Raw genomic sequence first — 60,948 nt, 5'->3', positions numbered from 1 at the left:
AGGACCATGCTTTTTCTGCACGGGAGGGGGGTGGGGATGAAATACTCATGCCTGAGAACCGAGCCCGTTAGTTGATGTAATGAAGATGCTGCCTGTGTCACGGGGAGGGATTATGGGGATCAGGGGAAAGGGAACACGGAGTTGTTGGCTTTATCATCTATAAATAGTTCCCCTGTGCTCACTCCGAATGCTGCCCAAATTCGGCTTCTTAAACACTCTCGCCGCAGCAGAGCCAGGATCTGAGCAGCTGTTTGGACTAGGCTGTGACAGGAAAGCACATGAGCCCTCCAAGTGCCCAGCACCCACATGGCTGCCAGGTGAGGAAGAGGTCACCTAAATGGGGCTCGAGAGAAAGAAAGGCCCAGCTACTTGGCTGACAGTAGTCATGTGGGCTAGAAAAGGGGTGGCCAACCTGTGGCTCCGGAGCTGCATGTGGCTTTTCAAAAGTTACTATGTGGCTCCTTGTATAGGCACCGACTCTGGGGCTTGGCTATAGGCACCAACTTTCCAGTGTGCTGGGGGGTGCTCACTGCTCAACCCCTGGCTCTGCCACAGGCCCTGCCCCCCGCTCCGCCTCTGAGCCTGCTGTGCCCTCGCTCCCCCCCCAGTCTCCTGCACGCCACGAAACAGCTGATTGGGAGGTGTGGGGAGGCGCTGGTTAGTGGGGTTGCTGGTGGGTGGGAGACGCTGGGAGCAGGTGGTGGGAGCTGCTGGGGGGCTGCTGACGATTACTGTGGCTCTTTGGCAATGTCCATTGGTAAATTCTGGCTTCTTCTCAGGCTCAGGTTGGCCACCCCTGTCATAGAGGTTTCCTTAACTCTGCTCCTGGAGGAATTTTGTGTGTGTCTGTATTTACATAGTTGCTGATAGATATTTTGAACTGATACGAGCATGATTATATACTGTTCTTTTGACAAATAAAATATGCAGCATTTTGCAAACTATTAAAATATTGTACACAGAATTTTTAATTTTTTGGGTGCAGAATTCCCCCAGGATTAACCCTAAAAGAGAAACCAAACCTGCACCTCTCAAAGAGCAGCTGCATCAGACTGGCCAAAAGGGGCTTTGCTGCCTGGGGTTGGGACAGTTCCTAGTGACACCCCTGCTGGGAGTCAGCATGCCAAAGACCCGGACTCCCTCCCTTAGTCCTCATTCATGCTTGACACCAGGTTATGGAGACTGACTTCACGCCCGGGGAGGGCAGGCTGCCTAACACGAAGTCTGTGCGGCCTCCTGGGCACAGCACCGGGTTTAGTGCCATTTGTTTCAGCGGTTAAGGTGAGTTTTAAAAATCCTTCCAATTCCAAGACCCCACTATAAGCCCCAGGGCCCAGAAACAGCCCCTCCAACTGCATTCTGCTGCAAACATCACTGGCTGCAGTTCTATTTCTGTGACCCAGACGGCTTGCTGGGGCCAGGCTCACTGCAACCAAGTTGCCAAAATACAGTATAAATCCAGGGGACTGTGCGCTGGGCCCAAACAAAAATGAAGTTTCAGCACAGCTGTGATCACAGCCTCCCCTCAGCAAGTGCCTGAATCTGCTTTAGCTTTAAAAATGTTGTTCATAGACTTGAAGGCCAGACAGACCATCATGATTAGGACCTTACCAAATTCACTGTTCACTTTGGTCAATTTCACAGCCATAGGATTTTAAAAATCATAAATTTCATGATTTCAGCTATTTAAATCTGAAATTTCAGTGTTGTAATTGTAGGGGTCCTGACCCAAAAAGGAGTGGTGTGGGGGGGAGTCGCCAGGTTGCTGTATGGGTGGTGGCGGCGCTGACTTCAGAGCTGGGCAGCTGGAGAGTGGCGGCTCCTGGGTGGGAACCGAACTCTGAAGGCAGAGCTGCCGCCAGCAGCAGCGCAGAAGGAAGGATGGCCTGGTATGGCATTGCCACCCTTACTTCTTTTTTGCTGCCTGCAGAACTGGGCCCTCAGTCAGCAGCAGCCACTTGATGGGCGCCCAGCTTTGAAGGCAGCGCAGAAGTAAGGGTGGTGATACCGTGAGCCCCTTGCAATGCCTTGTTGGGTCAGGACCCCCAGTTTGAGAAATGCTGGTCTCCCCCCTAAAATCCATATAGGATAGGGTAAAAGCACACAAAAGACCAGATTTCACGGTCCATGATGCATTTTTCATAGCTGTGAATTTGGTAAGTAGGGCCCTAATCATGATCTAGTCTGACCTGCACATCGCAGGCCACAGACCCTCACCCACCCACTCCTGTAACAACCCCCTGGTTGAGTTACTGAAAGCCTCAAATCAGGATTTAAAGAGAGGCAATGCAGGAGACTGTTCTTGGAGACCTACCTCTGCTCCATACATCCTAAATGCCCATTTAGGCCCCAATCGTATTATCAGGCCCACATGGACCTAACTGCAGGCTTGAAACTGTAACCAAGTCTTTAATACAAAGACCCACCGCAAAAGCCATTTCCTGTGCCTCAGCAGTCGAAGGAAGCATCACTTTAAAAGCTTTTCATGTGTTAAATGTGGATGACGACAATATAAATGACTGCAACTTTGCACTTAAACCCTGAACTTATTAGTTCATTAAAAATTAAGACCACTGGAAATCTGTACTGGGAAATGTTTTGCTTTAATGGTAAACAGAATCAGGACAGCTTTTTAAACTGAGGAAGTGCATGCCTTTGAAACATTCTTTTGCTTTGCTTGGCACTGATCCAGGGCTTTGGCATGTTTGAGCTGATACAGTTTTTTGGAAAGAGGAGAATTTCACTTGGGTGCAGAACTGAAATTCCAAACACTAAAATCAGGCTTAGGCAATAAACCCTCCTGGGCTATTAATCCACAGCCTGGTTCTTTGCACCAGCCAAATGTCACCATGAGAGAAAATTTAAAAATCTTGGCTCCTGAACATTGTCTCAAGGTTTGTGATTAAGCTAGGATGCTAATTGGGGCCGAATCCAGCTGCCACAGGCTCTACACATCAAGAGTGTACATGATTTCATTGCTACTCACGCTAATGAAAATGATCCAGCACCCTGTGAAATATAATAGCAGTGAGTTTGGTTACCATATTCTGAGATTATCTTTAATTCCTGACATCAGCAAGTGATGGCGTCTTTAAACATTCATTGTGTGTATTGTGGTACCATCTAGGGGCCTAGTCATGAACTCAAACCCCATTGCACTAGGCCCTGAGCAAACATGGAATGAATGGTCTGTCTACACTGCACTACACCTGCGGGGCTCAAGCTTAGGGACTGTTTAATTGTGGTGTAGATGTTCAGGCAGCCTGAGCTCTGGGGCCCATCACCTCACAGGGTCCTGGAGCCTGGGCTCTAGCCTGAGTCTTAACATCTACACTGCAATTAAACAGGGCCAGCAGCAGGTTTTTAATTGCAGTGTAGACATACCCTAAGAGACAGTTCTTGTTGCAAGGAGTTGATATGGATAGATTGGCAAGAGGCAACCAGCAGGGAAGCTGTGCCCAAGGGGACTGAAGTGGGAAGATTCAAAATACAGATTTTTCTGCCCTCTGTAAGTCTTTGCCACTTTGGCCTCATCATCTAACAAGGGGGTTACCACACAATACTCTCAGGAATTTGACTCAGTTCTACTTACGAGGAGCAGAGGCTATTGGACAGCGAACCAGCTGTCCTAAAGAGGCTGCAGCATCTTTAGGTGGAGCTTTGTAGTGCTGCGGGATAATGCTCTCTGTGCTGGTAATTTAATATCTAGTGTCTCCCACACTGGAGAAATACAGCAGGAAATTTAACATTCTTTGAATGAATTTAGTGCTGGCCAAAATAAAGCTGGGCACGCCCCAGAGAACGTCACAGGCTAGTCCCATGGCGGATCTAGCACAAGCTCCCTTCATGCTTTCTGCTCACAAGCCTCACCCAGCCTCAGAGTGACACTAGGGAGGGTGTTCAGCTGTCTTCAGGGCCCATCCAGCCTTCAGCTGCTCTGCTGAGCCTACCAACAGGGGGGCTGAACCTGAGTCAATTGTGGGCGTGGCTGTTGTGATGTGGCACCTGAGGAGTGAGATGGCCTTTTTGCAGTAGGTTGGGATGGAGACAAATGTAAATGAAATATTTAAGTTGTCTTATTAAGCAACTTCCTGTCTAGAAACCACCTCAAAGCATCTCCCAGCTCCCTCCACAAGCTGCCCCTCCACCTTTGCTGGAAACAGTTGGCATGAGTCCTTTGAGTGGTCATTTAAAGACTGATTCTACTCTGCTGTTACTACTTACATAACAGCAATATTGTTGATGGAAAATGGGTGCTGGTGCCACAGTAATTGTCTCTTAGCTCATCAGACTCACATCCAGGATTTCTGTACTGCAGCAGGGGAGACAATTACCAGTTCCCGCAGCACAAGCTCCCGTGAGGCTCTTGGGGCCAGTTAAGCAGGGAGCTCCGTCACTGCCATGTTGTATTTTCAGAGTAGGTGCAATGTGTCCAGGGGAACAAAACTAAAGCAACATACCACATACCTGACACACAGCCAATCTGTATCTGACAAATTTATTGAAACAGAAGTGGGAACTAGCAAAGAAAAAATCAGTCATTGACTTTAATTATTGCATATTTCTCCATTTCCAAGAAAGGTAAATTTTAAAATGATAAACACACATCGCGTAATAATGAAGCCTGTGGCCAAAAAAACACCATTTAGTACATTCTTTAAAAATACAATAAAAATCTTAGACATACATTACAAAGGGATTTCCCTGCACTAAATTAAAGGAGTGCAAACACCGCCATGGTGCTAGAGCTACATCAGACATGGACTGTCGGCTGTGCAAAGCGGATCATTGATTACATGGATAGAAAGACGTCAGAACAAGAGAGATCACATTAGAATGCATAGCACTCTGAGTTAGAGGTATTGACAGTGGTGACTTCCTGTGGAACTCAAGTCAGCATGTCCCAAAGGCAGCAGCAGCACAGAGCAGTCCAACACGCTGTCAGGCAGGCACTCTCCCCTGTGTTGTCCCTTCTCTGCTCTTCCACAACGTACACTGTGGGGAAATGGGAGGAGAGTTCAGAAGGGTTGCAGTCAGGTCTGTGCAAATACTGTGCAGCATGAGAACGCATGGCCAATGGCGGAGGTCTCTGCCAGACTTGCCAGTTAGTTTTGGCCTCTGATTTGTGTCACACTGAATTGTGCATCAGGCACAGAAAGCAAATGCCAACACACGGTTCTGTGATAGCACCTTTCATGTGAGGATCTCACTTGTAGCACTCTACAAACCTGCCTCTCAGGTCTCCTCACTGCACAGGGGAAGATGCTGAGACAGAGGCCCACATCGGCAAATAAGGGTACTCATTACAGGAGCTTGACCTGACACACCTGAGGTACTCCACACCTTCAGCGAGGAAAGGTGGAGACTCAGCATCTTCAAAAAAAAAATTAAAAACATCCGGTGTCTCTATTAGGTCCCTAACCAGTGACCATGTTTGAAAACATGGGTTTAAGTGACTTGCCCTCATTCAGCCAGCAAGTGTACAGCAGCATCCAGACCAGAACCCAGAAGTCCAGCACTGCACCTTCACTCCGAGACCACCCTGCCTCTACACTTCTTACAAAGCCCCATCAAAATCCATTCCCACTAGTCCCAGTAGCATCACTCCACTCTGGGCCACACAGATTTACAACGCTTCCTAGACCCTGAATTAAACACTTAATTTTACAGACACCTGCCCCAGATCAATATCACTGCTGTGACGCTACCATACGGAATGGTGCAGCAGGAGCAGACCAGCCAGGACCAGTTTCTTGTTACAATAATTGAGCAAGAAAACTGGTTTAGCTGGAATCCATCTGGACTCTCCTTTGTCCAGCCAGTTTGAGAGAGTTTAGTAAATATCTCGGCTGTTTATCCAAACACAGGGAGGGTTACATCTGTTGTTCTATGGCAGCAGCTGGCAGTGCTGTAACCATCGCCTCAGGGACTGCCAGAAAAGCACTGAGATGAGGTAACTTGGCTCTCCCATGCTGCACCCAAGGCCAAGGCTCTGATAGGAGCAGCCATTTTCCATGGCACAAGAGAGCAGGGTGATGTACAGGGCACATCATTCACTAGGTTTCTGTGCTGTGGCATCTGATATCAGTATTGACTTATACTTAGGCCTGGTCTATACGTAGCTTGTGTCTTGGCTTAACTGTCAGCTGGAAAGGCGAGTTTTTAACTGATGTTTTTATACTGATACATCCCTAGTGCGGACGCAGTTACACAGGTGTAAAGGTCCCTTTCTGTACAGGAGTAGGCTATACTGGTACAAAGACCTGAATACCAGAGCAAGACGCCACAGTTCCAATGACTGTCACGGGCAGTAAGAAGGAACTGAGGGGGCACCGGGTCGGCAGGATCATATATTGAGAGCCATGCAGGCATGACTCCAGGGGCTCCACAGCTGACCCGATGGGTAGCTGCTAGGGGAAAAACTTTCCAACGGCCGTGCACGTGGCGCACGCACACATTATTGGAATGGAACTGAGCAAGCACTCGAAGAAGAAAACTAAGTTTCATGGTACGCATCTCTGCAATTGTCAGCCCATGGGGAAACAGGTTAAAAATAGCCATTGGTCTCCACATATGAACTCCAGCAGGCTCCAGAATCAGAAGCGGTTTGATTTGGAAATATAAATAAATGGAAAGGGAACATTCCCTGCCCAAACACTGTCAGTGGGTCACACCCATAATCAGAGCATTGTGAAGGGCTTTGCATATGGCATTTTCTAGCTGTGCTGAATGAGGGGCCCCAGCCTGACAAGCAAGACCAAGAAAAGTGCACATGGGTAAGTTCTCAGGAGACCTCTGCTCATGGCACTGGAGCATGTGTCTCTCTGCCAGTGGTACAAATGTGTTTTATTACAAAATGTAGCTGTTTCCTGGCATCACTTCAGCCGAACAGTTGAGCAACAGCTGCATCTGCAGAGAGCTTACTGAGCTCATGTCCTGCCCCTCAAGTTTAGTCACTGCTACACTTCTAGGGCAGCTGGTGTGGTGGAGCCACTGATGCTGCACCTCTCTGCACCACTTCACAGCATCATGCACCAAACATCTCAGCAGCTTGGGCAATCTTCCACCAGACACATCACTGTACACTCAGCACCCCAGCTGCAGCCCCCTCCTCTCACCCGCCCCACTGGTACTGAGCTGGCCCAGGACTGGAGGAAGAGTGACTCAGTGGCATCCTCAGAGTGATGGAGGAGATGAGGTCAGGAGTGGAGAAGGATGTTAGCACATAACCTGACTCAGCTGAGCAGGGCATTTTAACTCAACCTTGTTAAAATGCAGGTTCAGCCACCTACACACGAGGTAGACTAGAAAGACCTAGGCAGATGACCACATCAGACAGGGTGATTAACTCTGAAATGCTTTACTGGAGTGTCAAAAGCATGATGGTAAATTGGAACAAGTCAGAATGGCCTGTGCTGTGTGTTTCTACCAGTCCAGCTTCCCAATGATTTTGACCTAAGCCAACATATCCTGGCATTATCGGCATTATTCATTTGCCTGAGCGTCCAAAAGATGGGAGCGGACTAATAGCTCCAAGCAGCAAAGCACAGCACTCAGCAGCAGATGCAAGAGAAGTCTGATGGGATGAGCACCATGAACAGACTATGGAGATTTCAGCTTCTGTTGTGGGGACAGCTGCTTGCAACTTGGAACAATTGCACTGGACTGTCATCTTCCTCTGGGCTTATCCCCGCTGCATTGGGACAGCACACAGCTGGGAAGCACAACAGCTGCGGCACTGTTTGAAGACAGGTGAGGGGAGAACTGGGAGGATAGGAGAGGCTCCTGGAAGTGATTTGGCACATTCAGGGTGTTTGCTAAAAGGGGAAGTTTGCAGTGCCTAGGTGGTTGCTTAACCTTCTCTTGTATGAGAGCCTGAGCCACAAGCGTAGGCAGCACCAGTGCATGCTCTACAGGAAAGCAGCAGAATGGCTCAGTGGGCCAGGAACTCCCAGAGACCCACTGTGCTGGCCTGGACAAGTCACTTAACCTCTGTTTCAGTTTCCCCATCTGTAAAATACTCTCACTGCGCATGGTATTATGAGGATCTGTTCCTGTTTGTGAAGTGCTATAAGAATGAATTATGATTACCACAGGACTTTGCAGGAAGACACTGGAGTTGACTCAGTTAATATCTGTCCCCAGGAAAAGTCCCACTCTAATTAGCAGAGTCCAATTAACAGCCTCTCCTCCATTTGCTGGGAATGTAATCAAGACAAAAGCCTCTCATGTTCTGCAGGTAGAGTCCAGCTCCAGATGAGCCATCGGGGGCTCAGGCAGAGCACTGAAGTTCACACTGCATCCTCCTAGGAGCCCGCGCAGTTTCACTTGTGGGTGTAATTACAGCCTATTTCACCCTACAGCAGGGAGGACAGAGTTACCAGCAGATCTCCACAGAAGTCTCTCTAGCACAGAGGTGACAGACTGTCGCAAACCTCCCAGACAGCCTACAGTTACAGGAAGTGAACATGTCTATTTGCCTCCCACAGAGCTAGCTGTAGAAGGGAACAATTCTTCCAGCTTGTCTGTCTGCCCGGGCGCAGGCTGGGGAAAGCGAGGTTTTTCCCTCCCCTCAGCTTGTTCTAGCATCTGCTCCCATCTTTCCCTGGCAAGGCAGATGATGCCAGCCACACTATTACACTGCTGGGATTTCAAAGGCAGTTTGTAGAATCCATTTGCACAGACCCATTTCACGGAGGCCAGATAAGGACATACCACTATTGTATCTGAGCACCTCACAATCTAATGTATTTATCCTTGCAGGGCAGGGCGGTCATCCCTATTGCACAGATGGGGGAACTGAGGCCCAGAGAGACTAAGTGACTTGCCCCCTCCTGTCTCAGGCTAGTGCTCTAACCACCAGACCATCCTTCCTCAGTTCTAATTCAAGCACAAAGTTGTGGCAGCTGGTTGCCAGTGCACAAACACAACCACAGCTAGCACTACCTGACTCCCATGCAGGCAGTCTCAGCAGAGGCAAAAGCAGTGATTGGATCACTAGACTGAACTCCCCTCCCCTCTTTACTGCAGCAGGGGTGAGACAAACAGACAGAGCTTGTACTGCCAGGGACCACACTGCCTTGTCCTGCAGAAAAGGGGCTTCTATCCCAGGGCTGTCGGTCCAAGACTTCTCACCAGCACCAATTGACAATGGAAAGTCAGTATGTTGGAGCTGAGGTATTCTGTTTACCTAGGTTTCATGTCTGAAAGCTCCAAGCCAAGTGCCAGTAAGCCTCTCTGGAGAGAGCCTCTCCCTAAAGCCTCTTGTATGGAGCTGCTTGTGCACTGGTATCCTACCCAATTTCAGAGGTGGGGTAAGGCATTCCCCTAGAACCACTGCCAACCTCTCAAGGGTGAAAGCCTCAATCAAGGAGTGCAGACTGTTCTGAGGTCCCCAGGTGAAAGGTGCCAGAGCAGTGAAAAGGGTTACTACTGAGACCATCTGAGGGGGTGGGAATAGAGCTGTAGAGAGAAGTGGACATGTGTCTTGACCTTTCAGGAATGAAGAGGCCAGCTCAGTCCCACTGCCTCTCTGGTTTCTGCTGTTCTTTGCAGAGGAGTGCAGTTAGAGGAAGCCAGACATCTAGCAATTTATCCAGCTCAGATTCACTCCAATTAGCCTGCTAAACAGGCTAGATCAGCCCTCCCACAGCAGACAATGCTCAGATATTCTCTAGCTATCGCCTTTTTTCTTGGCATTACACACAGAGCTGCAACAAGAAAGGAACCCTGGTGCCACAGAGCACCGTTGTCCAGAGCCAGCCAGAGAACACTGAGTTATTCAGTAGGGAGGAGGGAGAGCAGTGGAGCCAAGTTTGAGAAGAACACAAGCTCAGCCTGTGAATACCAAAGAGGGAGGCAGTGTTCTCTAGCGGCTGGGAGTCAGAACTCCTGGGTTCTCTCCCTGGCTCTCTCACTAACTCAGAGTCACTACTCCTTTTGGTGCTTTAGTTTCCTCTGCATGATACTGTCCTCATAGGGGTGAGAGGAGCATTTGCAAAGTGCTTTGAGATCCTTGAATGGTGCCATATATCTCGCACCTAAGGCAGAGGCTGCCTACCACCTCAGAGGTCCAGCCTAAGTAGCAGAGATGCTTTCTGAATAAGGACGGGATGATGCCTATGGAGGGTGGAGGAGATGGACAGGGGAAATCTCTGCAGGAGATGGCAGAGGGGGTCCCTCTCCCTCAGCTGAGAGGAGATTCCCACCTTCCCTTCAGACTGTGGACCATGTTAAAGGGCTTCTCAGCTGCTCCTGGATTTCCCGGGAGCAATAATAGCCCAGTGTCATGAATAGTTAGTAAAGGGTTAAAGCATAGTACCTGGTGGGCACCTGACCTGAGGACCAATCAGGGAAGAGAATTTGAAACTCCTAGGAGGGAACTTTTTCCCTCTGTTTGGGGGGGGTGTTGTCTTTGGCCGTTTGGAATTACAAGAGTCCAGATGTTTTAATCAAGTCTACCAGCTTCTGAACTAATTTCTTCTAGTCAAGATAGTGAGTATTAGAAAGATACTTTGTGTCCTTATCTAATAATCCTATGTTTGCAATTCTGTGTGTTTGTTATTGATTATTCTTAATTCTGCTTGTACTGGTTGTACTGAGAAAGAGAGAGGATTCTCTCCAGAACTTAGCAAGGTTATACCCTATGAGTGTCCAGCTTGGACTCATAGAGATTCTGTATTTTCTTGTTTTTCTTTTAATAAATTCTTTCTATAAAGATTTGATTAAATCCCTTCTACTGTGGATCGGGGAAGGGACCAATCCACTCCCTCTTCAACCTACTGATCAACCTTCTCGGAGAAAATTTCCCGCCTACAGGGCAGGTGAAGATGTTGAGGCCTTCTTAGAAAACTTTGAAAGGACCTGTATTGGATACCATCTTCCTGTAACAGAATACATGCTAGAGCTGAGGCCACAGCTCTGCGGACAATTAGCCCTGGTGGCAGCTGAAATGCCTAGGGGCCAAATGAACGACTTTCAACTATTCCTAACCAAGGCCAGACTCAGAATGGGCATCACCCCTGATCACGCCCGTCAGCGTTTCAGAAACCAGAAATGGACACCAGAGGAGTCATTTCCAAAACACGCCTCCTACATTGAAAAGCATTTTTCTTCCTGGTTAGCAGGAGCCAATGTTCAAACCATGGACGAGCTAACCCTCCTGATGATGATGGAGCAGTTCTTGGATGGTGTTCCGGAGAACATTAGACGCTACATACAAGATGGTAAACCAAAATCTCTCACTGAGGCAGGGGAGATTGGAGCCAGATGGATGGCATCGGTAGACAACACGAAAGCTATTGCCAAGGGGAGCGAATCACACAAGGCACCCACCGAGACTAAACCTTACCATCGAGGGCCAATCAAGCCCACACCTACAACCCAAGCACAGTCACACAGTACCTCTTCTTCTACCTCACCAGTTTCCAGTAAACCAACACAACCCCGTGACCCATCAAGTGGACGATGTTTTGGATGCAATGAACTGGGGCATATCAAAGCCAAATGCCCAAGGAACCTGAACCGGGTCCAACTCCTTGCACCTGCACACCAAGGAAACCCGGAATTAGATATCTCTCAAATACCCATATGCTTTAGGGAAACTTTGAGAGTGGACGGAAAGGAAGTTATCGCATGGAGAGACACTGCAGCACATGTGTCAGCTATCCACCGAACCTTCGTGGACCCCAAATTCATCAACCCGAAAACCAAAGTGACAGTTTGCCCCTTCATGTCAAACCCTGTAACATTACCTACAGTGCGTTTACCTGTCCAGTACAAGGGCTGGTCAGGGACATGGACTTTTGCTGGCTATGACAATTATTCTGTCCCCATGATACTGGGCAACCACTTGGCCCATCACGTTGAGCTGCCAGAAACAGAGGGAGTGGTTACACGCAGCCAAGCCACACGAGCTGCTGCACCCATCCCTGTTCCTGAGCCATCCACCAAGACCCCGTCTGTGTTATCAGAGACCCAGACAGAGGTGGTGGAACTGGATCCCAGGCCAACATCTACAGCAGCCATAGTACATCCAGTCCCAGAACCGGAACTGGAAGAGCAACCAGCGCCAGCACCGGCGCCAGCTATTACAACTCCACCGCCAGAGGGCGACAACGGGCCTGAACTGGAAAAACCAGCAGACAACCCTACCCAAGAGGCTCAGCCGGAGCCTGAAATGACACTTTGTGCACCAGCGGAGAGCGGTTCAAGGTCAACAGAAACAACCGCATCACCTACATCGCTTCGAGAGGAACTGCTGTCTCCCGCCTCAAGAGAACAGTTCCAGACAGAGCAGGAAGCCGATGACAGCCTCAAGGAAGCATGGGCGGCGGCACGCAGCAACCCACCGCCTCTCAGCTCTACTAACCGATCCCGGTTCGTTGTGGACCAAGGACTGTTATACAAGGAATTTCTTTCTGGTGGACACCAGGAGGGCTGGCATCCTCGAAAACGGTTGCTAGTTCCGACCAAGTACCGGGAAAAGCTCTTAAGCTTAGCCCATGATCACCCTAGTGGCCATTCTGGGGTGAAGCGAAGCAAAGACAGGTTGGGAAGGTCCTTTGACTGGGAGGGGATGGGCAAGGCGGTAACCACTTACGTCCGGTCTTGCAAGGTATGCCAAACGGTAGGAAAACCCCAAGACCAAGTCAAGGCCCCTCTCCAACCACTTCCCATAACTGAGGTCCCATTTCAGCGAGTAGCTGTGGATATTATGGGTCCTTTCCCAAAAAAGACCCCCAGAGGAAAGCAGTACATACTGACTTTTGTGGACTTTGCTACCAGATGGCCGGAAGCAGTAGCTCTGGGCAACACCAGGGCTCAAACTGTGTGCCAGGCCTTAACTGACATTTTTACCAGGGTGGGTTGGCCCTTCGAGATTCTAACAGATTCGGGAACAAATTTCCTATCAGGGACCATGAAAGACCTGTGGGAAACTCATGGGGTGCATCACTTGGTTGCCACCCCGTACCATCACCAAACTAATGGCCTAGTGGAAAGGTTCAATGGAACTTTGGGGGCCATGATCCGTAAATTCGTACATGAACATTCCAATAATTGGGATCTAGTGTTACAGCAGTTGCTGTTTGCCTACAGGGCTGTTCCACATCCCAGTTTAGGTTTCTCACCATTCGAGCTGGTGTATGGCCATGAGGTTAAGGGGCCATTACAGCTGGTGAAACAGCAATGGGAGGGGTTTACGCCTCCTCCAGGAACTAACATTCTGGACTTTGTAAGCAACCTTCAAAACACCCTCCGAGACTCTTGGGCCCTTGCTCGAGAGAGCTTAAAGGATGCTCAAGCGGAGCAAAAGGTCTGGTATGATAGACACACCAGAGAGCGTTCCTTCAAGGTTGGAGACCAGGTCATGGTCTTGAAGGCGCAACAGGCCCATAAGATGGAAGCGTCCTGGGAAGGACCATACGTGGTCCAGGAGTGCCTGGGAGCTGTTAACTACCTCATAGCATTCCCTGATTCCTCTTTAAAGCCTAAAGTGTTTCATGTTAACTCTCTAAAGCCCTTTTATCCCAGAGAATTACAGGTCTGTCACTTTACAGTTCAGGAAGGAGATGACACCGAGTGGCCTGAAGGTGTCTACTACGAAGGTAAAAGAAATGGTGGTGTGGAAGAGGTGACCCTCTCCACAACCCTGCAACGTCTGCAGCGGCAACAGATCAAGGAGCTGTGCACTCACTTCGCGCCCTTGTTCTCAGCCAAACCAGGACGGACTGAGCAAACCTGCCACTCCATTGACACAGGTAATGCTCACCCGATTAGAACCCCACCCTACCGGGTGTCACCTCATGCCAAAGTTGCTATTAAACAGGAGATTGACAACATGTTGGAGATGGGTATCATCCGCCCTTCTACCAGTGCATGGGCATCTCCAGTGGTTCTGGTTCCCAAACCAGATGGGGAAATACGCTTTTGTGTGGACTACCGTAAGCTAAATGCTGTAACTCGTCCAGACAACTATCCAATGCCACGCACTGATGAGCTATTGGAAAAGTTGGGACGTGCCCAGTTCATATCTACCATTGACTTAACCACTGGATGAACCTGCCAAGGAAAAATCTGCCTTCATCACCCATGCAGGGGTGTATGAGTTTACGGTGCTTCCGTTCGGACTGCGGAATGCACCTGCCACCTTCCAAAGGCTGGTGGATGGTCTACTAGCGGGATTGGGAGACTGTGCAGTTGCATACCTCGATGATGTGGCCATTTTTTCTGATTCATGGCCCGAACACCTAGAACATTTGAAACTGGTTTTTGAGCGCATCAGGCAGGCAGGACTAACTGTCAAGGCCAAAAAGTGTCAAATAGGCCAAAGCAGAGTGACTTTCCTAGGACACCAGGTGGGTTAAGGAACTATAAACCCCCTACAGGCCAAGGTGGAGGCTATCCAACAGTGGCCTGTCCCAAGGTCAAAGAAGCAGGTCCAATCCTTCTTAGGTTTGGCCGGATATTACAGGCGATTTGTACCACACTACAGCCAAATCGCTGCCCCACTAACTGATCTGACCAGGAAAACCCAGCCAAATGCAGTTAAGTGGACTGATGAGTGTCAGAAAGCCTTTACCCAGCTTAAGGCGATGCTCATGTCTGACCCTGTATTAAGGGCTCCGGACTTTGACAAACCCTTCCTAGTTACCACCGATGCATCTGAACGTGGGGTAGGAGCGGTCCTAATGCAGGAAGGACCGGATCACAACTTCCATCCTGTCGTATTTCTCAGCAAGAAACTGTCTGAGAGGGAAAGCCACTGGTCCATCAGTGAAAAAGAATGTTACGCCATTGTATATGCCCTGGAAAAGCTACGCCCATACGTTTGGGGCCGGCAGTTCCAGCTACAAACTGACCATGCTGCGCTAAAGTGGCTTCACACCAACAAGGGAAACAACAAGAAACTTCTCCGCTGGAGCTTAGCTCTCCAAGACTTTGACTTTGACATTCAACACATTTCAGGAGCTTCCAACAAAGTTGCTGATGCACTCTCTCGTGAAAGTTTCCCAGAATCAAGTGGCTAAAAACTGTTCTTAATATGTTTTCATGCTTAGTAGTCGATGTAATAGTGCATGTGTTGTATTACTCTGGTTGTTTTACAGTTCTAGGAGGAAATCGCCGCCAGTGGATCCCACTGTGACGATTTGGGGTGCGTGTCATGAATAGTTAGTAAAGGGTTAAAGCATAGTACCTGGTGGGCACCTGACCTGAGGACCAATCAGGGAAGAGAATTTGAAACTCCTAGGAGGGAACTTTTTCCCTCTGTTTGGGGGGGGTGTTGTCTTTGGCTGTTTGGAATTACAAGAGTCCAGATGTTTTAATCAAGTCTACCAGCTTCCACCTTTCTGAACTAATTTCTTCTAGTCAAGATAGTGAGTATTAGAAAGATACTTTGTGTCCTTATCTAATAATCCTATGTTTGCAATTCTGTGTGTTTGTTATTGATTATTCTTAATTCTGCTTGTACTGGTTGTACTGAGAAAGAGAGAGGATTCTCTCCAGAACTTAGCAAGGTTATATCCTATGAGTGTCCAGCTTGGACTCAGAGATTCTGTATTTTCTTGTTTTTCTTTTAATAAATTCTTTCTATAAAGATTTGATTAAATCCCTTCTACTGTGGATCGGGGAAGGGGCCAAGACACTCTCTCTCAGTGATTCACAGAGTTGAATCGGTTTCTATCTCTCCAGAGTGGCTAGGAGGGGGGGGGGGAAGTGGGCTGCTTCCCTGGGTGTGTGAGATTCAAGGAGTTTGAATCAAGGTATCTCTCTCTCCGGAGCAGGCTGGAGAGAGGGAAGAGGGGGGAGGAATGCCTTTTCTATCCCTTCCTGGCAAGGAGTTTGCCACCTTACGGTGCAGGGCCTCTTGCTCAGAGCACATCACATCTGAGTTCCAGAGATTACACTGACTTTCCAGGTGCAATTCAAGCTGTTTGTGTCTCTGAAGCCTTAGAGAGCTGCATCCTGCCTGGCTGAGTCCACTTCTCCTTATGCCCCACCCCAGCTGCTGGAATCAGCTGGAATGTCCCGAGTGCTCAGATCTGAATGCCACAAAAGGTGCTGAGAGCACATTTTCAGTAGGAGGAAGGGGCTTCCTCCACTGGTCTGACAGAACTTGTTATGACCTTCAGGGCATATCATAAGGCTTCTCTAGTCATACTGGTGCTTGCCTGAGGGGACTGGAGCCCTTGGTGACTTCAGGGCTGTTACTCTAGGCAGACACATTGCAAGTTTAGCTAGGTGATATTCCTAAAGCTGCGATCAGTACATTTTATAAACAAAATTCTAAACAATTCAGCCGGAAGGGGTCCCATCAAACTCTACTGCATCCCCTCTAAACAGAAGTCAGTCAAAAACCCTACACCCTGCCCAGCCCCAGAAATAGATCTATCACATGTGTGCAACCCTTCAATTTGCTGGCAGGCATAACATTACCCTGTCTCTGGTAAACGTAACAGACCTGCCAGTCACATGCTCTTAGACCAACCCAGCCAGGGTACCCACGCTGAACCTTTACAAAGGAGTTGCTCCACCTCAGCTGCTCTCACACAGGATTGAAAGCTACTGGGCACCAACAAGAAGTGTTCAAATTTCCCTAAAATGCAACAGACTGGCATTTTCATTTGGGTTAACAGAGCAGGCAAGTTTCTCTCTGCACCAGAAAACACGCCAAACCACTTCACTGCTCCACTTCCCCCAGACACCCGGAGAAATCCAATGGAACACAAGAAGGCTCAATTATTAAATACGGATTTGTGTTGTTTCATGCAATTTAACTGGACTGTCCCTCTGTCTTGTGTTGCATATTTCCATGAATAACCCTCCTGCTGCTTTTCCCTTTTCCCCCCTCTATTGTAAGCCACTGGTGTGATACTCACTTGTGAAGAGCTTCACAAATAGGAGAAAGGATCAACTTGCAATGAAAGCACAGGACTGGGAATCAGAGGGCCTCTATTTGATTCCCAGTTCTGCCACAGGCTTCCCTACAAGCCCTTGCCAAATCACAACCATTGTGCCTCAGGTTCTCCATAGGGTAAAATGGAGCTAATAATACTGACCCCTCTCAGGAGGAGAGAGATTGTTCAAGAAGAAGCAGTTTCTCTTCTCACAGATAAAGACCTAGAACAATTATCTGTTACTGCAAGGGGAAAGTGGTCGATGAAGACTGAAGAATAAGTATTTTGTCTCTATTGCACTGGTACCAAGCACTCTGTATTGATCATCCCCTGCACTGGGGAGCATATAAAAAGGCATGTTGGAACATCTTTCCCAATAATCTACACACAGACACAAAAGCCGACACATGATGCAAACTAATGAGCAGAATTTTTGTTGACAGCTTGTAAAACAGTCACATTGAGTTTAATTGCAAATTTCACTGGAGAGCAATTTTGCTTTAAAAATAATAATAAAGTGAGGAGGATTATGTAAAGAGCAGAATTAAATGCAATCCAGAGAAATGTGCATCATTATTCTAGGACTAGAAGCACAAAATAAAGGATCTAACTGAAATATTTATTCATTTTACACTAGATATGAAACAGTTGCTGAAATATTAAACATTGAGGTTCTTCTCATGTGAGGGGAGCATATGAACTGTGTAACAGTACTTTAGTGTATGGTATAACTGGCTCCATGCTGCCTGTGTCACTTTTCAGTATGGCAGCTCAGAACTGTCAACATGAGATTTCATCTTCAAAAGGAACTTGGCTGTTGATACAGGGCAAGTCATACTTCCTCCATCAGAGGAGCTTTCACACTCCTAAACCACAGAAGTTACATCTATAATAGCTCATTATGGAACAGACAGCTTTCCATGGAAAGATGCATTAAGAAAGTCACCTGAAGTCTAAGAGCTCCCTCTGTTCAGCACTGGTGAGGCCTCATTTGGAGTACTGTGTCCAGTTTTGGGCCCCACACTACAAGAAAGATGTGGATAAATTGGAGAGAGTCCAGTGGAGGGCAACAAAAATGATTAGGGGGCTGGAGCACATGACTTATGAGGAGAGGCTGAGGGAACTGAGATTGTTTAGCCTGCAGAAGAGAAGAATGAGGGGGGATTTGATAGCTGCTTTCAACTACCTGAAAGGAGGTTCCAAAGAGGATGGATCTAGACTGTTCTCAGTGGTAGAAGATGACAGAACAAGGAGTAATGGTCTCAAGTTGCAGAGGGGGAGGTTTAGGTTGGACATTAGGAAAAACTTTTTCACTAGTAGGGTGGTGAAGAACTGGAATGGGTTACCTAGGGAGGTGGTGGAATCTCCTTCCTTAGAGGTTTTTAAGGTCAGGCTTGACAAAGCCCTGGCTGGGATGATTTAGTTGGGTTTGGTCCTGCTTTGAGTAGGGGGTTGGACTAGATGATCTCCTGAGGTCCCTTCCAATCCTGAGATTCTATGATTGTCCCCTCGGAGAAGGGCAGCTGTGCACTGGAGACCTGACCAAACCAAACAGGAAGTTCTTTTCAATGTTACATTATAGGGGACACTTCAGTTAACGGAAGCTGCAAATCCAAATTTACGGTATGTCTATACTGCAATCAGAGGTGTGACTGCAGCACATGTAGAGATACCTGAGCTAGCTTTGATTTAGCCTAGCTCCAATAACAATAGCTAAGAATCCATGGCAGCATGGGCTAGCCTTTCAAGAACATACCTAGGGTCCTGGGCTGGCTTGAAGCCTGTTCTGCCACGGCTTCAGATATTGTTGTTCAAGCTAGCTAGATCAAAGCTAGCGCATGTCTACACATGCTGCAGTCACACCTCTCATTACAGCATAGACATACCCTAAGGGCTGGTCTACACTGAAAAGTTACACTGGCAAAGCTATGTCTCAGGGGTGTGAAAAATCCACCCCACTGGATGGGGTGTGGAAAATCCATCCCACTGAGACACATAGTTAAGCTGACCCAACCCCTGGTGTAGACAGCACTAGGTGGATGGAAGAATTCTTCCGTTAACCTAGCTACCACCTCTCGGGGAGGTGGATTACCAATAGCAATGGGAAATCCTTCCCCATCCTTGCAGTAAGCATTTTAAGTGTAGCCTTAGTAGTTTTATACCACTGGCTGGGGAAGGCTGGTAACAAAATTAAGCCCTTTAAAGACTGACGTTTTTAAGCCTAACATTTTTGGCTTTAAAAAAGGGGATCTTGAAAACCTAACATGCATAGAAATACCTGAGATTTTTAAATGCCAGATATTCTTTTCCTTTGGACCTTCCTCTGCAGTGCTGGAGAACTATGAAATAAAACTGATTAAAAATAAAGCAGAACTGAACTCTGGTGATGGATTGTGATATAAAAAACAGAGCAAAAATATTGCCGAGTCATTTTTCAAGAGCACCTCACATTAGTAAAACTGGAAATATTAGTAAGACAGCTATGTTAAAGGATTAAATATAGTTCTTTAGAAAATGTACCTTTAAAAACCAATCTGCAATGCTATTAGACAGTACCAGTGTCTGTGATCAGTCACAGGGGATCTGTGCAGACTCAAGTACAAATACATTTAAAAATGCACTGTTTGAAAAAGTCAGCCCCTCCTTTGCTTATTCGCAGAGCCCTAGCTCAGATTCATGGATTTACTCAGCAACAGGAGACAATGCCCCTAACACAGTGCAGCAGAGATGGCTGCCCTAGGTGGATGCAATGTCAGCAGCTGTGGTGAGGCAAATGTGGAAGGGTTGAATTCAGGATGTAATCCAACTACCATTGACTTCAAGGGCAGCTGGACTGGTTCCATGGTAGATAAATGGTAAAAGGACTGATTTTCAAATATTGGGCTTTAAAGAGTCTCAATGTAAAGACAAACCAATTTTAAGAAGATAAATTTAGCTCTACAATTGGCACCTGACATGCTGCCAGTTTGAGCTTTTACAGTTGTGCTGTATTATTAATCTTATTAATCTAATAGAATGCCCCTCTTCCCCCTGTCAGCGGGGGAACAAGGGAACACATGCAACAAGGGAAACTGACTCTACAGTGGGGAAAGTGAGTGACTATTTAAACAGGGCTATTACAGCGCACAAAGTAAACAGATTCAGAAGGCAAAAAATATTTTTCTCTATTTTCTTCCTAGTGCTAGTAACTTACGTCTTACCTGTAAGAACAGTAGGTAAAGTATTACAGCAAAATGTGATCTTAAGTTGAAGGCATTCTTGAAAAAGTATCTATTCATGAAGTCTACACAGATCTTCTGCTACTGATTTGAGATCTTGGCCAACTTTACTAATTTAAAGTTTTGTAATTGATGGCCAACAAAGGAAAAATATAGGGAAACTAAATACTTAAATGTTATTAACAGCGATGACTGTCCATTCCTTTCCTAAAACAGGGCATCAGTATTTTTCCTAAACAAACAAACAAACCAATCCTCAAAAGAGCCCACTAAAATTTAGTGGGCAGGAATGCACATCCAATTCAATTTTTCTTGCAAATGACTGGTTGGGTGAAAACAGACTAGCTAAGTACAAGTAAAACCCAAGAATATGAAATTTTATAGTCATGAAGCGCCTTGGCTAGCAGTACGAAAATGTAACTACTGTAAATCTGCCAAATCATTCATTTTTTGGAATCTCACTAACCAAATGTGTTTTATCCCAAATCTGCACAATAGTGGAAGATCTGTCAATAGTTCCGGTAGGGCTGGTAAAAAAAAATCAGTTGAAACTTTTTTGGCAGTTTTTTTACTTATTTTTTTTGCAAAATATTTTGTTCTATTTTCTGCAGAAAATTTACTTTTTTTTGTCAAAAAATCTAAACAGCCTAAAAACCAAAATATTTTTATTTGGATATGCTCTCAGTGCCTCATGGGAGCTGTCGTTCGGTTGCTCCTTGTCCCCATTCTCCTCTTAGGGCCAGACTCTCTGGTCAGACTACATCTCCTATGATGTATCATAGCCAAGGAGAAAACAACTCCCATCACCATGAAGGGACACTATAATTAAGGCTGTGATTTAGTCACGGAATCTGTGACTTCCAAAGACCTCTGTGACTTCAGCCAGCGCTGGCTGGGAGCTGCAGGGTCCCCTGCCACCTGTGGAGGCAGGGAGCTGTGGGGTACCCCCGCTGCCCCAGGCTGGGGGAGTGCGCTCCTAGCTGCCGCTCCGGACATCACGGGGGACCCCTGCCGCTCCAAGCCAGCAGGGGGGAATCCCAGAGCTCCTGGTGGCTGCTGGTGCCAGGGGGAACCCCCGCAGATCCCAGACCCCACAGGTGGTGGGGGCTCCTGGAGCTCCCAGCCCCATGCAGCTGACCAGGCTCCTCATTTTGTCATAGATATTTTTAGTAAAAGTGAGGGACAGGTTGCTGGCTTCTGTAAATTTTTCATTATTGCCTGTGACCTGGTGACAAAATCTTAGCTATAATGTACCATGATAGATGCAGTCCAACTAGAGAGCCTGGCCCATGGAGGATAATGGGAGCATGAGCCACCTCAGCTACAAATCCCATAAAGCACATATTGAGTCGAAATATTTCAGTTTGTCACTGAACTTCAGTATGATAGCTTTTGCTAAGAAAAAAAAATTAAGTTTTCCACACAAAAGACCCCTCATTTTCTGATCAGCTCTAAGATCATGATTTTATATTATCGGGGTGTTCCTCTTAATCACATGGAGTACCAGTCAGTACAATCCAATGCAAATAATAGTCAATACTGTATTGTTCTAAAAGCAAATACTACATCACCTTTTCATTTAAAACAGTTTGCTTTATCTTAAGCACACACATTCAGTTTCTGGCTGTACCTGATTCATATGTTACTGATTAACTCCACGGAGAAATGGCTTTATGCAAAGTATTCAGAACCTTTCCCCTGCTTCATCACTAGAACTGGTGTTATGACGTTAATATTAAAAACTGGGATGGTCCTATCTTTGTACCCAAATCTACACAGATTACAGTCCAGTAACACACTCAAGCTTTTGACAAACTGCAGCACATAGCGTCAGGTCATAGGTACTTATCTGTCCTCTGAAGGTAACCTACAGAGACTGATCAAATCCCCATGGAGCTCCCATAGGTCAGTTCCAAGCCACTGAGGTCAGGCCCTTGCTCAGATACTTTGGCTGAGGCAGTTTAGGGTAAATGATAAAGAAAGATATAAAAATGCACCCCTAGCTTATTAAATCTATCATATTTTGATTAAGTCACAGAAGCCCCAATTCTTTGGGGAGGAGCATTGAACTCATTAGGGTGTACATCTGCAGAGAACAGTTACAGGTAAGCGCTTCTCTCTCTACAAATACGCAATCCCAATGGGATTCTCACCCGTGGGCACTAAATTGGTTCATGGATATCTGAAAAGAAAATATCTGAGACAACAGGCAGTGGAAGGATCTTGAGAAGGTTATAGACGAGTTGAGAGACCTCAAACTTCTGGAGGTGGATTCAGGTACTACAGTGACAGGCTCAGTGTAAAAACATTTTGAAAGATGGGCTTCATCAGGATGGGCACACAGAGGGAAAGTTACCAGAAAAATGGCCTTTGGGGGAAATTTAAGATCTGTGCATTTTACTTACTACTATGAAGTACTTGGAACTACAGTGAATCAGTAACAAGGGTTGGAAGTTCACTCACTCTAAACTGAAGTTGCTGCCATCAAGAAAGTGATTTTTCAGGGGAGTAATCTGAGGTCAGGGCTATCAACTGACTCAACGCCAGGAGTTCATCAGCTGTACTAGAAAACTATTATCCCACTATAAAAAAAAGGGCTCCAGAGAAACCAGATGATGAACATTTCTGACTGGAAAAACCTTCCAGATTTATTTTAGAGGAACCTGCCCTTCAACTCAGACCAATAGGTGAAAATGGCTGTCAAGCAGTGTTGTGGGGAACATGCCACTTGCACCTTATCAACCAGGGGCAGCTCCAGGCGCCAGCGCACCAAGCGTGTACCTGGGGCGGCAAGCCGGTCGCCGTGAGTGTGGCAGTCAGGCTGCCTTCGGCGGCATGCCTGCAGGAGGTCTGCCAGTCTAGTGGATTTGGCAGCATGCATGCATGCAGGAGGTCTGCCAATCCCGCTGTTTCGGTGGGAATTTGGCGGCGGGTACGCCGAAGGAGCGGGACTGGCGGACCTCTCGCAGGTATGCCGCCGAATCCGTGTTATCAGCGGATCTCCCACAGGCATGCCACTGAAAGCCGCCTGACTGCCGTGCTTGGGGCGGCAAAAATACATAGAGCCGCCCCTGTTATCAACAGACAGCAACCTTTACCATTTTCAGTGATTGAAAACCAGCATGCCTCTCCGTTTCCACTCTTGCAGGAGAAATGCTGACAGGGAGGGGAAGCCCAGACTAGGATGTAGGTGCCCTACTTCTGTGTGATCAGATGCAGCTAGACCTGAAGCCTGATGGGATCAGATACATTCACCTAAACATGGGCAACAGTCCTCTTCCATACTGCCAGCAGGGGGCTATTCAGGGCAAACATGGTCTCATCTGAGCTTGGCCAGGACCTTTGCTCTAAGACATTGGTGGAAGGCGTGCAAGCTTTGCAGAAGTTGTCTGTTGGCAGCAAGGTCTCTTCCTGGCTTGTGCAGCATACCAACAGCTTGTTTGTTCAGAGGTCTCTGAACAATTCTACCTTTAGTGGACTACCCCACCCAATCATGCCCCTGAAGCAACTACGCAAGACGGTCCACTACCAAGGGATTCAGACTAGCCCATCTGCGATCATGCTCCTGGTAGGCAGCTGGCCACTAGGAACATCTCATGGGACATACCCAATCCCACATCTGCAGGACTTTCTGACAGGAGGTATAATGTTGTCCCTCCCTGCTGGTTTATGGACTACCTGGTGACTCAAGTGTCCATTTGAATCACAGCCACCCGCTGGTAAACTCACTTTCTGGGGATTTAAGCTTTCACTTTATGGCCCTTACAGTCACAAGATATTGGATCTTTAAAAGGCCACTGTTCTTTCCCTCGAGCATTGCTTTCTGACATTGGGCAGGACTACACATCTATCAAAGATTCTAGACCAATCTGTCCAACATTACATGACCTAGATATATCCCTGCAGCAGATTCACATTTGACACCCATTTAAGGAAAAGCACAATTTAAATCTGAAAAACTAAACAATTCCTCCAGTTGTAAACATGCATCCATCAGCAAGCTTCTTCACTGGTTGGAATGCATAGGAGAAACTGGAGTTATAAGGCAGTTAGAGAGCTGCTCCTCCTGGAAAAATCAGGTTTTGGAGCAACCTGATACGGATTTTTTTTAAATTAACCAAAATTTATTTATTGCAATTTTTGGATTTGGTTTGACCCAAACAGATTTTTTTTTCTTATTTTTCAGAATGACCAGTGAATCAAAAAATTAGTTATTCACCCAGCTCTACTGAGGAGCTCTGTTTCAGCCATGCTGGGACTGTCGGAAGCATGCTGCAGAAGGCACGAGGTTCCAGGGAGAGGAGAGAGCAGGCACTCTCCCTTCCACATTCCGTCCTGGCAGGTCTCATTCTCACTTGGGTCACAATAGCAGAGGGGAGATTATTGTGATTTTACACCAGACTGGATTTCTGCTGGGATGCAGTAAAACAGCAGCTCTCACTCACTGAGAGACACTAGCTTCCTGCCCTGGCATGGAGACAGGAATAGCGACCGACATGAACACAGTTTTTAAAGTGACTCTTCCTTCCTATAGCTATCTAAGGCATAAAGCTAATCACTGCAATTCCTGTAATTTTATGTGGGGGGAGGAGGAATTACAAGCCCGTAGAAAAGGCAGATCAGGCCACTGAGTATTTTTTGTTTTGCTTCCAGACTGAGAAAGGCGGAGCAACACCACGTACGTAGTCTCTCCTGCTGAAGTTACAACCTGCTTGCATGATTCAAAGAGGTTCCCAAAAGGCGAGGGAGTTAGTGTCCAGCTAAGAGTAAAATTAGGAGGAATTGGGGTTGGCCCAGAAGATAGCTTAATGAGGATTGCCACTGGGATGAGTTCTTCTAAGGAAGGTGTTTTTTTAGAAGCAAAGCTAGACACGCATTGAATCTGACTCCTCAGTTCAAGTTAAAGTTTAACTTGAGGGTAAAGGTTCTCCCACCAGTGCTATCTTTCTATTCCCCAACACACCGGACATGACAACACAAAAATATAGAAAGGAAATAGAAACAAGAAAGATATAGTCCAATGTAATACGGTGCCTCACACATCTGCGAGACAATGGGTAGATAGATATTTGGTTTACATCTTGTGAGAGAGATACACTAAAAACTTGGCAATTTGATGAAAAGCTCAAATCTTCACATTTTGCAGGATTTTTGTTTTTTAAAAAGAATTAAATGGTGTTTGGGTAACCCTGAGCTACTTCTAGGGGAGTAGGAGAATGTGTACCCTGGCACTATGTTTGTATGTGTTCCAAGGTACACATCCAACTATGATAGAAACTGTAAAGTAGATCTAAAACCTTCCCTGAATTAGGTCTGAAGACACTGGGATGTCAGGTCAGATGCAAAGCTGGAAACAGATCCAGAACAGACCTAGATCTAGACTCCCTGGTAGCAGGTAAAAAGAACAAAGTATCGCTCTACATATCAGCCATTGCAGCTGCTGAGTCACAGTTCTCCAGTAATGGCAAGAGAGCCCCATAAGTCAGAGAGGCCAGCTAGTAAGATAGAAGCCTTCAATCAAATAAAGATAGCCACAACTCCTAAAATACCTGTGGGGCTTCACATTGGGGGGTGGAGCAGAGAGGTGACAGACCCTCTCCACGGCCTTGCTTTGACTAGGAAAAGGTGGGTTTAAGGTCAGGCTTATGTGTCTACTCTCTTTATTGTAGACAAAGCCTACCTGGCTTGAACACAGGTTGTCAAGTTCAATTCTCTGCATTGAGTACAACAAATACAATATGTTGGGGTGAATTCGGAGATGTCAAACCCAAGTGACTTAGGGACTGGGAAGGATTTGCTTCTGAAGGTTACGATCTATACACTAGGGCTGTCGCTTAATCACAGTTAACTCATGTGATTAACTCAAAAAAATTAATCGTGATTAATCACAGTTTTAATCACACTGTTAAACAATAGAATACCAACTGAAATTTATTAAATATTTTTGATGTTTTTCTACATTTTCAAATACATTGATTTTAATTACACCACAGAATATAAAGTGTACAGTACTCACTTTAAATTATTTTTATTACAAATATTTGCACTGTAAAAATTATAAATGAATAGTATTTTTAAATTCACCTCATACAAGTACTGTAATGCAATCTCTATCATGAAAGTGCAACGTACAAATGTACATTTTTTGTTACATAACTGCACTCAAAACCAAAACAATGTAAAACTTCAGAGCCTACAAGTCCATTCAGTCCTACTTCTTGTTCAGCCAATTGCTAAGACAAACAAGTTTGTTTACATTTACAGGAGATAATGCTGCCTGCTTCTTGTTTACAGTGTCACCTGAAAGTGAGAACAGGCATTCGCATGGCACTTTTGTAGCTGGCATTGCAAGGTATTTATGTGCCAGATATGCTAAACATCCGTATCCCCCTTCATGCTTTGGCCGTCATTCCAGAGAACATGCTTCCAAGCTGATGACTCTCGTTAAAAAACTAATGCATTAAATTTGAGACTGAATTCCTTGGGGAGAATTGTATAGCTCCTGCTCTGTGTGTTACCTGCATTCTGCCATATATTTCATGTTATAGCAGTCTCAGAAGATGACCCAGCATGTTGTTCATTTTAAGAACACTTCACTGCAGATTTGACAAAATGCAAAGAAGGTACCAATGTGAGATTTCTAAAGATAGCTATAGCACTCAACCCAAGGTTTAAGAATCTGAAGTGCCTTCCAAAATCTGAGAGGGACGAGGTGTGGAGCATGCTTTTAGAAGTGTTAAAAGAGCAACACTCCGATGCAGGACCTACAGAACCCGGACCACCAAAAAAGAAAATCAACCTTCTGCTGGTGACATCTGACTCAGATGATGAAAATGAATATGCATCGGTCTGCTCTGCTTTGGATCGTTATCGAGCAGAACCTGTCATCAGCATGGACATGTCCTCTGGAATTGTGGTTGAGGCCTGAAGGGACATATGAATCTTTAGTGCATTTGGCACGTAAATATCTTGCGACGCTGGCTACAACAGTGCAATGCGAACATCTGTTCTCACTTTCGGGTGAAACTGTAAACAAGAAGCGGGCAGCATTGTCTCCTGCACATGTAAACAAACTTGTTCATCTGAGCAACTGGCCAAACAAGAAGTAGGACTGAGTGGACTTACAGGCTCTAAAGTTTTACATTGTTTTATTTTTTAATGCATTTTTTGTGCATAATTCTATATTTGTAAGTTAAACTTTCATGATAAATAGATTGCACTACAGTATTTGTATTAAGTGAATTGAAAAATACTATTTCTTTTATTTTTATAGTACAAATATTTATAATAAAATATAAAGTGAGCACTGTACACTTTGTATTCCATGTTGAAACTGAAATCGATGTATTTGAAAATGTGGAAAACATCCAAAATATTTAAATAAATGGTATTCTATTATTGTTTAACAGCACAATTAATTTTTTTAATCACTTGACAGCCCTACTAAACACACATTACTTGGGTAGACAATAACATGAGGAGATTGTGCACAGTCATAAGTATGCAAAGGGTGTAGACATCAAGGTAGGAGAGGAATTTATAGAGTGCTTCAAAGGGATGAAATCAACAAAAGGCAAAGATATGACAAGATTTAATGGCTGGAAGTTGAAGCTAGAAAAATTCAGACTGGAAATAAGGTGTACATATTTAACAGTGAGATTAACCAACCACTGGAACAATTTACCATGGGTTGTGGTGGGATTCTCCATCAGAAATTTTTAAACCAAGATTGAATGTTTTTTTCAAAACACCTGCTCTAGTTCAAACAGGAATTAATTCAGGGAAGTTCTATGGGCTGTGTTATACAGGAGGTCAGACTAGACAATCACAATGGCCTTTCAGCCTTGGAATCTATGAACAAAAGGAAGATTTAATCTGAGTATGACAATCAAAAACTGAATTGTTTCATCTGTGCCAGTGGTTTTTAATTTTATATGGTAATAGTGAAGTTGTTAATCTCTACTAAAAACTGGATTATCTATGGTACTTTGGAAATGGAAAGGATGTTTAAATACAATTTGATTTTGTTTAAACATAACTGTGTTTCTGAACCATTCTGGACAGTGCTTGAGCAGTGAACTGCAGGGAGAAAAGGTTGCTGTACTCCAGCACAAGTGCAGGCACATCAAGTTTCAGCTCTCACACTGAATGGTGGTAAGCCTCAACCCACAAATGCTCTGGGCAGCGTGGATCTGGAATTAGCATGTCTGAAGTGGTGGGATTAAGCAGAATCCTCGCCACAGAAGTGTGGCAGTTAGCTACTCTTGGCCCTTCTTAGGCTTCTTTCCAGTTATTCAGCTGGAGTAGCGTTACACCCCAGCAGCAGCACTTTCACGAATGTCACGTTCCCCCGTGCTCCCATCTCACTCAACACTTCTTACCTCATGGTTACATACATACATCCATATCCAAACACTGTGCCTGCAGTGTGCAAGACCAGGTCCAAAGTCCCCTGCAAGCCTGCTCTGACACATTAGACACACTTGTCAAAGCCAGCTGCAAATATACTGACTATTTTTAAGGGAAAAGGAAAGGTTTTGAGGTCCCAAATCACTCAGAGCACACAAGGTATGAACCGAATTTTTAAGTGTGTACATGCAATCACGTGCCTAATTTACAAGCTCTGTTACCATGACTGCCTGGGTAATTCAAATATTTGTGCATGCAAATAGTCAGTGAAAAGTATAGCCAGCTAGTTTCACTCACAAAAACTCCATTCCCCATAGGCCCCTAAACCAGTGGTCAGCAACCTGTCAATTGCGATCTCCAGAAGCGCAGCATGGCTGCCGCTACAGCAGACTCCCTGCCTACCCCTGTCCCATGCCACTCTTGGTAGCGGCTAGCGTGGCCCCATGGCCTAGGGGGCAGGGGTCTCCCTCCACTTGCTGCTCCTGCCTGCAAGCCCACCCCTGCAGGTCCCATTGGCCGGGAGAGCTGTGGGGGTGGTGCTTGCAGAGAGGGGAGGCATGTGGAGCCACGTGCCCACCAGGGGCGTGTTTGCCCCTTCCAGGAGCAGTGTGGGGCCAGGGTAGGCAGGGAGCCTGCCTTAGCCTCACTGTGCCTGCTGCCGACCGGGAGCCGCCGGAGGTAAGTGCTGCCAGGCAGGAGGCCACACCCCAGCCCTGAGCCCCCTCCTGGAGACAGCACCCCAAACCTCCTCCTGCACCCCAATCCCCTGCCCCAGGCTCAGCCCAGAGCTCCCGCCCACACTGTGAACCCCTTGGCCCCAGCCCAGATCCCGCCCCCTCCTGAATCCCAACCTCCCTACCCTAGCCCGGTAAGCGTAAAAAGGTTGGAGACTACTATTCTAACCTATCAGTCATTACTGACTTGTGAAGGAGAAGGGAACCATCTCCTATTACCCATGCCAAGGCTGGTAGCATTACCTCTCTACTCTCTTTTGTGGCTCCAGGATCTTACCCAGAACTGCAGAAAAACCCTACATTCCAGGCAAACTGAAAACTTTTCTGATCACCTAAAAAGTGCTGTAACGTCCACGGGGAGCTGAAGACCTCAATGCATTTAAAAAAAATGAGAGCAATGTGAAAAACAAGGCATGTGCAAGACTGCAAAGTGAGTGTTCTCTGTAGGCACCACTCCGCACTAGCTAGGACCTCCCACAAGGACAGTGTCACTCTGCAATTCACCCCTCCAATAGGTCTACCCTCCAATCCCCAGGCACTAGTCTGTTCCAATCCCAAACAGCTGATAAATACAAAGGATCATTTTATGGCTAAGGCACACTACTGGGAAGTCAAAGGCAGAGTTCTTTCCCAAGTGCAGCTGCAGATGCATTGTGTCACCTTCCTCTGCATACTTCAGTTTCCTCGTGTGCAGAACGATACTTCCTTATCTCAAAGGGGCTGTAGGAAGCTATATTACTAGGTTTACTGAGATCTTTGGATAGCATATGCTATTAAAGTTCAAAGTATATCATTTTAGCTTAAACATTTTCCCCCAGGAAAACTTCAACAACCAATTCTATTGTTATGGGCCTGACTTTCAGAAGAGCTGAACATCCAAAACTCCTGCTGAAGTCAATAGCCGCTGCAGGTGTTCAGCACCTCTGAAAAGCAGCCTTCTATCAAACCACAGAGTAAAACATTAAACTTTGCTTTAAATTGGACTGTAAATAAGGGTCTCAAACAGGAAGGCACCATCTCATAAGATGGAGGAACTCATTTCCCCAGTGGAAAGAATTGGAAATCAGAGTATTTCAAAAGTTATTTTAAGATAAATATTTATTAAATCTTGATCTGTTTCAAACTGCCTGGGCTTATTGCTGAGGTGCAGCCAACTTCTTGGACAGCCAACTACTCCAAGGCACTGAAAAGACATGCTGAAACAGTGACATAATTCAGAAAAACCTTTGAAAATCCTCTTTGTGATAACTATTTCATTACTATCATTTCCATGTAGTACGCAGTCAATGAGAATTACTAACTGGATTTCCTTTAAATGTTAAAGATGGGCCTTCTTCGGCCATGCAACCACTAAAACTTTAAGCAATATGACTGGCTCTAATTAAGAAGCTTTTCAGTATTTCCTGGTAAGAGCCACATGTTTTAGAAGGTTTACATAATAATGCACATGCTATCTGAGACAGTGCCTCCTGAGTGACTATTAAAGATAGCGTAAGCATAGGAGAAGGGGGCAAAGTCCAGTTGTTTCTGGCAATGAGATGCAGTGAACAGCTGCTCACAATGTGGAGGTTTTGTTGGTTTGATTAGTAGTTTAGTTCTGGTGAAAAGTGCGCAATTAACAGCTCTTTTTCAATCCTCTATCTACAGAACAAGATCAGCATGGATAGTAAACTTCTCTCATAACAGTGGGCCTCATTTCTGAGCAGGACAGATCACTCTGGGTCACGAACACTGGCCTCCTGAGTCAAACACTGGCCCTGCTGTTGAGACTGCCAACAATGGTGACAAAGTCTATTGCAGGGGTGGGCAAACTTTTTGGGCCACATCAGGATTCTGAAACTGTATGGAAGGCTGGGAAGGGAAGGCTGTGCCTCCTCAAACAGCCTGGCTATCTCATAGAACTGGAAGGGACCCCCAAAGGTCATTGAGTCCAGCCCCCTGCCTTCACTAGCAGGACCAAGTACTGATTTTGCCCCAGATTCCCTAAGTAGCCCCCTCAAGGACTGAATTCACAACCCTAGGTTTAGCAGGCCAATGCTCAAACCACTGAGCTATCCCTCCTCTCCTACCACTGGATGGTAAATTTCAGTCACTATTGTTCTGAGCCAGTTTTTTTTGTTTTTGTTTTTTAAAAAAAAAACATGAAAGGCTTTCTATTTCTATATCCACTCCTCTCAACCATCTAGTCCTTTATAGAAGAATATTCTATAATCAGGTGACCCCACACGTCAGTACTGAGACAAGTATTGTTCATTAGCAAACAAATAACCGAAGTTATTTATTGAGTGAATTGAAATTAGCCAATTATATTAAAAGGTTTTGGTTTGTAACTAAGGAAAACTAACCCCCTAGCTAGCTTAACACACATTGGAGGTTAGGAAGGTAGAGAATAGATGGCATTTAGCGATGATAAATATGAGATAAAGTATATTTGTTTATTTTTGCCAAAGTGCTGCTTGTCTCTGGAGTTGCACGATCTTGAAGGTTGGATATGAAGGAGCAGTTAAAGCAAATAAGATGCTAAGGGGCATTGAAAAAGGGATAAAATAAAGTGTAGAAGATGAGACCTATTGAAAAATGCTAGTTTGGAATACAGAGTCCGATTCCAGTTGCTACAATCTAAAAGAAGATATAGCAGAGATCAAAGAGGTTCATAAAAGGGCAACAAACATGATTAACAGGGTGGTGGGTTTTACATAAAGAGGTTCAGAAGACATGATTATTTATTCTGGAAAGGAAACGAGAGTGGGTAAAATTATTAAACTGAATCAGTCCTCTTTTCATCCTGTCCCATAATAAGAGGAAAGAAAAAAGAACACCTGATGAAATGAAAAGGCAGGCCATTTAGATCCAATGCAATCTCTACTGCCTATGAATATATAATATAGCCACACATATCATATGATCAATGTTCAAGTTGCGTAACGCAAGGCTGCACTCACTCCTGCAATTGGCCAGACAAATGCAATCACTGAACATTCAAAGGAGGGCAGGATCTGTTCATGACTAGTATTTGTAGATATGCAGGCTAAGATAAGGGAAATCAAATCTCTGTTTTTAGTGTATAAGGAACGAAACCCACCCTTTAGGTACAGCATTGCATACGTGGCTAAGTTCATTATGGAGCTTTATTTGCTTTCTTCTGAAGTTTCGGCCACTGCTGGACACTGATTCTTCTACTCTGGTATGCTATAGTCTGATCCAGTATGTCCCTATGTACTGAAAGAGGCAAGTTACTGAAGCAGATCAAATTGCCAATATCAGCTAATTCTTTCTAAATTAGCAGGGCACTTTGTACTGTGGCTGGTCCTGCTCATTTTTTTGCAGCAGGCTAACACTGATATCTTTACATTTCAACTGTAATGTATCAGCTATAATGACCAGATGTCTGCTAACTAATCAGTGGAGGACCTTCTCTTATTTTCCGTACTCCCATTAACTCTCTCTGAGCTATTCATAAGAAAATGGGAGGATTGTGGAGTAGGAGGGAGAAAATTTCAGGAAATGGTTTTCGCCTGAAGAGTTACCCTGTGACTCAAGGAGCCACACTACACATTGCCTATGTGTACCAGGCAGCCATTCTAAATTTGGTACAGCATCTCATACAGCCACACTGATATAGCCAGGTTTTTCTATTTTAACTATCCAAAGTGTCTCATGATTTTATAGTAGCTAGTGGCATAGTTTCCTTATAAATACAAAGGAAACCTGCAGTGCTCATGGAATTCACCACCATGGAAAATCCTTGAGACAGACAGTCTAGAGGGATTTAGAAGAGGGACAAGATATAAATGTGAACAAGGGTAACAAAAGCTGCTACACTGAGCTAGGAAGTTAGATCAGATATCCCAGAGGATAACATCCTTCATGCTTCAGGGTAAAAGCTGATCAGTTGTGAAGGTCAAGAAGAAAGTATTTTCCTCTAATGAGTAGCAGCTGCTGAAATGAAATTATGGGTACCTGTGGGATGGGCAAGGTCTATGGCAGAATTTTTTCAGAGCAGCAAGGTTTTGGCCCTTGTGATTTTCATCAGCAAACAGTTCTCTAACTCCATGCATTACCTTACCTCTTAAGGTTCACATTTCATCCTTGTCTTGTCAACATTACTGAGGATTCCCAACTGGTTCCCATAAAATGTCATTGGCATTCTTACATGTTGAAAGACAATTTTCTGCTTTCCGACCCAATTCTTACATATCCCCATCAGAACATGAGTCAGTCACGGGGATGCAATGACTGAGGGGTTGTCTACACTTACATTTTATAGCGCTCTAATTTGGCTCAGAGGTGTGAAAAATCAGGCTTCATGTCACAAGGGACAGTAGTGAGTCAGGATGCACTGAACAACATAAAACAGATGGGATAAAGGGGGACAGAGATGAAGCAGTTCCGTAAAGAGGGGGAGTTTGTTACATCAGCATACACAAAGTTACTGAGATTCCAGCCCTCTGAAGGTGCTGAGTGATCCAAATGCTATTGATTCCCTAGTCCTCTCGATTCCCTAGTGCTCTCTCTCCCTTTGACAGTTCTGAATCTCACCCCACCCCCAGATCACCTTGAATTTGCCTCCTCTCTTCTGGGATAGAGTCATTTCAGCCATCCCCCTTCCGTTGCTCTTTGCTGCACTATTTGTGGCAGCAACTGCCTTCTTGTACTGTGCCCAGCTTTGAACCCAGAACTGCAGTTGAGATCTAACAAGAACCCTCTATGCTCGTGCAGAACAGGGGTTGTTGCAAACAGTTTGCAGTACGTGGGCAATTATGTTACTGGCCATTTATCTGAGTAAAATTGTAGGCCTCACTAATGAGAAAATTAATCCACTAATCCACATAGGCATTGAGCTACTTACAGCAGCATCTCTAGGATACAGCAATGAAAGCAGTAACTTGACTTCTATTTGATCTCAAAGACAGGAATGGCAATCTGAATAACAGTAGGACGCACAAACAGCTCTAGAGTGAAGCTACACAACAATCCCACAACAGCTCTCAGTGACACAGGTCACTCTGTGTTCCAGGCCACAGCTAAGCACATCAATATTTACTTCAATACCTGGGACCTGTAGCACATGCACATCCTTTGGATTCAGCAGGCTCTCTAGCACCTACAACTTAAGGTTTTTCAGGAAACTGAGCTTGGACACCTTATCAGCAGGTCTGAGTTATTACATAGCACCCAAACTGTGCTAAGTGTGGCACCAGTCCTCTTCCATGATTTAAATTTACAAGCTACCTTTTTGTCCAAATGATGCTCCTAGTTTCACTAGCTTATCCATTAACTCCCATTCACTTGCCATGTTTCCCACTATTTGCTCCACAGAAATTAGACTATGATATTTCCATCTTCTCATGGAAAACAATGAGCAGACACCATTTCTCCTAAGGGAGTCCTCTGTTTTCTTGAGCTTTCCCATCACTGCAGAAGCACAAAACTGCCCCCGCCCCACCCCCACCATGCCACGTTGTGATCCTACAGCTGGAAAACCTCAAGTTCAATGTCTGTTTTCAGCCTAATCTTTCCATCCTAGTTAGCAGTTGAGATGCTCACTGCAACAGAGGATTGGCTATTTCAAATCTTGCTTGTTCTAACCTACAGTTTTTAAAAGCTGTTTTATGGAACCATATCTGAATCTCCAAAAGATTTTACCAGTTAGTGCCAAGCTTGTAGGGTTTTGCCTAGATCAGCCTGTCATGCAGGTAGCAGACAAGTATTTCCATTTTTGGTAAGGGACCTGTTAACACACTCACATCCTGGAAAAAGCTGAAGGAATAGAGGAGATATTCTCCCCTCCCCTTCTCTTTTTATTTCTCCCTGTTGCCCCTCAGTCTTTCCCCATTTCCAATACCCACTCAACTCCTCCATCAATGCAAGCCCTGCTCTTCTTTCCCATCCTCCCTTCCAGTAGTGGGGGTCATCCTCACCTTCAGCCCCCAGCTCTTTATATACTCTCTACAGCCAGAGTAACCTGTAAAGATAGCTACCAGTTCCCTGGGCTGAAAAGAATAGAGCTGGCCCCTTGGTCAGCCTCCTCTCTAGAAGGAGAGAGAAGATATGGCAGCCCTTCTCTTTTTTCAGTGGGGAGAAAGCAGAACTGGGTGCTGGCCTGCCTCTCAGTGCAGATCTAAAGCAGTGGCTCTCAACCTTTCCAGATGACTGTACCCTTCAGGAGTTTGATTTGTCTTGAGTTTCACCACACTGAAAAACTACTTGCTTACAAAATCAGGCATAAAAATACAAAAGTGTCACAGAACGCTATTATGGACAAATTGCTTACTTTCTCATTTTTACCATATAGTTATAAAATAAATCAATTGGAATATAAATATTGTACTTACATTTCAGTGTATATTAGATCAAGCAGTATAAACAAGTCATTGTATGAAATTTTAGTTTAGATTGGCTTTTTATGTAGCCTGTTGTAAAACTAGGCATATATCTAGATGAGTTGATGTACCCCCGGAAGACCTTTGCATACCCCGATCTTAGCCCTGTGAACACTGAGGCAATTGTGGTGCCACAACCTGGAAACTACTGACTAGTGAGTCAGGCTGTTGAGAGGAAATGGAGTATCCAAGAGAAGAATGTCCAACTTCCCACACAAGCAAAGATGCTGCACTCCTGGAATTCAGCTCTCTGGTTTCTTCATCTTCAAGCATTTCAATACAGTATTTACTCCTGAGGGCATTCTGCACCAAACACTTAAAAATTTGGCAAACAATATTTTAAAATTTTGCAAAATTCTGCAAGTTTTATTTGTCAAATAAATGTGGAGGCTCCAGCATGGCATTGGGAAGCACAGGCCACTGGCTACACAGAGGCGGGAGATCACTGTACAGCTCCCTCCTGGAACAGGGACTCGGCGGTGAGGCTATACCCAACCTTGACACAGCAGAAGGGCAGGGCCTGCCCCAGAAACACCCCAGGGCCCTGAACCTGGCGCAGGGTAGGAGCCATCAGTTGGGTCTTCCCCAGTCCTGCCCGCTGCCCCACAGTGATATACCTCTCTGCCAGCTGGGCACCGGAAACATACTGCTGGGGAGAGTTGCCTAACTGCTCTTGTGGCTTCCCTTTGCTTCCCCATCAGAAAGTCATTTTTCTACAAGGAAGCAAAGAAATCTGCAGGGGACATAAATTCTGTGCATGTGCAGTGGTGCAGAATTCCCCCAGGCATAATTATTGGGAAAATATAGTGGTGACTGCCCAAGAAAATTAAAGGTCTAGCAACAGATCCAAAGCCACATGGAGGAGTACACTAGGGCAGAAATTTTCAAAACTGCTGAAGGATTTTACATGCATAACTCCCATTCATTTCCATAGAACTGTGCATCTAAATCCCTAAGAGACTTTAAAAGTCTCAACCTAGGGCTGGATGATTGTTAACTGAGGAAAAATGAAAAAAGGTGGAGGCTAAAACTCAGCAGAAAATAGCTTAGTGTAAGCAGTCCCCTCAGGAGCCCCCAGGAAGGCAGTTCAGGGACACTCCACATGTCTCTAGTCAGAAAAATGAGCCATTAACAGAAGCTACAATAGCAAAAACAAGCTGAACCTGAAAAATGAGACTGCCACTGGAGCTGAAACCAGAAACAGCAGCTCCCCTCCAGCAGTCTCCTGCTTCATCTAGCCCTGTTAGCATGGACTCTGGGCAGACAGTCTTCCTGAAGGCCAGAGGATAGAGATCCCCCTCACTCCAGGAGGGAGAGAGTCATTCATTTCAAACACACAAGGCACATTAACAAGTAATTAACTTGCAAAACAGAGCATGCAGCAGTATAATGCTGTTAGGGCACCAGGCTGCTTAGCGTACCTGTGTTTTTAGGTCCATCTGCGTACACTGGTCCAGGAGGTGGAGGCGCATTCTGCCACCCATACTGTGGATAGCCTTGATAACCCGGCTGACCTGGTTGATACGGCCCAGCAGGTCCTGGTGGGTAGCCAGGGTATGGGTTGGGGCCTGGAGGACCACCTGGTTGTTGTGTATATGGTGGGTATGGGGCAGTCGGGCCTGGGCCTGGATATGGTGGAGGGTTTTCGTAATTCATGTGGGATGCAAAATTTTTCCTAAAGGGGGGGAAAAAAGCAAAGATATTATTCTGCTTTTGACTGTCGAGTTTCTTACAAGCAAGGTGCACAAATTCCAATTCAGACAGTGATGATGCTTTATTTCCCCTTCTCTAGTGCCTTCCAGGGACCTTGTAATCATTTATAGAGGTTAAGGAGTATGCCTCACAAGAGCCCTGTCAGGCAGGAAAGTATTAACCCCACCCAATCATCAGGGAAACAAAGGCACAAAATGTTAAAAGACTTCCTTAAGGTCACACCATGAGTCTGGGCAGAGCTGGGAATGAACTCAGATTTACCAATACCATACTCTGGGCCACAAAGTCGTTCTTACAGAAATTTCATCTGCTTTTACAGTAATCAGAGAAGCTTCCACTGATGTGATTAAATAATCACAACACAACCACTTAACATTACTACTTTGTACTCTATCAACTTTTCTTCTAAGGTGCCAAAAGTACTTCCCATTGCTTATTAACACTAAGCCTCATAGCATGTATGGAGCAGAGAATGGATATAAAGGGATGACTTCACATCTCACTGAAATACAGCCATTTCTGGGGAGGAACACAGCAAAAACTACATTTTCACTCCTATTGTGAATACCCTTACGTCACTGAAGCTATAGAGGAACAGAGGTAGGAGAATAATTTGTTGTTGGGATTTGGCCATACTGCTGCGTTTAAACACACCCACTCTTCCAAAACACATGACTGGATCATTAATGACCGCAAACGATCACACCTTGGTTTTTAGGTCACATGCAAAAGCACCATTAAAGAGGGCTGAAAGTTCATAAACTGTATCTAATTTGTTTATTACACAACAGACACCGAGGGACTGATCAACCTTTTCCTGATTACCATGACCGAGCAAGATGTTTCCAAGATTAGGCTCTCTCTAGTAAAGAGTTCACAGCAGTGTTTGAACTTAAAATACAATGCCTCATTATGCTAGTGCATATGGATGAGAAATTGAAACTAGTCTATTGGCACCTTCCAAAGTGATGAACGTGCAAAAAGTCAATAGCAGAAATGATGTAAAGTTAGAGTTTTGAAAATTCCTTCAGTTTCAGAAATCTAGGAAGTGTTCTTAGTATTGTGCGTTTTTACCCTGACACTGCTCCTTTAACAGGATAGAGTGAGAACTTCACCACTCTCATTCTAGATCAGAGGTGGGCAAACTATAGCCTGCAGGCCCATCCTGCCCGGCCCTTGAACTCCTGGCCCGGAAGGCTAGGCCCTGGCCCCTCCCCGGCAACCTCAGCTCACCATGCCACCAGGCTCCGGCCAGGTGGCACAGCTGCCAGTCCTGCTGCTCTAAGCAGCATGGTAAGGGGGCAGGGAACGGGGGAAAGGATGTTGGATAAGGGGCAGAGGATTCCAGGGGGCAGTCAGGGGACGGGGGGGTTGGATAGGTGTGGGAGTTCCGGGGGGCCTGTGACGGGGCGAGGGTGTGGATAGGGGTCGGGGCAGTCAGCGGACTGGGGGGTAGGATAGGAGGTGGGGTCTGGAGGGGTGGGGGCTAGGACGGGGTTGTCAGGGGGACAAGGCGTGGGGGGTTTGGATGAGTCAGGAGTTCTGAGGGGGGCAGGAAGTGGGAGGGGGAAGAGGCCAGGCTGTTTGGGGAGGCACAGCCTTCCCTACCCGGCCCTCCATACAGTTTCGGAACCCTGATGTGGCCCTCAGGCCAAAAAGTTTGCCCACCTCTGTTTTAGATGTCTCCCCCTTCCCAAACTCCACTAGCTCCTAGCATTCCTCTAGAACTGTATGATTCCATCAATTGAAAATTGCTGCTGTTGGCACCACAGGGCAGAAGTGTGATTGGACTACTGACAATAAATCTCCAGGATTCTCCTCCTATGGCCCTGGAAAGGAGGATGGATAATAGAAAATGAAGTTGTATGCTCGGTATTCAGCACCAAATTTCACTGACTCAGAGTTGAGGCTAAAATAAACCATTAAATCATCTATCTAGTCTGGCAACCCATATATCACAGACCATAGAATTCACCCACTTATTTAACTCCATAGAAAGCCCAATAACTTGTGCTAGACTAAGGCGGAGAACTGACACCCCCAAGCTTCTGCAGCAGGTAACATGGCATAGTCACAAATAGAACTCTGATCTCCTGAGTGCTAGGCCAGTGCCCTACCCATGGGAACAAGAGGCCTCTCATCTATATACCATACTGATCAAAACTAGAAAGACGTTCAATCCATGTATCATATAAATAACATTTAGACTGTGTTTGGCACTTCTCACAGACAGCTTCCAAAGTCCTTTACAAAGGGAGGTGAGCATCACCCCCATTTTACAGATGGAGAAATGGAGGCACAGGAAGGTGAAAATTACTTGGCTCAGGGCACACAGCAGGTCAGTGACAGAGCTTGCAGGTTACATTTAAAGGCAGCTGAAATAATATTTACCAAAGAAAAGTAAGCTGTATCCAAAGTAATTTGACAAAACAATCAATGCGGAATCAGCTCCTGCTAGAACAGCATCCAGGAGGAAAGACCATAAATACTTTGTTTTCTTGATTCGCTGTTTAATTGTTGCGAGCCTGACATAGCAAACCAGAAACAACCAGTGTTGTTTACATCAACTCTATTTCATCATCTCGGGGAATGAGGCACACATTCTTTCTCTAAGGCTTGGTCCCTGGGTCCTCTGCTTATTTACAGGTTACTCTTACCTGGGTATCAGTCACTACGATGTTAGGGTCCCAGCTTACATTGCTTAATTCCTCTGCAGCACTGACTCTTAAAGGCCATAAAAACCAGGATGATTACAGCACCAATGTGAATATTACTAACCCAAAGCAATTCCAGAAATGCACTCCCCAAGGTACTGGGATTAAATCCCTGCTACAACAGCACTGAAAAGCCTTTGACTCTCAATGGGCTGAAAGGACTGGGAAAGCCAGAGTGCCGTAGTTGATTGTTACATCTGAGAATTCATTCCAACACTCGCTTTGCCATGTAGGCCACAGACATTCAGATTCTGGCTCTGCTAAAGGCAATTTTGGGTCATTCTTGTCCTATCCACACTGAGCTGGGTATTTCTTCATGGTAGTGCACCAAACTGATCTTATACTGCCCAAATAATAGGCTCATATCTGGTTTTTTAAAAATTCTGATATTGAGGCAAACCAGCTTTTAAAAGCACCTGCTCCAAATGAGCCATTAAATGACCAATAATAAACAGCAGTTTGACTCAGGCTTCATCAGTGCTATTTCACTATAATCTCTTTTCTGCCAACTTAATGGTTATGGGATGTTTTACAGAGAAATGCAGCAAAAGGAAGAGAATAAACTGTTTATGTTTCTAAGCTAGCCCCAGTCCTGAAATCACGATAGCAAACTTGTGTGCCCATGCAGAGTCCCCACTGACTTCAGTAGGCTCCATGCACGCACAGGTATACATGTGGGTATCTCCAATTGCAAACGCTAGCATCCTGCTTTCCTTTGGATATCCCCACTCTGTTTTCTTCCTTTCATTTTTTGTATCTACGTTTCTTGCACTGAAAAGCTATTCCAACAAGTGTGAGCTGCACCCCTCAGTATCTTCTCCCTCCTTCTAGTCAGGGACTGACTATCCTTTGCCCATTCCTCTCTCCCTCCACCTCCTCATCTGTGTAACAGAGTTCATTACTTTGGTCCCAGTTCTATGAACAGCTGCACATGTAATTTTGCACACTTGAGTAGTTCCATTTACTCACCTGCACAGCTGTTTGCAGGATTGGCGCCTTAGTTAACTAAGCATGTATTTTTCTATAACAGATTCCCTCCTCAAAACATACTTTCCTTCGAGAACCTAACCATTAGTAATCTCAAGCCTTGACTTATCAGGGTAGGTACAATATGTTGTCACCTCATTCTGACCAATCATTTCACTCCAAGCTGAAACCAGAACTAGCTACAAGATTATCATTTAACTAACTACACGATTTTAACTTCATACATACAAATCATTTGGGTTTCCCATTTAGTACCTTCTGAATTTGTAGAAAATTAAAAACAAAGAAATGCATAGGCTTTTTGTTGTGACCTTAATTTTTGCTGTATTCCTGAAATGGTTTCCTTTCAAAAGATTCACTAAAGCATTATGTGGTCCCACTTCTCAAACAAAACTAAAATTTGCTTATTAAATTTTGCTGGGTTTGAAATATAAAAGAGACAAGAAATTTAAGCACTGAATTTAGGTTGTAGGGAAACGATTTTGCAGAATCTATTGATATAATTTTCATAATTATTTTTAAATTATACAAGAGTTGCTATTTCTACAAACATTGCATGAAAGTTCTAATGCATGAAACAAAGAAAAACAAACAAATGAGATTGACTATTGGTCTGTTTCATCATCTAAAATTAAGATAATGCACCATATACAAACAATAAATGGGGCCAAATAAATGAGGTGTCCGTGTTTTCATATTTTAATGATGTAGGGTGTCACCTGTGACATAGATAAAGAAGCCTGGCTGTTTTTTAAAATAAATTTGTGATTTTTAATCCATGCCCTTTATATATTAAGTGCTCATGGAGTCTACTGTTGTGATAGAACAAATATATTTGTTCCATCAATTTTCATAAGTAAACAGACTTCCCACATCTGTTGTACCTGGTCTCATTTAACCATTAAATTCAGTAATGGAGCCAGTCTCACAGTTATGTCACCCATATGGTAGCACTGAGTCCCCTTTCATTGAGAGAGGAAGGAGGGGAAGATTTTTGTACCCAAAGAGAGGAGCAGGAGGGAAAGTGTCCTCTTCCCACACCCCCATCTTCTCTGAATGTTCAGCCAATACCACACTCGCCGTGGTCTCTAAACTGCTCCTGGGCTCACAGCAGCTTGGATTTTTGCCCCCAGCAATTGCCTGGTTTTTTATTTTGGATTTGCTGTAAACAGCAGAAACATTACTCATGCACCTGAAGGGAATTGCCATAAAAATAAATTCTTATTCTCTCTCCCACAAGGAGGAGGAGGGAGACTCCAACATCTGCTCCTCAGCAGTATACTTGGCATAACGCACTTGAGAATGCCTGACTACCCATCACTAGCTACCTGTGGGCTGCTTTGCTTATTAAGCATGGATGGGTTTCCCCTCCTTGGATTTTGAATTCATTTGTTGGTAAGAGATTTTTTTAAGAACAAAACTGGCCAAAGCCATCAAATCAGAACAGATATGCTTCTCGGTAAGGTTCCGAGAATACAGTAGTACCTCAGAGTTATGAACACCAAAGTTACAAACTGACCAGTCAACCACACACCTCATTTGGAACTGCAAGTATGCAATCAGGCAGCAGCAGAAATGAAAAAAAGCAAATACTGTACTGTGTTATATGTAAACTACCAAAAAAATAAAAGGAAAGATTAAAAAAAGATTTGTCAAAGTAAGGAAACTGTTTCTGTGCTTGTTTCACTTAAATTAAGATGGTTAAAAGTAGCATTTTTCTTCTATATAGTAAAGTTTCAAAGCTCTATTAAGTCAATGTTCAGTTGTAAACTTTTGAACGTTTTGTTCAGGGTTACAAACAACCTCCATTCCCAAGGTGTTTATAATGAGGTTCTACTGTATATTCATTCTGGATGATATTTTTCCACCTGCATCAAAACAGGAGTTGCAACACTTTGATAAATAGACTGAGAGGTTCTCTCCTTTAACTCCAATGCCCAGTCAAGCAAGCCTTCAAACCAAGCTGGGAAACAATGTTTAAAAGGCACCAGGATCCTACTACAGCAATGAGATCTGTATTAGTATCTATGTAGACACACTGAACTAGCTAATCCATTTTAACACTGTTTGGCTAGGACCCTATATTTGAACATGGTTTGGTCCCAGACATACTGGCCAATCAAAGCATGCCAAAAATTAGTTTATTTAGAACAGTGTTTCTTAACTCAGCTTGAGGTCCAAGGTGGTCAAGATCTGGCACTTCACACTCTGTCCTAATTCTCACTGATACTTCCTACAGTCAAATCTCTTAGCGAATTATAACAATAGGTTGGCTGCAGCAAAACAGGCCTATCAAGAGCTGTGGGATATCAAAACTCTAGACTTCTGTACACTATGATTGTACCCAAGAATGTCTTTACTTGAAATTTTGGTCTGAGAGGAAGAAGGAAAATAAACAGACGATGGGGAATTAAGTGAAGGGAAGTGCAAGAGAAGAAGGGAAGGGAGGAGAGAACAGGGGAAGACTGGAGGAAGTGAGAAAAAGTGACTGTCATCTTCTGTTCAATTAAGATTTCCGAAGAAAACCCAGTGAAAGCAGCCTCCTCATCCTGCCAGCAACACCTGCCAAGCAAGCATTGAATTTTCCAGGGCAGCATCTCCCCTGTGGGATGCTCCTACAAAGCAGACCTATCACAAGCTTTTCTTTGACATCAGCATGTTTCTGGCCTTGAGAGACTAGAATCAGCACAAATTAGTCCTCACACATAAGCAAGACTACGTTGCCCCTGCCACCGCCAAAGAGAACATTAAAGAACATGAGCCTGAAAGAGCTATACACATTTTTTAATGTGGAAGATGCACAGCTACTAATCAAAGGCTTCACTCCCTCCTCCCATTCAATGAAGAAATGTTCACACCCCTCATCTCTACCCCAGTTCTCTCTATTTAAAATGGTGTCACTTGAGGTGCTGAAAGAGTCCGGATGAAAACTCAGATTGCATAGAGAACAGTAATAAGAAACATCACAGTCAGTTCTATGGGAATGGAAGGGGAGAGGAAAGGAGGAGATGATGGGTATAAAGAGGTTCTATGTATCAGTAAAGAGGAGTAACCCAAGGGTGCACAGACGGCAATGTTGGCAGCTTGCTAGGAAGCTAGAGGCCATACCAAATCTGGATATAGCGGAGCAGACTGCAGCCACTGCACCACAGATGGGATGGTGCAGTCAGCTAGAGCTGCAGATCTCTATACCCGATGTTCGATATTGATTGAATTGGCCTTTGCACAGAACAAGATGGAGCAGTGCATTCTGAGATACATGGGTCCTCTGAGCTGCAACTGCAGCATCCCAATGTAACTAAACAGCATTTTCCAACGCCTGTGGCGCCAGGAGATATTGGAAAACTACCGAGCTCTAATGGAAAGTGCACTTAGCATCAACAAAGCCCAGCTCCTGGCAACAAGCCTAGAATTTAAATTATGTTTCAAATAGAGAGTCTCTCTCAATATCTGTATGAAAGTAACACACAGGGTCTGCTTTCTAAATAGCATTGTTTCTACATTTTCCCTTTTCATAGCTACTTTCCATGCCGCGCACAGCAAGTTCTACAGCTATACCCAGTGTTACAATCAGAGGTGAATTGGGCCACCATTTTTCACTCCTCAACCCCAGCAGATTCTTCCTCCTAGGAGTCCCACATCCCATGTACACCCCAGAGCATCATTTCCAGTCTAGTGCAGGAGGAAGACAACAGTCTGAATGCTTGATCCCCCTTCCACCCAAGGCCAAGAGGCAGCTGTGGTTTGCTACTAACTGCTCTGTCTAGATTCTCCCTACCATGGTGTTTGGATTCCAACAAGTCCATCTTAATCTACCTCCAAGTAAAAATCAGAAAGTTCACATTTTTGTGAAAAGATTTTCATGAAGCTCACTGAAATTTCAAGAATTCTAAGCCAGCCCCAATACTGTCATTAGTGTGAGGTCACTTGCCCCTTACACATCTAACTTTTGTCTGGACCTGGTCCTTGAACCTGATCACACCTCAAGACATTAGTGATAGGCAGCGAAGAACCTGTGCCTTCCTCACTGAATCTGACACCAGATCAGCTGTCTGCCTCTACAAACATGCAAAGGCCACCGTAAAGCATGCAGCTGTGGTTGCCCCATTTCAAAAAAAGATATATTGGAATTGGAAAAGGTTCAAACAAGGGCAGCCAAAATGATTAGGGGTATGGAACGGTTTCCGTTTGAGAAGAGATTAATAAGATTGGGACTCTTCAGCTTGGAAAAGAGATGACTAAGGAAGGATATGATTGAGGTCTATAAAATCATGACTGGTGTGGAGAAAGTAAATGAGAGTGTTATTTACTCCTTCTCATAAACACAAGAACTAGTGGTCACCAAATGAAATTAATGGGCAGCAGGTTTAAAACAAATAAAAGGAAGTATTTCTTCACACAAGGCACAGTCAACCGGTGGAACTCTTTGACAGATGATGTTGTGAAGGCCAAAACTATAACAGGGTTCTAAACAAGAACTAGATAAATTCATGGAGGACAGGTGAATCAATGGCTATTAGCCAGGATGGGCAGAGATGGTGTCTCTAGCCTCTGTTTGCCAGAAGCTGGGAATGGACAACAGGGAATACTTGATGATTACCTGTTTCTGTTCATTCCCTCTGAAGCACCTGGCTTTGGCCATGGTCGGACGACAGGATACTGGGCTAGTATGGCCGTCCTTATGTTCTTACCCAACGTGGGTCACTTAACTATACCCTGACCTTCCTCCCCACCAACTCCATTGCATCTCAGCTGTTTCGGCATCTCTAGTAATGCAATTCTTACCTCTAGACAGTTTGTTTTATTGCCTCAGGAGGTGCTATGCTTAGCAATATATATTCTACTCCAGTCTATGGGTGGTCCCAGCTGGGCACTGTGATCCACAACTTTGTGCAGAATTAAAATTTTGGCATGGATGGGGGTGAGCTGCAATTCCCCTCCTCACCCAATATCATGTTTGGGGTGCATGACTTGGTCAATCATAAAGTTTGAGCATCTGTCTCCTGTGTCCTTGGCACAGGACCAATGTCCATGGCCCTACTAGTGTACAGATGACCAGGTTTTATAGGGATTTCATGATTGAGTCCTGACTTGGTGTCTGGTCTGCTGATGATTACTGTCCTCTGATGGTAACATCCTTGTGAGATTAGTCAGGTTGCATAGCATGGATCATGACATCCAGGAAGTGCTGGACTCGCTTGATTTTACTCAGAAAGTTGAAAGCTCCCACAGTGCTGCTTGACCCAATCTCTGCAGCTGGTCTGGATAGCAGAGATACTCAGGTCAAGGTCAACGCTGTTGACTGGTCCAGCCATCTCATCATATGTTTCAATACAGTTGTGGTATAGCTCTTTCATCAGTGCTAAAGCTAGGATAGTCTCACATGCTTGGAATCCTAAGGATTTCTAGAGTCCTCTCACTGGTACAAAGGCATATACAGGCTCTCCTTCCACTAGGGGTGCTAGTCAGGCCACCAGCTATTAATGGCTGCTAGACCAACTCCTTGGCTTCTCATAGTATTCTGGTTGTGGACAGAGTACATCATATTGTAATGGTGATCACTGGAAGTTGGAACAGCTGAGCCACAGAGTGGAGAGGAGATAGCCTAGGAATTTATGTAACATACAGAAAAGCTATCACTGAGGCCGAGATATGTTGCTTGTATTCAGCCAAAGTTGCAAAGACCCACCCAGATGAACTCTTTCAGACAGCATATACTGACCCCAGAGTGCCCCATACCCCAAAGGCAATTCCTCCAGTTGGCTCCAGCATCGCTCTTGGAGGTAAGATACATTATGGCTCCAGGCTGGTCTCATCAGCCTTGTCAATTATGAAGGCTATAAGCTTCCAGAGTCATCCACTGGTTGTGTTTGACTGTTTCTGATGTGGATGCCTATGATCTTCTGCAGGTCCTGAAGCGCACCACTCATGGCACTGCGCCGCCTCGTCCATTTTGGTTGATGAAGGCATATGGAATATGCGTGTTCTACTACTGACAGGCACTATCAATGCCTCACTTAGCAAATGAAGAGTGCTAGCCATTCCTGAACATGCAAAAGATCTGCTTCCTCCTGAAGAAGCCATCCCTTAACTCTGAAGTGTTTGCCAATGACTCTGCAGCCTCAGAACTCCTCATGACCTATTGAGGTCCCTTCCAGTCCTATACTTCTATGATTTTAGGGAAGTCAATTGAGAAGGCAGAAATTACTGATATGCTCAACAGTTTCGACTCTCCCTTCTGTGTCAGGACTACACCTGTAAGGGCGATGAAAGATCTCCTGCTAGACTGGGGTCAGCTGGCCATTTTAGTCATGCTGGGCTTCTCAACAATTTTAGATATAATTGACAATGCATGGCTGCTTTGGTGATTAAAGAACTTTGCTAACATGCATGGAATTGTCCAGAGAGCATACCTAGGTGACAGGAGGGAGTTGATGATGATCAGTTGTGTCTCAGCACCAAGTAATAGACATGCAGTGACCTTTAGGGATTGAACCTGTCTCCTATGTTGTCTAACAAATACAAAGTCTCTTGGCAAGATCATTTCTCAAGAGAGGTAGAGCATGACATGGAGACCTGGGAGAAGGGTCAGAATCTGGAGGGAGCATGGGCCGTTATAGCAGGGATAAGAGAAAACACAGGGGGAAAATCAAATCAGTATCTTAGATATCTGTATACTAATGTGAGAAGTATAGGGAACAAGCAAGAACTTGAAATGCTACTTAACACACAACTATGACATTGTTGGCATCACAGAGACTTAGCTGGATAATACGCATGACTGGAATATTGGTATAGAAGGGTACAGCTTGCTCAGGAAGGTCAGGCAAGGAAAAAAGGGAGGAGGTGTTGCCTTATATATTAAAAATGTATACATTTGGACTGAGGTTAAGATGGAAATAAGAGACACTTGTTGAAAAAATCTCTGGGTAAGAATAAAAGGGGTAAAAACCAATGGGTGATGTCATGGTAGGGGTCCATTACAGACCACCTAACTAGGAAGAAGAGGTACATGAAACTTAAACTAACCAAATCATCCAAAGTATGGGACTTGGTGGTGATGGGAGACTTCAGCTACCCAGAAATAGTATCTGTTGGGAAAATAATACAGCAGAGCACAGATTATCCAAGTTCTTGGAATGATTGGAGATAATATTTTATTTCAGAAGGTGGAAAAAGCTACTAGGGGAGAGGCTATTCTAGGTCTGATTTTGACAAATAGGAGGGAACTGGTTGAGAATTTGAAAGTGGAAAGTAGCTTGGGTGTAAGTGATCATGAAATGGTAGAGCTCACGATTCTAATTTCATGATTCTAAGGAATAGTGGGAGGGAAAATAGCACAATAAAGATAATAAATTTCAAGAAAGCAGACTTTAGCAAACTCGGAGAATTGGTAGGTAAGATCCCATGGGAAGCAAGTGTAAGGGGAAAAAAGTTCCAGAGAGTTGGCAGTTTTACAAAGAGACATTATTAAGGGCACAAGAGCAAACTACCTCTCTGCGTAGGAAAGATAGGAAGTATGGCAAGAGACCACCCTGGCTTAACCAGGAGATCTTTAATGCACTGAAACTCAAAGAGTCCTACAAAAAGTGGAAACTAAGTCAAATGACAAAGGATGAATATAAACAAACAACACTAGCATGCAGGGAGAAAATTAGAAAGGCCAAGGCACAAAACGAGATTAAATTTGCTAGAGACATAAAGGGTAACAAGAAGACATTCTACAAATACATTGGAAGCAAGAGGAAGACCAAGGACAGGGTAGGCTCGTTACTCAATGGGGGGGTGTAACAATAACAGAAAATGTGGAAATTGCAGAAGTGTTAAATGACTTCTTCGTTTCAGTTTTCACCAAAAAGGTTAGTAGCAATTGGACATCAAACATAATTAATGCCAGTGAAAATGTGGAGGAGATGATCAGCCCTCTGTGGAGAAAGAAGTGGTTCAGGACCATTTAGAAAAGCTGGTTCATGGGGCTGGATGCGCTGTATCCGAGGGTGCTAAAGGAGTTGGTGGATGTGACTGCAGAGCCATTAGCTATTATCTTTGAAAACTCATTGTGATCGGGGGAGAACTTGGATAACTGTAAAAAGGCTAATGTAGTGCCCATCTTTAAAAAAGGGAAGGGGGAGGATCCGGGGAACTACAGGCCAGTCAGCCTCACCTCAGTCCCTGGAAAGATCATGGAGCAGGTCCTCAAGGAATCAATTTTGAAGCACTTAGAGGAGAGGAAAGTGATCAGGAACAGTCAGCATGAATTCACCAAGGGCACGTCATGCCTGACTAACCTAATTGCCTTTTATGATGAGATAACTGGCTCTGTGGATAAGGGAAAAGCAGTGGACGTGTTATTCCTTGACTTTAGCAAAGCTTCTGATAACGGTCTCCCACAGTATTCTTGCCAGCAAGTTAAAGAAATATGGGCTAGATGAATGGACTATAAGGTGAATAAAAAGCTGGCTAGATCATCGGGCTCAATGGGTAGTGATCAATGGCTCCATGTCTAGTTGGCAGCCAGTATCAAGCTGAGTGCCCCAAGGGTCTGTCCTGGGGCCGGTTTTGTTCAATATCTTCATTAATGTTCTGGAGAATGGCATGGATTGCACCCTCAGCAAGTTTGCAGATGACACTAAACTGGGAGGAACGGTAGATATGCTGGAAGGTAGGGATAGATATAGAGGGACCTAGACAAATTAGAGGATTGGGGCAAAAGAAATCTGATGAGGTTCAACAAGGACAAGTGCAGAGTCCTGCAATTATGACAGAAGAACCCCATGCACTGCTACAGACTAGGGACTGAGTGGCTAGGCAGCAGTTCTGCAGAAAAGGACCTAGGGGTTACAGTGGATGAGAAGCTGGATATGAGTCAACAGTGTGCCCTTGGTGCCAAGAAAGCTAACGGCATTTTGGACTGTATAAGTAGGAGCACTGCCAGCAGATTGAGGGATGTGATCATTCCCCTCTCTTCAGCATTGGTGAGGCCTCATCTGGAGTACTGTGTCCAGTTTTGAGCCCCACACTACAAGAAGGATGTGGAAAAATTGGGAAGAGTCCAGCGGATAGCAACAAAAATGATTAGGGGGCTGGAGCATATGATTTATGAGGAGAGGCTGAGGGAGCTGGGATTATTTAGTCTGCAGAACGGGGATTTGATAACAGCTTTCAACTACCTGAAAGGGGGTTCCAAAGAGGATGGATCTAGACTGTTCTCAGTGGTAGCAGATGACAGAACAAGGAGTAATGGTCTCAAGTTGCAGTGGGGGAGGTTTAGGTTGGGTATTGGAAAAAACTTTTTCACTAGGAGGGTGGTGAAGCACTGGAATGGGTTACCTAGAGAGGTGGTGGAATCTCCTTCCTTAGATGTTTTTAAGGTCAGGCTTGACAAAGGTAGGGCTGGGATGATTTAACTGGGGATTGGTCCTGCTTTGAGCAGGGGGTTGGACTAGAAGACCTCCTGAGGTCCCTTCCAACCCTGATATTCTATGATTCTATGAAAATGAGGTAGGATCAGAGGATAAAATAGGGAAAGAACAAGTTAAAGATTACTTCGACAAGTTAGATGTTTTCAAGTCACCAGGGACTGATGAAATACATCCTAGAATACTCAAGGAGCTGACTGAGGAGATACCTGAGCCATTAGTGATTATCTTTGAAAATCATGGAAGATGGAAGAGATTCCAAAGGACTGGAATAGGGCAAATGTAGTGCCCATGCACAAATAAGGGAAATAAGGACAACCTGGGGAATTAGAGACCAGTCATCTTAACTTCAGTACCAAGAAAGATAATGGAGCAAATAATGAAGCAACCAATTTGCACACACTTGGAAGATAATACAGTTATATGTAACAGTCAGAATTGATTTGTCAAGAACAAATCATGTCAAACCAACCTAATAGCTTTCTTTGACAGGATAGCAAGCCTTGTGGATGGGGGGGAAGTGGTATATCTTGACTTTAGTAAGGCTTTTTGATACTGTCTCACATGACTTTCTCATAAACAAACTAGGGAAATACAACCTAGATGGAGTTACTATTAGGTGGGTACATAGCTGGTTGGAAAACCATTTCCGAAAAATAGTCATCAGTGGTTCACAGTCAAGCTAGAAGGGCATATTGAGTGTGGTCCTGCAAGGATCAGTTCTGGGTTCAGTTCTGTTCAATATCTTCATCAATGATTTAGATAATGGCATAGAGAGTATACTTAAAGTTTCTGGATGATACGAAGCTGGTTGCAAGTGCTTTGGAGGATAGGATTAAACTTCAAAATGATCTGGACAAACTGGAGAAATGGTCTGAAGTAAATAGGATGAAATTCAATAAGGACAAATGCAAAGTACTCCACTTAGGAAGGAATAATCAGTGGCGCATACACAAAATGGGAAATGACAGCCCAAGGAAAAGTAGTGCAGAAAGGGATCTGGGGGTCATAGTGGATCACAAGCTAAATATGAGACAACAGTATAACACTGTTGCAAAAAAAGCAAACATCATTCTGGCATGTATTAGCATGAGTGTTGTAAACAAGACACGAGAAGTAATTCTTCCACTCTACTCCGTGCTGATTAGATCCAGTTCTGGGCACCACATTTCAGGAAAGATGTGGAGAAATTGGAGAAAGTCCAGAAAATAGCAACAAAAATGATTAAAGGTCTAGAAAACATGACCTGTGAGGGAAGATTGAAAAAACTGAGTTTGTTTAGTCTGGAGAATAGAAAACTGAGAAGGGACATTATAACAGTTTTCAAGTAAATGAAAAGTTGTTACAAGAAGGAGGGGGGGGAAATGTTCTCCTTAACCTCTGGGGATAGAACAAGAAGCAATGGGCTTAAATTGCAGCAACAGCAGTTTAGGTTGGACATTAGGAAAAACTTCCTAACCGTCAGGGTGGAATAAATTGCTTAGGGAGGTTGTGGAATCTCCATCATTGGAGATTTTTAAGAGTAGGTTAGACAAACGCCTGTTAGAGATAGTCTAGATAATACTTAGTACTGCCATGAGTCTAGGGGACTGGACTAGATGACCTCGAGGTCCCTTCCAGTCCTAAGACTCTATGACCAGTATTCTGCTAAAATACGACCAGCTCTTGCCCCGCAGACCTTTCAAATTCAGTCTACTCCAGAGGAACACTACTGAACAATAACAACTCAGCCACATCCAGCAGCCATTTCACCCTGTGAATGAAGAAATCTTGCTATTAGTTAGAGGTTGTCTATATGAAGAGACTCTCTCTTTCAAGTCCCCACTTGTAAAGGAGATTAATTTAGAGGCACCAACCAAGTTAAAAATTAATGCGGGAAAGGACAACAATTCTATTTCATGAAACATTGAGGTTTTGAAAGTCATTTTTTGTTCCTTTAAAGAATGAAACAGACTTTTCAGAAGTCTTCACTTAAAGGGGGAGGAGAAGGAGCAGGATAAAGACTGGAGTGTGGGAGGCCCACGTTAAAGTCCCCACTCCCACATCCCAGACCAGTGCCCTAACCACCAGGCTATAGTACACTCATTTTGACTAGAGTCCATCCTGCACCTGAGAAACCTTCCCAACAAAATGACCATCAAAACCAGTATGTTTCCATAAAACATGGCAGTTTCAAGGAAATGGCATTTTTCAATGGAAAAAAGTTAAGCTGAAAATATTTCGGTGAATTCTATTGATGTCACATTCAATCATGTCCTTCCCATGGAAAATCTCCATTTGTGGAGCATGGTACAGTTGCAGAATCTGAGCTTGCTGCTCTTTATCTCCTGAAGACTTCACAACAGCAATACACCCCCACAAGCTCCAGGGCGCCACTGCTATAATCCTCGCATCACAAGGGAATTTCAGCTTCTTCTAGATCATTAGGGAACACACTGAAGAGGAGAAGGTCCAAAGCACATTCCACTTTTCCTTTGTTACTTCCCCTTAGTTTAAGGCTGCACTATCAATTCTCACTGCTTGTGATCTGTTCCCCAGTTTATACCCACGTTTGTCTCTGTTTATACAAACAAGAGCTAGAAGCTGGAAAGCAGCTGTATGTGGTTCCTACAAGAAAAGCTTTATTGAATCAAGATAAATTACATCCAGTGTGTTGCCACTGTAATTATACCAAACCTGCAATTATATAAAAAGGTCTTCAAGTTTCTCTGACATGCTATAGGGTTTATAAAACCACATGGGGCTTGGTACCAGGGATGCTGAAGTCACTGATACAGGAAAAGTCACAGGGGCAGATCACAGCCAGTGAAAACTGTCACAGCTCCACTGAAGTCAAGCTCTACAGTTTCAGGTACTTATACCACAACCCTGCAAAGGAGTAAAAGGCAGATCCCACACTTGTGTGGAGCTCACTGAAGAATTGTGGCCTTAGTATAATTTTGTTTGTTTTTACAGAATCTTAGCTTTTGTGTTTTTAATATTTTCTTTTACAAAGACATTTCCACAGTATTAAAGTTGCAACATTACAGACACTTGATAAGTTTGAGCCTAAAATTTAGGTTTTGTTTAAAACTATCTAGGATTTTTATTTTAAATTATAATGAAGAGTTTGGATTTTAATATTCACATGCAACCACAAACAGTGCATGAAAACCAGAATCTAAGACTGATAAGAGTAAAACTGACTAGAACGGTCACACTGTTCAAGCTGATGAACAGTTAACACAGTAGCACATATTTTTTTTAAAGGATTTTTAAATTAACTTAAGGAAATATGTTGCTTATTACTTAAATGACAGCCTGACAGCATCCCCAGACAGAGAGCAGCAGTAATTGCCTATGTCAGTAACACTGAAGTTTTGCTGGGATGATTTAAGGGCACGTACTGCCATAGGTGTGCAATGGAATTCTCGCAGCAGTAAATGGGATCAGCATATGACCTTAAGACAAACTGCACACAACTAAAGACATTTGTGTAGAAAATGTCTTTGTGCTCACTTTTCTCTCCATCTTCTCTTAAGACTCACATTCCTCAAAGGAGAATTTTCTTGTCAGGCTGACCATTGGAATGGGATTCCCTGCCCCTTCTTTCTCTGTTACCATTTCTTAATCTCTCCATACCCTATATACAGTTGCAATATGGTGTCTTATCTGCAGCCCAGAGGAAGGACATAAGATTCCTCTGTTTAACAGCTTCACAAGACACATGGCACAGGAGTGCAGTTAAATCCACACTGACAACATTTGTATACTCTTGTGCCAACACAATTAATGAAATTGACAAGTCTGCAGCTTATTTCAATAAACACTCAGATTCTTACATGTGGTATGGAACTTGCCAAAGTCTAAATCTGAGTTTGGGTCTCCCACTTTGTCATCTAATGTTGCATCATTTGAACTGATGGATAAGTAGATAGTACTATGACATTAGCAATCTTTTAGGATATACAACTACAGCAGAAATTAGAATACTGATTTTTAGTCAAATTTTTAACAGTTATCATACTAAAATTTTATTTTTGTTTACACAGATCATTAAGTGGAGCTTAATTAAATCGAAACCCTAAGGGTACGTCTATACTACCCGCCGGATTGGCGGGTAGTGTTCGATGTATCGGGGATCGATTTATCGCATTTTGTCTAGACACGATAAATCAATCCCCGAATTGACGCCTGTACTCCACCTCAGCAGGAGGAGTAAGCGGAGTCGATGGGGGAGCCGCAGCGGTCAACTCGCCACCGTGAGGATGGCCAGGTAAGTTGAACTAAGATACTTCGACTTCAGCTACACGAATAGGCCAATGTAGCCCAGGCCTTAGAAGAAGTGATCTCCTCTTGTCACATGACGAGTCTTTACAGCCTTCCTCTTGACTGACCAGTGTCAGAGCTAAATGAGCATATGACACTAAGTCAGGGGTTCTCAAACTGGGGTCTGGAACCCCTAGGGGGGTTGTGAGGTTATTACATGAGGGGTCACGAGCTGTCAGCCTCCACCCCAAACTCTGCTTCGACTCTAGCATTTATAATGATGTTAAATATATTAAAAAGTGTTTTTAATTTATATGAGAGAGGTCGCACTCAGAGGCTGGCTATTTGAAAGGGTTCACCAGTGCAAAAGTTTGAGAACCACTGTACTAAGTCATAGCCCAAAACCTGACTCTAAAAGTACAATTTATTTGAATCCAGTTTGATTGACTTACGCTTTCTGTTATCTTACCCCATTTCCCTGAAGACCAAAATTTATTTTCCACTCACTGAACCACATAGTGTCATTTTTTCATTTCCAAACATACATAAACATCGAAACAATATTTCATTTCTCATGAAGTGCCTATTTCCAATATCACTCTTGTGCAATGTAATGATTCCCAATATATGTTTAAGGCATACTGGGCAAGTATATTGCCAGTTTAAACTGGGGTTTAACACAACAAAAAGATAGATCAGATACAAATAATACAGGACAATCTGTTAAACGCAAAAATTCTATACACAGGCAAGTTATGCTCTACAAGAAGCATATAATATTAAATAATTATTTTATTCTATCTGAATTAGAAAAAGTCTACAAACAGAAAACAAAAGATATTACCTCACCCACCTTGTCTCTCCAGCAGCAAACAAGAGATTTAACTATTTATGATAGAGTTCCTATGCCTCTCTATCCTACCAAACCTCTCTCTAAATTTTCAACAGAATAGTTTCAACACAATAGTAAATAATGAAATCAATTGCACTGGAATATAGGTTTACAACATCGTCTATGTAAGCAAGGTACTGTATAATTCAGAATGAAACACCTGTGGGTATCACTGTAATGGAAACACTACATTAACATTTTTGGGATATGTGAGATTTTCAATGCCAGTTAAAACTCAAACTACTTAAGAGACAGACAAAAATCAGTTGCTTGTAAGAAAGATGAAGCAGATGCATAATTCAATATAGATTTAGAAACATTTTGTTGCAGACTGTTAATACAAGAGATTGGCCAATAAAGGTGGTGCTTTCTATAGGTTTCACTGCATAAAATAGGGGTGGGCAAACTACAGCTTGGGGGCCGCATCCAGCCCTCCAGTCATTTTAATCCAGCCCTGAAGCCCCCGCCAGGGAGCAGGGTCCGAGGCTTGCCCCACGCCTCACTCTGCGCATGCCGTGGCTCTGCCCAGCTCCCAGAAGCAGCGGCAAGTCCCTGCTCCGGCTCCTATGCATAGGGGCTGCCACGGGGCTCCGCATGTGTCCATGACCCAAGCACGGCCCCCGAAGCTCCCGTTGGCCAGGAACCGTGGTCAATGGGAACTGCAGGGGCAGTGCCTGCAAATGGGGCAACACGCAGAGCAACCTGGCCACGCCTCCTCGTAGGATCTGGAGAAGGACATGCCACTGCTTCCGGGAGCTGCTTGAGGTAAGTGCTGCCAGAGCTTGCACCCCTGTCCCCTCCCTGGCCCCAACCCCCTGCCCCAGCCCTGATCCCCCTCCTGCTCTCTGAACCCCTCAGTCCCAGCCCAGAGCACCCTCCTGCATCCCCAAACCCTCATCCCCACCCCAGAGCCTACACCCCCAGCTGGAGCCCTCATCCCCCTACCCCCTGTCCCAGCCCAGAGCCTCCTCCTGCACTCTGAACTCCACATTTCTGGCCCCACTCCAGAACCTGCACCCCCAGCCAGAACCCTCACCACCTCCCACACTGCAACCCCCAATTTTGTGAACATTCATGGCCCGCCATACAATTTCCATACCCAAATATAGCCCTCAGGCCAAAACGTTTGCCACCCCTGGGCTAGCAGAATAAGTCCTAGATTTATGTCCCTTGTCTCTAACCACCCAGATGGGGAATTTACTGGTTTTAAATGTTTTAGTACAGTAGGGGGAGAATTGGAGAAAGTGTGGGATTCTCATTTCATCCCTTCCATTGACTCTTCAGTCCTGACTACAGTTCTCTGTAGAGAAGGGGGACTCATCTGCCTTACACACATTTGGATAAACCCCAAATATCCATTTTTATCTGATCCCAAATTCATATGTAGCTCTGTATCTTAAATTCAGATTGAAACCAAAATTAATTGTTTGCATACCCAATTTTTATAAAGGTTTCTGTTGTTCACGCAAGAACTGTGTCAATTCCAGGTTTAATTGTATTTGCTTAAAAGCTGTACATCTCCACAGCCAGTATAACAAATCTAGGTAGTCAAGTATCAGAGGGGTAGCCATGTTAGTCTGGATCTGTAAAAGCAACAAAGAATCCTGTGGCACTTTATAGACTAACAGACGTTTTGCAGCATGAGCTTTCGTGGGTGAATACCCACTTCTTCGGATGCAAGTCTGATGACTTGCATCCGAAGAAGTGGGTATTCACCCACGAAAGCTCATGCTGCAAAACGTCTGTTAGTCTATAAAGTGCCACAGGATTCTTTGTTGCTTTTACAAATCTAGGTAGGTTAGAACTACTGTTCTGAGCAACTGCTCACTGAGGCTATATAGTATAATACACAGAGAGATGAAGTGACAGAAAGAGGGCTTAGCTTATAAAGTATTTAAATAACTTTATTTCAGCACTTTTTGGAGCAATGGCTAGGACAGAATGTCTGTGCTGGGTTGATAACTATTATACTATATTTTATACCAAATGAATTACTAGGGCAGCTGGGCATCTTAGATACACCAGTGATAGGCACTCTAGCATTGTCCGAGTTAACAGAGACAGTCTTACCATACCCCACATTAGAGGCTTGCACAGGGGTGGGCAAATTTTTTGGCCCGAAGGCCACATCTGGGTATGGAAATTGTATGGCAGGCCTCACAAAACTGGTGGTTAGGGTGTGGGAGGGGGTGAGGGCTCTGGCTGGGGAGTGCAGGCTCTGGGGTGGAGCCAGAAATGAGGAGTTCAGGGTGCAGGAGAGGGCTTTGTGCTGGGGCAGGGGGTTGGGGTGGGGGGTGAGGGCTCCAGCTGGGGGTGCAGGCTCTGGGGTGGGGCTGGGGAAAAGGGGTTGTGGGTGCAGGAGGGTGTTCTGTGCTAGAATTGATGGGTTTGGAGGGTGGGAGAGTGATCAGGGCTGGGGCAGGGGGTTAGGGTAGGGATAGGGGCAGGGGTGCAGGCTCTGGCAGCGCTTACCTCAAGCAGCTCCCAGAAGCAGCAGCATGTCCCTCTCCCGGCTCCTACGCGGAGGTGTGGCCAGGCTGCTCTGCGCGTTGCCCCACCCGCAGGTGCTGCTCCTGCAGCTCCCATTGGCCGCAGTTCCTGGCCAACGAGAGCTGCAGTTGGGCTGTGGGCAGCATGCGGAGGCCCCTGGCTGCCCCTTCCTGTAGGAGCCGGAGTGGGGACTTGCCACTGCTTCTGGGAGCTGGGTGGAGCCACGGCATACATGGAGGGGGCCAACCCCCAACCCCGCTGGAGCACCAGAGCAGGGCAAGCCCTAGACCCTGCTCCCTGGTGGAAGCTTGAGAGCCAAATTAAAACGTCTGAAGGGCCAGATGTGGTCCCCAGGCCATAGTTTGCCCACCCCTGTGCAAGCCTCTAATGTGCGGTACGCTAAGACTGTCTCTGCTAGATTGCCTATCACTGGTGTATCTAAGATGCCCAGCTGCCCTAGTAATTCATTTGCATTGTGTCCCTCATATATACAAACAATGCATTTGAGATAAATGCTATTAACCCTGACAGAACATACCACAGCACAAAGCAAAGAGCCCATTAATTTCATAGCTGTCTCTCTCCCCACAAGGAAAGCTTACACATTTTAAAGCAACTTCATGTCAATAACTAGTTCTAACTGAGGGGGCAAAAACATCATAGGATCTCTGGGACCAGTAACCAGTGCCAGCCCCAACTGCCCTCATGGCTGTGTTTATTTAATTAAGCCACCCCAACTAAGTTTCTATGCTGGTCTCATATCTGCAGGATCCCAACACCAATGTCCTGAGGCAGCAAGATCCTGTTCTTGGAGCTATAAAGTTTCCCCTGATATATTTAATCTAGATGTGCCTTGTTTTCTTTGCACCACTCCTGACACCCTGGGGAAGTGACTCTCACAAGTCCAGAGGTGAGAAGATAAGCAGCCCCTCACCACAGGAATGCTGCCCAGCTCACCATGCCAGGGTGGGGAGAAGCCACCAGGATGATTTCCCAAAGAGACCCACCCCATCCCAGGCATTCAGCCAGCAGCTCCCCTGCAGCCCAGGGCTCCTTCACACACCAGCCTCTTTCACAACCCAAGGCTGTCCCAGACCCACACCACCCCTCAGTCCAGCATTGCTATTCCTGCTCAGTCCAGGGCTCCCCCAGACCCCACCAAACTCCCTCCCCTCCCCAGAGCTCCCCCCTTTCCCCTCAGGGCTCCCTCAGACCCCACCCAACTCCCTCCCGTCCCCAGAGCTCCCCCCTCAGGGCTCCCCCAGACCCCACCCCTCCCCAGAGCTTCCCCCTTTCCCCTCAGGGCTCCCTCAGACCCCACCCAACTCCCTCCCCTCCCAGAGCTCCCCTTTCCCCTCAGGGCTCCCCAGACCCCACCCAACTCCCTCCCCTCAGCTCCCCCTTTCCCCTCAGGGCTCCCCAGACCCCACCCAACTCCCTCCCATCCCCAGAGCTCCCCTCAGGGCTCCCCAGACCCCACCCAACTCCCTCCCTCCCCAGAGCTCCCCTCTCCCCTCAGGGCTCCCCAGACCCCACCCAACTCCCTCCCCTCAGCTCCCCTCTCCCCTCAGGGCTCCCCAGACCCCACCCAACTCCCTCCTCCCCAGAGCTTCCCCTCTCCCCTCAGGGCTCCCCAGACCCATCCCACCCCTCTCCCTCAGCCCAGGGCTCCCCAGATTCATCCCACACCCTCCACTCCCCCTCAGTCAAGGGCTCCCTTAAACCCAACTCACCCCCTCAGTCAGGGGCTCCCCTAGACCCATCCACCACCCTCCCCGCCCAGAGCTCCCAGGCCCCCTTCCGTTTCCCCTCAGCCCAGGGCTCCGCCAGACCCCTACCCTCGGCCCCGCCCCGCGCCCTCGCCGCCTCGCGGTACCTGCGCGCCCAGCAGCCCCGCTCCTCGCTCTCTCACTCGCCCTCTCGCCACCTGCCTCAGACACCACTGCTGAGCTGACGTCACAAGGAGGTGGAGTCACCTGACTGCCTGGAAGCGGGTGGCGGAGGTGGCTGCGTCACAGCAGGGAACGCGCTGGGCGCGTACGGGAGTGCGCGGGACTGGTCCCTTACCCCGTGACCCATCAGCGCCGGCGGCCTTAGGGGTTCTGTGCGCGCGCGGGACCGTCAGCGGCGGGGCGGTACTCGGGCGCTCGGGCACACCTAGCCCGGGTTGCGGGCGGGGTTGGAGCACCCCCCCCGTGCTTTGCGCGCCCTCGGCCCGTTACTTGCACACGCACAAAGACGGTCGCTCTAGCAATGGGCAAGCTAGGCGCGGCTGAGAGTGGCAAGCAACCCCGCATGCCAGGTCGCAGCGCCCTCATAACGGGCAGCCGCTGGCCACACTTTGGGGCGCCAGGCTCAAGCGTTGCATAGGTGGCAGTTTCTGCGGCTTGCACGTTTGTGTAAGGCTGCACGAGGCCCCTCGTGATGCCTGCCAACTTGGCTGACACCCCAGGGCTTGAACCGGGGACCTCCAGAGCCAAAAGCCTGAGCCAGGCCTTTGGGTACATGTAACAGGCTCACCGTGGATTACATGTGCACATACATGTTCTGTTTATTGCACAGATACATATCCCCTTGTGCACACATGCCTTTTTGTGTGCACATTTTCCATTATTTGCCTGAACACTTACTTGCATGCAACTAGGGTGACCAGATGATAAGTGTGAAAAATCGGGAATGGGGGGGGGGGGGTAAATAGATGCCTATATAAGAAAGAGCCCTGAATATCGGGACTGTCCCTATAAAATTGGGACATCTGGTCATCCTTCATGCAACTATTTCTGTTAGTAGCACTCGGACATTTCCTTACCTGCCCATACATGTTCCATGGCTTGCACAACACA

General features: G+C 45.5%; 1 protein-coding gene across 1 annotated transcript; it reads right to left on the bottom strand.

The window, feature by feature from the left end:
- Positions 1-4,484: 4,484 nt before the first annotated feature.
- On the bottom strand, positions 4,485-59,080 carry CYSTM1 (cysteine rich transmembrane module containing 1). Its single transcript, XM_039486627.1, has 3 exons — positions 59,040-59,080; positions 37,064-37,317; positions 4,485-4,995 (listed from the first exon to the last, which is right to left on the bottom strand). The coding sequence occupies exons 1-3, from the start codon at positions 59,063-59,065 to the stop codon at positions 4,889-4,891; spliced, it is 387 nt and encodes a 128-aa protein (XP_039342561.1). The 5' UTR covers positions 59,066-59,080; the 3' UTR covers positions 4,485-4,888.
- Positions 59,081-60,948: the final 1,868 nt, after the last annotated feature.

This window comes from Mauremys reevesii, linkage group 8 (genome assembly GCF_016161935.1).
Source record: "Mauremys reevesii isolate NIE-2019 linkage group 8, ASM1616193v1, whole genome shotgun sequence".
NCBI lineage: Eukaryota > Metazoa > Chordata > Testudines > Geoemydidae > Mauremys > Mauremys reevesii.
The sequence above is the reverse complement of the archived record's forward strand: the minus strand, read 5'-3'. Positions and strand labels throughout refer to the sequence as shown.

Bases quoted from the DNA above. Each gene is read 5' to 3' on its own strand.
- CYSTM1 (XM_039486627.1), bottom strand. From the start codon at position 59,065: ATGGTGAGCTGGGCAGCATTCCTGTG. The intron at 37,318-59,039 runs GTGAGGGGCTGC...CCCCCCCTTTAG, and splicing joins AGCTGGGCAGCATTCCTGTG to GAAAAATTTTGCATCCCACA. The intron at 4,996-37,063 runs GTACGCTAAGCA...ATTTCCCCACAG, and splicing joins AGATGGACCTAAAAACACAG to TGTACGTTGTGGAAGAGCAG.